The sequence below is a fragment of the Chenopodium quinoa genome, unplaced genomic scaffold (genome assembly GCF_001683475.1).
Source record: "Chenopodium quinoa cultivar QQ74 unplaced genomic scaffold, ASM168347v1, whole genome shotgun sequence".
Lineage (NCBI taxonomy): Eukaryota > Viridiplantae > Streptophyta > Magnoliopsida > Caryophyllales > Amaranthaceae > Chenopodium > Chenopodium quinoa.
In genome coordinates this window covers 4,139,385-4,211,473 of record NW_018745410.1, presented here as the reverse complement: position 1 = coordinate 4,211,473, position 72,089 = coordinate 4,139,385, and the positions used below count along the sequence as shown (strand labels likewise).

The following is a 72,089-nucleotide window of genomic DNA, read 5'->3' as shown; positions in this document are numbered from 1 at the left end:
AAAAATTAGAACTACGCAATGACCTGATTTCATAATACGAATACGTAGGCAATCTTTATGATTTGGTCTTATCAAAATATCAAAACATAAAGCTCATTTTATTTCATTCAAATTCAAAAAAAAAAAAGACATTGTTGAACTAGATTATAAACGAAAAAAAGCATAGTAGTGATTACACTTTATCCAATAGAAAAAAAACTAATAAAATTGTGTAACACTCTAAGGCTTTAAATTACTATATCCTCAATTGTCACGGACGATGGAGGAGTATTTTTCATCGGAGTATTCTCATAAACCTTAGAGCTTTCTCCTACACTCTTCTTCTTAACCCATACATTGTTCTTCAATTTAAGAATAGAAGTCTTTTCAACCCTTTTTCTCTTTTCCGAAGCTTTCATTAGAGTCCTTTTTCGAGGTTGTTGCAAAGGTTCCTTGATTATTACACCTTGTTGTGCGGGTTTAGAGGGAGCTTTCCTTTTTTTCCTTCGAACGCGCCTTAGGAGATGAGAAATCTAATTTTCTTCTCACTGCTTTGTTTTGGCCACTAGGAGGAGTAGTGTTGACCGAATGCATCAAAGGCTTAGGTGGATTGCGAGCCGTGGCAGTTTGATATTGAGATCGGGCCATGTTTAATTCGCCGCATTCATCCAAGCTTTGTAAAAGGAAGACAGTGCAATACTCAGAGTAGGATTTTTTACTACCCACCTAGGAAGACTTGACCAATACTCTATCCAACGAAATACTCGCTCAGGTCTAAAAGTCACATCTTTGGGGGCATCACAATCTTGCGGGGGAATAATTTGTTTCATCCCATATTATTGTCTCATTACCCTGCAAGGAAAAATATAAGTAGCACTAGATAGGCCTAGAAGCCTAATGTATAGGGAAATTAAGACCATTCCCAACCATACTATTTATGTTCCACCAAGGAATCACAAAACGTATGTTAGGAACCCCGTGACAGAAAAATGACGTCCATTCCTCTTCATTCTTGTGCTTATAAAGGATTCGACGTCTAGGGAATGTCCTTACTCCATTAGCCTCAAGGTTTTGTGGATGATCAACTATTCGGAAAGGCTCCATGAGCCAAATCTGAAAAAAAATTTAAAAATCAGTTTGCGATTTTTACATAAGCAGGTGGCGCGCGCATCAAAACTAGCCGCGTGCAACGCAGAAGATTGCGCTGGTCATACCAGCGTAACTTCATTACTTGTGCTGATAAACGAAAAAAAAACTTAGGTGTAATAGGAGTGGACTTCCCGTAAAACTGTTTTCGTTAGGGTCTCCTCTAACGCGATTCAAGCATAAAACGGTTTCCGCCAAAGCCAAAGGAGCGGGTGAATGACATCCCTCTATTTGCTCTACTATTGTAATACCCCGTATTTTTATACGTATTTTATTTAAAATATGTATTTAAATAATTTTAGCATTTTAATTATGATGTTTTAATTATTTATCCCATGTAAGTTGGGAATATTTTGACTAAAGTAAAGTTTGTTTAATTAATTATTTAATAGAAGTTGGGGTTTTATTTGAAGAAGTTATGATTTTTAACAAGTTTTACTAGGGAAGGGATCAGGAAAAACTAAAGGAGGAAAGTTTAGGGTAAAAGGGGTGATAGAGAAGGGGTATAAATATCCCTCTTATGAGGCAATTCAACTTTGCCAAGAGTGGAGAAAACCCAAGGTAAACTTCTCTCTCTTTTCTCTTTATTTTCTTCTTTCTTTTTCTTTTTCTCTCTCCTTCCCTTCCCCTTCTTGTTGCGCACCACACCACCACCACCGGCAACCACCACCACCGGTGGGTCGTCGGCCACCAGCCGGCAGCAGCGGCGACCACCGGCGCTGGCAGCAGCCGGCAGTGGCGCCGGCCTGCTGTCAGCAGCCACATAATTCGAAAAAAAAAGGTTTTAAAAATCAAATCTTTATTAAAAAAAAAGGATTGAGGTAAGAATTATGTGTTAAAAGCTTTTATTAATATGTTGGTGAGCTTGGGTAGGAAAAGAAAGGGCATATAGGCTAGAATTTAATTTCTTTCATGTGTGCATAATTTTATTTTGGGTGTTCAAGCATGTTGTTTGACTAGATGTTTGTTGATGAAAGCATGAAATATGTGTATTGTTCTATGTGATCCTTCGAGATTGTATGATTGAACACCGAACTTAATCTCCTACAAGACTGTATTATTTATTTTAGTTTATTTTATTTCTTTTTGGGAAGGGAAATCTTTTCTAAGCCTTTTCTCTACAGGATGCCAATCTTTCCTAGCAAATTTACTCAAATGGGATCTCTTATAAAGAAACATAATGAACACCCCTGACTTTGTAGAAAAGATCAGATACTTTTGTTCCTACATGAGCAATGTCTTACGAGACAGAGTTTATGACACCCCTGATCGTATTTCGGTGATGATTGTCCACTATCTTCCAGAAGAGCCCCCTTACATTGCTGTCAAACAGAGATTTTCTGATTTTTACCTTCCAGGAGACGTTCCGAATTACCATAAATACAAAGACTATTATGGCCAGTGGTATCCAGATTATATTTTCTTAACTAAATATCTCGTAAGAGTGGAGAAAGCTCATTGTCAGCACTTAAATCTTCCCTACCCTGACTACTACTACGATAACCCAGTAGGGAACAATCCTCCTCCTAATCAACAATCATGATATTCTTCTTCTTCTTCGTCAGGGGGTGGTCAGGCAGAGAGTGGAGAACAACAAGAGGGAGATAGTTCACTTATGGAGATTTCTGATCCTAATCCACCTCCAACTCCAATAATAATAGACATTTCATCGGATGAGGAGGAAGAAGGGGAGTTTGTACAAGTAGAACCTGAACCTGAGTCACCCGAACCAATGGAGGAGTCAAATGATTCTAATTTCTATCTTTCAAGCTAAAACAATCCACTGACAAAAGGGACAACGTTCGAAAGGAATAGATCTTATAACTTTCCTCGTCACGAATTCATAATCTTTATTTTAGTTATTGTTATTTTAGTTTTAAAGCAATAAGTGGCATGACCACACAAGTTTCTAGAAAACAATTTTTATTTTAGTAATTTCAGTCTATTTTAATTAATAATACCTTATTTATTTCCTTGTTAATTTTTTTTTAAATAAATTTATTTGTTTTCCAAATCTCCCATTTCACATCACTATTCTAATAACCAACTTTCCAAGCAACTTAATTCCAACGAATATTTCTAAGCTATGGGCATCTATGGGAATTATTTTTTTTTATCTATGTGATGCTTTATTAAATGTATGGTTGGTTAGCAATCAATAATTGATTGATAAAGCTACAAATTAAGGGAATTCTTAGCTTTCGCTATCCCAAATTGTTAGCTTCAAATTTTACTGTGAATGTTCAAAGAGCGTTAAGTAATAGATGAGTGTATGTCTTGAGAGCTAAACGTAGCCATTTCTAATATAAATCCTTATTCTCAATTCAGGAGAAGCAAAATGGCAGGGGGAAGAGGTTCTGGTAATGGTGGAAACGATTTGAATGAAGTAGTAAGGCAATTGGCAGCAGTTGCCCAATAATTGGCAAGAAACTCAACTGGTAATGGGGATGCTCAAGGAGAGCTCTTTAAGAAGGTGGCACAAAGTAAGCCACCAACATATCAAGGCGAGCCTGACCCTATTATATTAGAAAACTAGTTAAGGGAATTTGAGAAACTATTTGGAGTTGTGGGATGCCTTGAAAACTCAAAAGTGAGTTGTGCTACTTACTATCTGAGGGGTGAAGCTGACCTTTGGTGGCAGCAAAACGAGACTACCATTAGAGCACTACCTGGGTTCAACTGGACCAAATTCCAAGAAAGTGAGAGACAAGTTTTATCCTAGCTTTTTGCAGAAGCAAAAAGCTGAGGAATTCTCAAACCTTAAGATGGACAGGATGTCAGTTACGGACTACTACACCAAGTTTATTGAGTTATCCAATTTTGCTGAAGGGTCTGTTTCTACCGAGAAAGCAAAAGCTAGGAAGTTTGAGAGTGGCTTAACTACTGATTTGCAGTTAAATCTGTGCAAGCAAGTATTTGAGACCCTGGATGAAGTATATGGAAGGGTCGCACACCTTTATGCTTTGGAAGAAAAGAAGAAGAAGGAGTTAGCTGAAATAGAAGGGAGAGAGAAGAGGAAGGAAGTGGGGCAAGTTTCTGGAAACCAATAGGGAACCAAGAATGGTTTCAAGAAGCAGAAGTACCACCATAACAATAACTTTCACAACAATAATAACTTCTAGGGTAATAATCGTCAAGGAAACCGTAACAACAATGGAGGGACTAGAAACAATAACCAGGGGAATAACAAGAATGGGAAAATTTATTATTGCAAGAGGTGTAGGAATAACCACCCTGGAAAGGATTGCGAGGGCAATTTGGTCTCTTGTCGTGTTTGTAATAAACTTGGGCATAGGGAAAATGAGTGTTTCTCCAGGAATAGCAATGGGAACAGGCAAAACAACAATAATTCGGGAGGAAACCAGAGGAATTTCCAAGGGAACAACAACAGCTTTACTGGGAACAAGGGAGTGCAACAGAATGGGGCAAAGAACAGTAACACCACCAGTGGGAATAGCCAACAGAAGGGTGGAACTGTAGGGAAACTGAATGTTCTGAGTAAGCATGAGGCGGATGCCATGAAAGATGTTATCACTGGTACTTTTTCTATTAACTCTATTCCTGTTAAAGTATTGTTTGATTCTGGTGAAACTTTTTCTTTTGTTTCTAAGGGTGTTGTTTCAAAACTTAAAGACTTTTTAAAGACAGTAGAGGTAGTAGATTTACCCATAACCATTCCGATAGGTGGGGTAGTGAAATGTACTAAAACTTTTAGAAATGTGCCTTTAGAAATAAAAGGAAAGATATTCCCGTCTGAACTTATTGAGTTTGGGCTGAGCGACTTTGATCTTATTCTGGGAATGGACTGGCTGGGTAAGTATAATGCTGAGATTAGTTGTAGATCACAGAAAGTGAAGATGGTCACAAGCAAAAATGAATCAGTGACTTACTGGATGAATGGTAAAACCAAGTGCCCAAGGGTAATATCAGTACTAAAATTAGCAAAATACATGAAGAAGGGACATCCAGTATATTTCTGTAATGTTAGGAATATGAACCATGAACAAGTGACAAATCCAGAAGATATAGAAGTAGTCAACGAATTCCTGAATGTATTTCCGGAGGAGATCCCTGGAATGCCACCTAAGAGGGCAATCGACTTTACCATATATTTATGCCTTTTGGATTGACTAATTCTCCAACAATCTTTATGGATTTGGTGAATAGGGTATTTCATCAATTTATGGATAAGTTTGTAGTTGTGTTCATAGATGACATACAGGTGTACTCAAAGAGTAAGGAAGAGCACGCAGAACACCTAAGGGCAATTCTGCAAACACTAAGAGAAAACCACCTTTACGCAAAATTCTCTAAGTGTGAGTTTTGGTTCAAAAAGGTAGCCTTCTTGGGACATTTCGTGTCCAAAGATGGAGTAGAGGTAGATCCAACCAAAATAGAAGCTGTTAAGAGTTGGCCTACACCCAAGACAGTATCTGATGTGTGAAGTTTCTTAGGTTTAGCAGGGTATTATAAACGTTTTGTCAAGGATTTTTCCAAGATTGCTAAACCTATGACCACCTTGATGAAGGACAAGAAGTTTGAGTGGTATGATAAATGTGAAGAAGCGTTCCAACTCTTGAAACAAAAACTAATTACAGCACCAGTACTTACACTCCCAGATGATAGTGGACTATATGATGTGTACAACGATGCATCAAAGAATGGTTTAGGGTGTGTGCTTATGCAAAACGGGAAGGTGATTGCATATGCATTGAGGCAGTTAAAGACCCACGAAGTAAACTATCCAACCCATGATTTGGAATTAGCTACAATCATTTTTGCACTAAAAATTTTGCGCCATTATTTGTATGGAGTGAAATGTAGAATTTACACAGATCATAAAAGCTTAAAGTACGTTTTCACCCAAAAGGACTTGAACTCTCGTCAACGGAGATGGTTAGAGTATACGACAGATTATGATTTAGACATACAATACCACGAAGGGAAAGCGAATGTGGTTGCAGACGCTCTAAGTCGTAAAACTAGTCATGGAATCAACTCGTTAGTAGTGGCTAATGAATTATGTAGAGAAATGATGAAATTGAATCTAGAGGTTGTAGAATGGGGAGTACCAGCGGGTATTCTTGTGAGTCTAAGCATACAACCAACAATATTTGACGAGATTCGAGCCAACCAAGAGGGAGATGTAAAGTTGCATAGGATCCGCGAGAAAATTAAGCTGGGAAAGACTACAGACTTCAAGATTCTCGAAAATGGGAGTTTGAGGTACAAAGATCGATGGTGCGTACCACAGAAATGTGAGGAAGTGAAGACAAAGTTGATGGAAGAAGGCCACAATACACCTTACTCTGTACACCCGGGAGGAGACAAGCTATATAAGGATTTGAAGAAGATGTTTTGGTGGCCTAGAATGAAAAATGAGGTTGCTGAGTTTTTGGCAAAGTGTTTAACATGTCAAAAGGTGAAGATAGAGCATAGGAGGCCTCAAGGGACGGTGCAATCATTAGAAATTCTAGGATGGAAGTGGGATTGCATTTCAATGGATTTTGTGACTTGCCTACCTAAGTCAAAGGGTGGAAATGATACCATGTGGGTAGTGGTGGATAAACTTACGAAATCATTAGTGTTTATACCTATGAAAGAAACTTGGAAGATGGAGCAACTTGCGAAAGCTTACATCAAACATGTTGTGAGGTTACATGGGGTTCCAAAAGATATTTTTATTTTACAGAGATTCCAGTTTTCTTTCAAAATTCTGGAAAAGTGTACAAGAAAATTTTGGTACAATACTTAAGATGAGTACGACATTTCACCCTGGCACAAATGGGAAAACTGAGAGAACCATTCAAACCTTGGAAGACATGTTGAGAGCTTGTGTAATAGACTTCCAGGGAGGTTGGGAAGATAATTTAGATTTAATTGAATTTTCCTACAATAATAATTACCATGCAAGCATAGGAATGGCACCATTTGAGGCTTTGTATGGGAGGAAATGTCGTAGTCCAATTTGTTGTAACGACATTAGTGAAACTATGATCCTAGGGACTCAAATGATTGAAGATACAGTTAAAAAAGTAAGGGAAATTCAAGCTAAAATTCAAGCAGCTCAAGATCGCCAAAAGAGTTATGCAGACTCGAAGCGAAGGGAAGAAGAGTTCGAAATTGGTGATAAAGTGTTGTTGAAGGTGTCACCAATGAAAGGAGTGATGAGATTTGGAAAGAAAGGAAAGCTCAGTCAAAAATACATTAGTCCATATGAAATACTACAAAGAATAGGCAAAGTAGCTTATAGGTTAGCCTTACCTATGGAGCTTAGTAAAGTACATGATGTATTTCATGTGTCCCAACTGCGAAGGTACATTCCTGATAAATCCCATGTGCTACAACCCCAAACAATTGAGTTAGATCAAAGCTTAACTTATGAAGAGAGACATGTCAAGATTCTTGACAGTAAAGTGCGTAGTACACGCAATAAGACGTTAACATTGTGAAAGTAATTTGGTCTAACCAAGAATATGAGGAAGCCACTTGGGAGGAAGAAGATGAAATGAAAAAGAAATACCCGAAGTTGTTTCAGGTATGTTGAGTTACGGGGGCGTAACTCATTTTCTGTAAGGGGGGTAGAATGCGATAGAATTTTGCGCCTTTTCCCTATATTTTACACATTTTGGTGCTTTTTGCACAAATTCTATTAAGTATTTTAAGTATTAGTGCTCTCAAAGAGATACAAAGGAGTAAAATAATGACAAAAAGTACAGAAATACTATACATATAAAGGAAAAATTTTGAATTTTGTTTCCCAAGTTTCGGGACGAAACTTGTTTTAAGGGGGGTAGACTGTAATACCCCGTATTTTTATACGTATTTTATTTAAAATATGTATTTTATAAGGGTATTTAAATAATTTTAGCATTTTAATTATGATGTTTTAATTATTTATCCCATGTAAGTTGGGAATATTTTACTAAAGGAAAGTTTGTTTAATTAATTATTTAATAGAAGTTGGGGTTTTATTTTAAGAAGTTAGGATTTTTAACAAGTTTTAGTTGGGAAGGGATTAGGAAAAACTAAAGGAGGAAAGTTTAGGGTAAAAGGGGTGATAGAGAAGGGGTATAAATATCCCTCTTATGAGGCAATTCAACTTTGCCCAGAGTGGAGAAAACCCAATGTAAACTTCTCTCCCTTTTCTCTTTATTTTCTTCTTTCTTTTTCTTTTTCTCTCTCCTTCCCTTCCCCCCTTCTTGTTGCGCACCACACCACCACCACCGGCAACCACAACCACCAGTGGGCCGCCGGCCACTAGCACCAGCCGGCAGCAGCGGCGACCACTGGCGCTGGCAGCAGCCGGTAGTGGCGCCGGCCTGATGTCGGCAGCCACATAATTCGGAAAAAAAAAGTTTTAAAAATCAAATCTTTATTACCCAAATCTAATCTAGGATTTAATCTAATTATAAATTATGAGTTTGGAGATTTAATTTTGATGTTTGGTTATTGAAATTATGTTAATTAATTTTCAGATTTGGTTTTTAATTAAAAGCCCCAATTTTTGAAACTCTAGGTTCTTGATTCATGAGTTATTGAAGGATTATGATTTATAATAGGGTAGACCTTTGTTTTAAGTGTTTTAAAGCTTAATTACAGCAAGTTTTAATTATAATAGTGCTGGAATTTTATGTAGAACACTTAATATTATGTTTCTTGATGAAATTTTAATTACCCATTAATTAATACTTAATTATGGTGTTTTAAATATAATTTCAGCTTACTTTAATTAAATTATGAGGGGTTTTAAAATAGTATATATTGCTGGAAATTTGTTTAGAGTGGATATTAATACTCTATTATGAATTTAACTTGTAGGAGACTTTGAAGTAAGAAATTTCTAGTAGTCGTGGCAATTTTAAAATCGTACTCAAGGTACGTACGCATACTTAGCATATTTTGATGATGTAGAATCATGCTAGGCTTTATTTCAATCAATTACAAGTAGTATCATGCTAAGGTTTATGTATGGAATTGTGAATTAATGGTGTTGGGGATTGAATTGTGAAGCATGAATTATTTGTGATAGTTATGGATTGGAAAATTATATTTTGGGCATGTTGTGTTTGAACCACAGTTTTATTTATGGCATGTTAGAAGGCATGATTAATTAAACTACATGTTTAATTATGTTTGGAATATTGAAAAGGAATTTTATTATGGTTCAAATAATTTTTATTGATGCTTTAAGCATGAGGAATGAGCTATATAAGTGTCTATGTACACAAGGAATAAATTGTATGTTGGTGCTTTTGTGCACTTAAGGTGTTTTTAACACCGAGGGATAGGATTTTTGGCGCATTATGCGTTTAAGGTGTCTTTGACACTGAGGTAGAATTAAAAAGGGTTCAACATTAAATAATATGTGGTCACTAGTTATTCAAGAATTAATTTGGTATGTTTGGTTGATTGAATAATTATTGTTGATTGTTTTATGATGCTTTGAGAGTCATCACCAAGTCTAATAAAAGGTAAATAACGTAAAATGAAAGAGATTACGCACCAAAACTCTTGGAACGTATATACCCTGAGTATGAACAATGGGGGAGTTATGGGGTTTTATATTTAACTATAACTTCTAATGGAGTACATGACGCTGTATATTCCTTTTTATTTATTATTATGCGCAGGAATTCTACCACCTTTGAGTGGTTTTGTCGCTGGAACGGTTAGCTCCCGTGTCAGTTAACCTCAATTTATTTGGGGGAGGATAGTAGGAAACCCGTTCGATGCGTAATCAACGCTAAATAAATTATTTAGTGTCTAGTCATTGTGTTTTGTTGATTGATGTGCGTGCTTGTAAACAGGTGCAATGAGGTAAGTGTGTTAATAGGTGAAAGCATGTTAGTGTGTTTAATTTATGCTTATGTACTCAGCTTTGCTGATTGTGTGTGTTTGTGTGTTTGGCCATGTCTTTACCTTGGCCCTATGATGACCCATTTTTAATGGAGAGTAGTGGAAACAAGTAGAGATAAACTTTTCAGGTATTGAAGCATAATCATGATGGGGCATGAGAGAAGAGTAAATCTTGCTAGCTTTCATTAGGTTACGATGTGTTTTATGCTTTATTTATTTATGACATATTTTATGTGGACTAACACAAAGGTTTGGTTTTGGAACAGTTTTGAATAAGGGCCTTTAATGGTTCCAAGTTGTAGCTTGATTTTATTTGACTTTGTTTGTTTGGGTTTAAACTTTACTTTCGTTTGAGTTGACTTGATTAAACGATTTTTAATTTTGAGTCTTCCACTGTGTACCTTTGATAATTGCCTTAGCCGTTTTCACGGTGGCGGTAATGTCTTAGATATTCCTAAATCGTATTTTAAAGAGTAGAATGGATATTTAAAGGAAAGGAATTCCAAGGGTGTTACAACTATGGACACCATGGAATATTCTCCATACTCTTTGCATGTCCTAAGTAAACAATTAACAACAAGACAATATCATAAAGCACGAATTTTAAAGCGTTGTTTAGTCATGTTGTCACGAGGGGCGACGAAATGTTCAGTAAATTGAATTAAATTTACGCTCAGTTCCAATATTGGTCATATCATTGTCGAACAAGCCGAAAAATCTTTGGAATATAGGTTTTGGATCCGGCAAGGTGGGCGAATAAGTCACAGGGAGAGTATTTGTAGGGAAGCCTAGCAAAGCCTCGAACTCACCAGGTTGTCCCCTTTAAATAAGAAGAGATGGTGGTTGGAGTCCCAATGGTTAATTGCGGAATGAAGAAAATCAAAATTAATCACTAGTTACATATAATTCAATAGAGGGTCTAGGTGGTAAATTTTGAAAGCTTGTTTGTCCTCATTTGAAAGGGAGGTGACCCATTGCTTCAAACGTTGCTCAAAGGTCTTCACCATTGTTCAATATAAAAAAAGAATAGAGAGTAAGAATTTAGAGAGTTTAATTCTTTTTAAGTTTCTTATGATATTACTAAGTGAATGAATGTGAGATGATCAAAAGCCTACACGAAATCACGTTTAAATAGACCCAAGAGGGGCAAATTTTTGGCAAATTTGGCTCAAAGGAAAGTTCACCGCGCGACATCCGCGTGCAACCAATTCACATGTGCGAGACAGCCGCGCGTAACCCGCGTCTCCCCTGTCGTAGCATATAAATTTGATTTATTTTCGTATTTTGGCTTACATAATGACGGAATCTTCACGAAATCTTAAGACAAATCATACGCTTGCCTTTTAACTCTTTGTGTCCCTATTCTTTCCTACTTTCTTATTGTCATTTTTTTTTATTATTTTCTTACTTCCTTATTTCCTTTCTTTTATTTTATTTTTTTATTATTTTTTTTTCTTCTTTCTCTTTTTCCTTTTGCTCTCTTTTCTCCTTCTTTTTTTCGAGTTTTGGTTATTTTTCGAGGGGGGTAAATCGGGAACCCTTTTTCTCCCTCGAAATTTTTTTCTTTTTTTATATAACAATAAATACGTACACATGGAAACAAAAAAATATAATGACATATATACAAATTTGTCATATATACAATAATACATATATATATATATATAATATGTGTACAAATAGAATCACGGTGCTCGGCGACTACTAGACGGTTGCTGCACACCCTGCAAAATCCAAAACGAAGATTAATACATGAAATGTAGTAATTTCGTTGAAAAAAAAATTCGTTGAAAAAAAAAGAACAAATAAAACTTACCGCGATCATCCGATGATCACGACATGACAAAGTCACAAGGGCTCTCCGATAAGCAGCTCGGAAAGCATGTATAGTCCTCACCATGCTGTTCATGGTCTCCCGCGGAATCTGTTCCAAGAATACAAGGACAGTTTGTAAACAGATGTATATGAAATAATAATAATAATAATAATAATAATAATAGTAATAATAATAATAATAATAATAGGCAAAGTACATATACAAAAAGGACATACCGACTTAACCGTCTCAGGAACAAACGGTATCCCCTCATCATCCTCCACTGATGGAAGGATCTCACGAATTACCGACCTGACAACATTGGTATACGTGATCTCCGTTGTAGGAGGCACCCAACCACCCAGCTCGACCCGCTAAAAAATAGTATAACAATAAAAAGGGTCAGAGTTCCGAAAAAATAAATAACAAATAGAAACAAGGAAAAAAGAGAGTTAAAATACTAACCGGAACAAAAGCTGGGAAAGGAGTCAGCCTGGATGCAATGAAAGTCGGATAAGAAGCATCCGGCAGCACCAGCTGATTCGATGGATAACCAAGGATCGCCTGAGCTCGATCCTCGGTAGACAGCAAATCCGGACGTAGCATCCGGATCGGAGGATCTGCAGGAACCACAGGCTCCTCGGACGAGCTGCCAGAGAACACGCTCGCCTAAAAACCAAGCGTATGTCCTCTGGAGCACTGAATGTCCCGGATAGAGGGCCCGAAACTAGCAACAAACCGTGCCAGACCGGATAACCTCAAGGACTCCGACGATCAAACTCAAAGTACGGAGATCGATCTATAAAATACAATCACACGAAAATCATCAAAACAAAATAATTATATATAAGAAGATATACATGTGTTGTCGAAATACTTACCCACGCACGAGTCGCCGAAAGAATCCTCTGGCGAAATTCGCCGGCTGAAGTGGCTAGCCTTTTCCTAATCGTGGCCAGTCAATGGCCGATAGGAAAGCAAGCAGCCCCGAACACCCTGGGGGCTAAAAACAACATATACGATTATCCCAAACCTAAACGAAAAAAACGAAAAATATTGAACTTAAAAAGAGAAAAAGAAAAAACTATATAATTTAAAGAAAGTTTATAATACGTACCTCAAGGATACGACCATGCCATGTGAGGGAGATCCGAGGCACCTCAGTAGCTGCCGCAGAATCCATCACCCGGGTCGCCTTGCCCATAGATGTAAGCATATGGGCATACGACACCTCCGCCTAGTTCAGGTTACCTACCTGCCCCAAATCACTGAGGCAAACAAGTAACCCGATAGCAAAACGCTTTCCCCGATCACTCAGGAGAGTGACGGAGAGAACATGGGCAATGTATATCCGAGCCAGCTGCTCGGGTGTACACTGCTAGTCAACCTCGTCGGCAAGAACCGAGTACGGACAAGACTGAGCATACGCGTGAAGGATCGCCGCCAGACGGTCCCCCACGAGATCACTCAATCTCGCGTCTAACCCTGTTACAACCTCCACAACTACGGGCTCGCATACGAAAGGAAACCCGTAATCATAGATAAGTCGTAAGGTGTAACCGTCATCTCTCCCCGCGAAAAGTGAAAAGTGTTGGTGGAATCCCACCAAAACTCCAGCAATCCGCAAAGGAAAGCTCATGAAGCAGACTCACTCGATAAATCCCGAAGAGCCGCCAGCGCGGGGCTGATCCCGAAAAGCTCAACGATCCCTTTTACCACATCGAGTAAGCTCTCGAAACGAGTTCGGAGGTCGCTAGAGCCGTATAGGCGCATGCTAGACTCACTTTAAGAAAAAGCCAAAAACGGTTATGGTTTTTTTAAAAAAAACGACAAGATAAAAAAAGAGGGGGGCGGGGGCGTAAGAAACTCACGATGTCGCGCCACCCTCAGACCGAGACATGATGGTCTGGGTCCTACTTAAGGACCATAGGATCCTAGTTGGGAGGAGCCTCCCAAACCACATCCTCTTGGCGACGTCGATCGGCTGCGACGCGTCACTCTCGAACTTCCTCACCAGGACGGGTCACCCTCTTCCGAGGGCGAGCTACCTCGTCAGGACCTACTAGAATCTCCTCAGCATCGACGAATGGAGGCGAGTCCATGCTATGATAGATGAGGTTTCTCTATTAGTTTATCTTCATAAGCTAATAAACGTGTTCTAGATCCATTTCGGCAGCATAACGGCTGCCGATAGGACAAAACACAAAAATCGAATTTATTTTTACAATGTGGGAATATAAGATGAGTAATTTGTTCTTTGATTTTTTTATTGAAAAAAAAAATAAGAATTTGTGATTCAAAGTTGAAATTTCCAATGCGAGAATAAAAAGAAAAAAAGAGCAAAAGGGAAAAAAATTATTTCAATATTAAAATGTTCTATGTGAAGGTTGCTCAAAAAGAAAAAGAAAAAAAAAAAGAAAAAGAAAACAAGTATCAAGTTGAAAAAAAAGAGTTTAAAGCTTGTCTATTCATTTAAGTTCTATAATATCATATTTGTTATGAGTGAAATTGTAAGTGTTGGGATTGTTTATTATATTTGGAGTTATATTTGGTGAACTTTTGTTGGAGTTGAGTACGTTAATATATGTTTGGTCATTATTTATTTTTGACCATGGTTTTATTAGGATTTGGCTCCCTTTTAAGCATAGCTTTTTTTCACATTTTCCCAAATATTTCCTACCCGTTACCCTTGCCTTACATTACAAGCTTTAAAGACCTTCCAACCTTTGTGCATAGAGTTGTGTAGATGTGAAAGTGTTGCCTATCAATGCAAGGAATGACTTGACATATTCCGAGTCGACTATTAGGTTGAGTGTATGTCTTTTTAAACACACGAGAGTGTGAGTTGGGAGGGCATTGTTCACATAAAGGGGTTGGGTTGGAGAGCGATTGAGTACATCTTTTACTCGCCACATAAATGAGAGTTGAGTGTGTAAGCACTAGTCTTGAATTCTATATGCTCTTGTGGTTTTCTCTACTTGACAATTGTTAGGGAGGATGAGTGATTGGATGGATGAGACAGGTTGATGTTGAAACATGTTTAAAAGATTTGCCTTGAATTGTTTGTTTTTTATTTTGATTATTTGGGGTGAGGCATGTTTTATTTATTAATTAATGAGCTCTTTGCTTGGGGACAAGCAAAGGTTTGGCTTGGGGGAGTTTGATATGTTTATTTTATATAGTATTTTACCCTCATCCCTTGGTCATAATTGGTTGTGTTTTTGGCTCTTTAGAGCCACTTTTATTACTAATTGGTGTTTTCTAGTGTTTTCGTAGTTTTGGTTAAGTTTTGTAGGGAATTGCACTTTAGAGCATTTTTCCGAGATTTTATGGAGCGACTACGAGCATTGGAGGCGCACAACCACTTTTTATAGCCCAAGGCCGGTTAGAGTCATCGAACCGGTGATTAAGGGTTCGACATACGAAATTTCGGGGCATTTGGACTGAGTAATCAAGACCCGAAGAGGAAATCCGAATTGGGCCAAAGTATCGAAGTCCAAGGAATAGCCCAAGTGGCCTTGCCCGACCAAAGAGTACCTCGCCCGAAGGCGCGCCCGGCCGGGCGGGGCTGATGGAGAATGAAGTCTCGCGCCCGAGCTCGCGCCCGGCCGGGCGCGAGAGAAGACCCTTGATGAAAAAAAGGCGAGTCCGATCGGGCGCGTGTTTTGAACAGCTGTTAATCGGCGATAATTACTTAGTTTCTATTAGGATTTTAGGAGCTTAGTATAAATACGTTTTAAGTCGTTTTGATACAATTACTTCTTCTCTTAGACTTTTTCTCTCTACAACTTAGTTCTTAATTCAACTCTTTATTTACGATTACTTTGGTAACGATTTCTTCTCCTTTAATCTCAATTATTTATTTTCTTTCTTTCATCATGACTTTTATTGCTTTGTTTACTCTAGATTTAATTATGTGTGAGTAGTTTATTTCTAGGGTTCTTGGGGGATCCATAATTAATATGAAGGGATAATTTGTTATTATTGATTATTGATTTTGCATGATAATTTCTTATTGAATTGTTTTAACGCTTTACAACCGTATTATGAATCGAGAAGATGTGATTTGCTTGTAAAAGTATAGCAATATTAAATTGATAAATCGAGCAGATGTTAATTTGATATTAAAGGCTATTTTCAACAGGATCTTAGATCTATAAAATTGCGAGAGCCAGTTAGATCTATGTTGATTAATAAATTGCGAGAGCCTATTAATCATGTTATATATGCAATGTTAATTTTTGGTTGTTATGTTTTATCCCGAAGTATTAATTATTGGTGAACCTGTGACCCTAAGCCTTTTATTATTGATTTCTCCCTACTCTTTTAATAAGAACAATTTAATTACTTAATAATCTAGACTATATTAATTAATTAGGAATAGAAAGACTTGTTTCCCTGTGTATTTGACCCTACTTCCCTATTTATTATTAGTTAGTGGTTTTAGGAATTACTTTTGATTAGGTGATACGACTTTAGCCTGTCAAGCTACTTTCCCTATCCTTTGTAGTATTTCATATGGGCCAATGAAATTTGGGCTAAGCTTTCCTTTCTTCCAAAATCTCATTACTCATTTCATTGGTGACACCTTTAACAGAACTTTATCACCAATTTCGAACTCCTCTTCTCTACGCTTCAAATTTGCGTAGCTCTTTTGTCGATCTTAAGCTGCTTAAATCTTAGCTTGAATTTCCCTTACTTGCTTCACTGTATCCTCAATCATTTGAGGCCCTAAAATCATTGTTTCACTTACGTCGTTCTGACAAATTAGACTACGACACTTCCTCCCATACAAAGCCTCAAATGGAGCCATTCCTATGCTCGCATGGTAACTATTATTATAGGAAAATTCAATCAAATCCAAGCTATCTTCACATCCTCTGTGGAAATCTATAACACAGGCTCTTAACATGTCTTCCAAGGTTTAAATGGTTCTCTCAGTTTATCCATCTGTGGCAGGGTGAAACGTTGTACTCATCTTAAGTGTTGTACCAAAGTTTTCTTGTACACATTTCCAGAATTTTGAAAGAAACCCGAAATCTCTATCAGACAAAATATCCTTTGGAACCCCATGTAACCTCACAACATTTTTTATGTAAGCATTTGCAAGTTGCTCAATCTTCCAAGTCTCCTTCATTGGTATGAACACAGCAGATTTTGTAAGTCTATCCACCACTACCCAAATGGTGTCATTCCCACTCTTTGATTTGGGAAAGCAAGTCACAAAATCCAATGAAATGCAATCCCACTTCCATCCAATAATTTCCAATGATTACATAGTTCCTTGAGGTCTTTTATGCTCTATTTTCACCTTTTGGCAAGTTAAACACTTTTCCACAAACTCCGCAACCTCATTTTTCATTCTAGGCCACCAAAGCATTTTTTTCAAATCCTTATATAGTTTGTCCCCACCTGGGTGCACTGAGTAGGGTGTATTGTGAATTTCCTCCATTAACTTCCTTTTTACTTCTTCACATTTTTGTGGCACGCACCATCGACCTTTGTACCTTAAACTCCCATCTTCATGAATTTTGAAATCTGTAACTTTTCCTAGCTTAATTTTTACGCGAATCCTATCCAACTTCACATCTCCTTCTTGATTTTCTCGTATCTCATCAAATATTGTTGGTTGAATGCTTAGGTTCGCAAGAATACCTGCTGGTACACCCATTCTACGACTACTAAATTCAACTTCATCATTTCTCTACACAACTCATCAACTACTATTAATGTGTTCAGTCCATGACTAACCATCTCCTTTAACAAGAGTTCAGGTCTTTTTGGGTAAAAATGTACTTCAAGCTCTTATGGTCTGTATAAATCCTACATTTCACTCCATACAAGTAATGGCGCTAAATCTTTAGTGCAAAAATGATTGCAGCTAATTTTAAATCATGGGTTGGATAATTCACTTCATGGGTCTTTAGCTGCCTTGATGCATATGCAATCACCTTTCTGTTTTGCATAAGTACACACCCTAAACCATTCTTTGATGTGTCACTATACACATCATACACCCCATTATCATCTGGCAGTGCAAGCACTGATGTTGTGACTAGCTTTTGCTTCAAAAGTTGGAATGCTTCCTCACACTTATCATTCCACTCGAACTTCTTATCCTTCGTCATTAGAGTAGTCATAGGTTTAATGATCTTTGAGAAATCCTTAACAATAAGCTTATAATACCCTGCTAAACCTAAGAAACTTTGCACATTAGACACTGCTTTGGGTGTAGGCCAACTCTTTACAGCTTCAATCTTGGCTGGATCTACTTCCACTCCATCCTTAGACACAAAATGACCTAAAAATGCTACCTTTTCCAACCAAAATTCACACTTAGAGAATTTTGCATAAAGGTTGTTTTCTCTTAGGGTTTGTAGAGTTGCCCTTAGGTGTTCCACATGCTCTTCCTTGCTCTTTGAATACACCAATATGTCATCTATGAACACTACCATGAACTTATCCATAAATTGATGAAACACCCTATTCATAAAATCCATAAAGATTGCTGGTGCATTTGTTAATCCAAATGGCATCACTGTAAACGCGTAGTGTCCATATCTTGTCCTAAATGTTGTTTTAGGAATGTCCTCATCTACAATCCTCAATTGGTGATACCCGGACCTCAAATCAATCTTTGAAAACACTGTTGCACCCTTTAACTGATCAAACAAATCATCAATTCTTGGTAGGGGATACTTATTCTTTATGTTCACCCTATTTAGTTCCATGTAGTCAATGCACAGCCTCATACTTCCATCCTTCTTCTTCACAAATAGGACTAGCGCTCCCCAAGGAAATGCGCTTGGCCTAATGTATCCCTTTTCCAACAAATCCTGTAATTTCTCCTTTAATTCACTCATTTCTGCAGGTGCCATTCGATATGGTAATTTGAATATTAGGTTTGTCCTTGGAACTAAATCTATGGTGAAGTCAATTTCCCTCTTAGGTGGAATTCTAGGGATTTCTTCTAGAAATACATCCAGGAATTCATTCACTACTTCAATATCTTCTGGTTTTGTCACTTCCTCATGATCTATGTTTCTAACACTACAGAAGTATACTGGATGTCCCTTTTTAATGTACTTTTCCAATTTCAGCACAGAAATTAACCTTGGGCATTTGGTTCCACCATGCATCCAATAAGTCAATGACTCATTCTCACTTGTGTTCATATTCACTTTCTACGATCGACAACTGATCTCTGCATTGTACTTGCTCAACCAATCCATTCTCAGAATGAGATCAAAGTCGCTTAACCCAAACTCGATGAAGTCAGACAAAAACACTTTCCCGTAAGGTTTTGGTACATTTCACGACCCCAACCGTAGGAATGGTTATAGGTAGGTCTACTACTTGTACTGCTTTTAAATAGTTTTTAAGCTTTTAAACAATACCCTTTAAAATAAAAGAAAAAGTTTCACCATAATCAAATAAAACTTTAACAGAAATAGAGTTAATAGAAAAAGTAACAGTGATGACATCCTTCGTGGAATCAGCCTTATGCAAACTCAATACATTCAGTTTTCCTGCATCTCCACCTTTCTGTCGATTATTCCCATTGCTATTGTTATTGTTCTTTGTTCCATTCTGTCGCGCTCCCCTATTCCCAGTAAAGTTGTTGTTGTTTCCTTGAAAGTTCCTCTAGGTCCCTCATAAATGATTATTCTGCTTGTTTCCATTGGTATTTTTGGAGAAACACTTGTACGCCCTATGCCCCAGTTTATTACAAGCAACCAAATTGCCTTCACAATCCTTCCTAGGGTGATTATTCTTGCACCTCTTGCAAAAATAATGCCTCTCATTCTTATTATTCCCTTAGTTATAGTTTCTAGCCCCTCCATTGAAATTACGTCCTCCTTGACGATTGTTACCTTAGGAATTATTATTGTTGTGGAAGTTATTGTGGTTATGGTGGTACTTCTGCTTCTTAAAGTTGTTGTGGTTTCCCTTTTGGTTTCTAGAACCTTGCCCCATTTCCTTTCTATTCTCTTTTCCTTCCATTTCAAGTAACTCTTTCTTTTTCTTCACCTCCAATGCATAAAGGTGTGCGTCCCTCCCATACACTTCATTCAAGGTTTCAAATACTTGTCTGCACAGCTTTAGCTGCAAATCAGTAGTCAATCCACTCTCAAACTTCCTAGCCTTTTCTTTTTTCCGTGGGGACAGACTCTTCAGCAAAACGAGACAGTTCAATAAACTTGGTATAGTACTTAGTGACTGACATTTCCCCCATTTGGAGGTTTGAGAACTCCTCAGCCTTCTGCTTTTGCAAGAAACTAGGGTAAAAATTATCTCTCACTTTCTCTTGGAACTTAGTCCAGTTGAATCCAGGCAATGCCCTAATGGTAGGTTCATTTTGTTGCCACCAAAGGTCAGCTTCACCCCTTAGATAATAAGGAGCACAGCCTACCTTAGAATTTTCTGGGCATCCAACTGCCCCAAACAGTTTCTCAAACTCCCTTAACCAATATTCTAGTATGGTAGTGTAAAACCCCTACAATTCTCCCTTTTCCAAACCACTTAATTTAATAAAATAGTGGAGAACCATTGGCATGTTACCGCCACGTGTTCAAACGTTAAGGCTTTATCAAAGTATCGCAGCGGAAAATCAAAATTAAGTATTTAAAATAACATAGTTTAGAAAAACAAAAAAGACAAAGCTTCCAAATTGGAACCATAAAGGCCCTTATTTAAAACCAAACTAATAATCAAAATCCAAAACATAAACGTATAGCAAAACATAAATAAGTTCAACACAAGAACCGAATACTCTCAATCACACTAATTCCTTGACAAAGCATTTGTCTAATCCCTGAACTTCACATCATCAAGCTAACCTGTGCAATACGGCTCCCCAATAATACAAGTGTAATTATTGGATCATCAAAGGGTCATTGAAAGGCGAAAGCCATGACTAAAAGAACACACACAAAAGCACGCAATAAGAAAAGATGAGTACATACAAGCTACAACGTATAAAACCTCTAGCATGCTCAACTAATTAAAGTAAATAAACACACAACACGAATTCATTAATCAAGACTCTACACTTAAACAATTCAATTGACTCAACATACTTAGTAATAAATTCCAAACAATTGACTCTTTATATTTAATTAATTAATTTAATTTGGAGTAAGAAATAGATGAGGTTGTCCAATCCACCAAATCATTTTGGTCCCAAATGACCATTTAAAATAAAAGATTAGCGCGATACAAAAATGGACGCGACTCCATTCTCACAAAGTTAGTCTAGGATCCCATCTAACTTTCATTATAAAATAAAATGTAAACACCAAAAGAAAAGAGGACATATTGATCAAACAAGTCTCAGAAAGCCACGGGCTACCACCGTGTACCCCAACCCATGATTGTCAATACTCTAGAAGTGCACGCTTTCCAGAGTTTTATTGCTCATCCATGTTTCACTTTACGTAATTACAATTTTAATTAATAGCCGACTCATTCAAGTAGACCATACATAGAAATCATACATCAATTCACTTTTAATCTTATTTAGGACAATGGTGATTACATAACAAATTGACATTTAATTCCATTAAACTTCCAAATTATCCAAAACTGTTGAACATAGTCAACTCACCTAGCCATTTCGGCTTAATCCACCTTTACTCAACATACTAACTAGTCATGATTGAGTAATAAATAAATAATAACCTTGTGGAATAATTAATAAATTCATTCCACTTAAACCATTCAATTCTAATCTTCAATAATCCAAATGTGGTTAACAAACCAATCCAATAAAAATATGCTTGTATCAACACTCCATACAAACAATTAATCCAATAATTCAACATGCTTGCATCCATAATTCCATACAAACATAATCAATTCACCAAAACATGTCTTATAAACATAACCACATGAATTAATTAAATGTATAACCAAACAATTTCCATCCAAGTGTTCTCTAATCATGAAACTAAGTTCTTTTCTTTTGGTACCTAAACATGATACTACTTACAACGAAGTAGACATGTATGTACCTCGTATAAACAGTCCTTTGTTCCACTTTTGATCACTTAGAAGTCTCCTAAGGAATAATCACTTCCTAGAAAACAACCAACAACAATAAATCAATACTTAACCAAATTTCCAGCAATATAATTTTAATTAAAACTCCTTAAAACTTCATTAAAAACATGTTTTTATGCTTAATTAATCATTAGAAATTCAATAGGAACAAAAGCCCTAATTTAATTGCTCATTAGAACCATAAAATCCCAATTTAAATAAATGGAAACCCTAGGTTTATAGTTTATAAAATCTGAAAATTAAAACAGCATTATATAAATATGAAAAATATGAATTAAGCAACTAAAACATAATTTTTCATACTAATAAAACTAATTTCAAACAACAAAAGAAAAATCCAAAACAATACATTAAAATTGTACAAAGTAGATTAAACAAGGGAGAAAGAAGGGGGAAAAGTGGTTGTCGTATGGGTGGAGCGTCGCCGGAGGTCAGGTGGCCGGCGGGCGGCAGTCAGGCGGCATGGTGGTTGGCGGCAGAACAGGGCAGCCGTGAGGAAAAGTGAGCAGTAGTCTCACGTAAGGAAGGAGGGAAAAAAAGAAAAGAAAAAAGAAAGGAAAATAAAGGAAAAAGAAAAGAAATAAAATAAAGTGAAATAAATTTACTAACCTTTTTGTATGGGGAAAATTTTGGGGATGTATGGGTTATTTATAAGAGAGAGAGTTGTAGGGTAAGTAGGAATATTGGGCCTCATGAAAATTATGGGTCAATTAATTAAATGAAATGGATTATTTAATTTGTATTGACATAAATTGTAGAATATAGGTTTCATAAAATAGTTTGTGCTAAAATAATATTCGGCTCAAATTAATAATTTGAAACTTTCGAAATAAATTCCGAAAAAATACCAATACACATTATAAATGAAATAAAATTTCATTTATAAAATATTTAAAAAATACGGGGGATTACAAGTAGGGTCAGGTTCTCCTTGATAGGCTGGTGGTTTTCTTTGGGCCACCTTCTTGAAAAGCTCTCCCTAAGCATCCACATTACTAGTTGAGTTCCTTGCCAATTGTTGGGCAACTGCTGCCAATTACCTCACTCACTTCACTTCCATCATTATTGATATTACTTCCCCCTTCCATCTTTCTTCTCATGAATTAAAAAGACTAAGGGTCTATATTAATTATGGTTTAGGTTAGCTCTCAAGGTAGGCACCCATCTATTAATTAATTACCCTTAAGACATACGCAGTAAGTTTGAAACTAACAAATTGGGATAAAAGTACTAAAATTCCCAAATTTGTAGCTTTGTCACTTAATTATTGATTGCTAACCAATCATACATTTACTAAAGCATCACATAAGTAAATAAAAATGATTCCCATAAACCCTTAAGGCTTGAAACTATGATTTGAATTTAATTTGAGGTAAGATTTTGGCATTTTGGTATAGCAACACGAAATGGATAATTTGGAGATGGAATGATTTGTTTGTGATTGAAATGAATTTAATTGTCAGAAAAAAAATAAAGTGGAATTTTATTGATATTCGAGAAAAGAATAAAATACTGAAATAAAACGATTTTTAATCACTTATGAATCTACATAAGTTCATTGAGTCCTTGTGGACATGCCACTTATTACTTAAACTGAAAAGAATGCTAATACTGAAAATAGACTAAGAATTCTTAATGAAAAGAGATCAAAGAAGTCTAATCCTTTCGAACGTTGTCTTTCTTGTCAGTGGACTGTTTGTAGCTTCCAGGATCGAACTCATAATCATTTGTCTCCTCCATGGGTTCAAGTTTCTCAAGTTCGGGTTCTACTTGTACAAACTCCCCCTCTTCTTCCTTATTAAATGAAATATCTATTATAATTGAAGTTGGATATGGGTTTGGATTAGAAATTTCCATAAGCAAACTATATCCCTCTTGTTATTCTCCATTTTCTTCTTGATTACCCCCTGACGAAGAAGAAGAAGAACTCCCTGATTGATGACTAGGAGGAGGATTATTCGCTACTGGATTGTTATAGTAATAGTCAGGGTATGGAAGATGCAAACGTTGATAATGAGCTTTTTCATCCCTAACGAGATAATTAGTTAAAGTCCATAATGTGGACACCATTCACCATAGTAATCTTTGTATTTGTGGAAGTTTGGGTTGTCCCCTGGAAGATAAAAGTCAAAAAATCTTTCTTTGATGGAAAGATAAGGAGGTTCTTCTTGAAGACAATGAAAAATCATTGCTGAAATGCGATCAGGAGTGTCATAAACCCTGTCTCGTAAGACACTGCTCATGTAGGAACAAAAGTATCGAATCCTTTCTACATAATCATAGGGGTGTTCCTTATTTTTCTTAACAAGAGTGCCCAACTGGGTGAATTTTCTAGGGAGAATCGGCATCATGTAAGGAAAAGACTTAGAAAAGAATTTGATTCCCAATAAAAAAAAAGATACAGTTCTTGCATGAATTAGGTTCAATGTTCAATCAAACAATTTAATTATTTCTAATCACATAATCATATGTTCACGAGAAATCCATAAACATGATTAAACATCACAACCCAAATATTAAGGCACACAAGAACATGATTATTTCTAGCTTATATGCCCAAATTTTTTTCCTACCCAATCTCACCAACATGCTTTTAAAAGCTATTAACACATAATACTTACCTTAATCCTTGATTTTTTGCAACATGAGCAAACTAAAATATTTTGACCTTTCTAAATAAATAAAAAAAATAAAAAAAAATCGAAAATAAAGAGGGAAAAAGGGGGCCAAAATTTTCGGCCTTTCCCTAAAAAAAAAATTCGGACTCCCGAAATAAAAAAAATTAAAAAAAATTCGGGTGTCCTTAAAAAAAATTCGGACCCCTCTGCATAAATATATATATTCGGTCCTCTTAAAATAAAAACAAGAACAAAAATTAAAACAACTTGCTTTAACGTTTTCAGGTTTAATGGTAATAAAAATCTCAACCAAAGCTTTGATACCACTTTGTAACACCATAGAAATTCCTTTCTTTTAAAGTACCTGCTTTACTCTTTTTAAAATACGAAATAGGAAATTCTAAGACATTTCCGCCATCGTGAATACGGCTAAGGCAATTATCAAAGACACACAGCGGATGACTAATTTCAAAATCATTCAAAATAAGTCAACCAAACGAAACGAGAGTAAAGTCAACGAAAGTCAAATAAAATCAATCTACAACTTGGAACCATTGTAGGCCCTTATTAAAACCAATTAAATACGTACTCCCTCTGTTGTTTTTTATATGCATCAGTTTGACCCGCACATTTGACGAGACGTTACTTTGACCATTAATATCTTTAATTGTGAATTAGTAATAATTGTAACAAAATTATATTATGAAACTAGACATTATGACAAATCTAATGATATATTATATAATAACATTTATTTATTTTTTAGAGGTGAAAAAATTAAGTCAACCATGGTATGTGAATAGTGCAATTGTCAAAATGATGCATATAAAAAATGGAGGGAGTAAAACCCTTGCGTTAGTCTCATGAGTAACCATAATATAAAATAATCAAAACATTAAACACATCATAAACTAATAGATACTAGCATGATTCGCTCTTCACTCATGCCTCGTCATGAATATGCTTCAATACCTGAAAAGCTTATCTCTAATTGTTTCCACTACTCTCCATTAAAAATGGGTCATCATAGGGTCAAGATAAAGACAAGGCCAACAACACACAATCACACACAATCAACAAAGCTAAGTACATAAACGTATTTAAACACACTAACATGCTTTTACCTATCAACACACACTTACCTCGATGCCCCTGTTTACCAGCACACACAACATTCAACAAAACTTCTCAACTAGACCACTAAATAATTTATTTAGCATTGATTACGCATCAAATGGGTTTCCCACTCAACCTCCCTCGGTAAATGAGGTTACTGATACAGGAGCTAACCGTGCCAGCATCAAAACCACTCATAGGTGGCGGTACAATGTCTTGTACTCCAGTAAAAGTTATGGGTAAATATAAAACCCCATAACCTCCCGCATATGTTCATACTCAAGGTATATACGTTCCAAGAGTTTTGGTGCTTAATCGCTTTCACTTTACGTTATTTACAGATTATTAGACTTGGTGATGACTCTAAAACCATAACACAAACCAATCATTAATTATCCAAACAAATTATTCAAACAATCAAACATACAAATTTAATTCTTGAATAATTAGTGACCACATAATATTTAATGTTGAACCCTTTTCAAATCTAATGCGATGTCAAAGACACCTTAAACGCATAAAGCGCCACAAATTCTATCCCTCGGTGTTGGAAACACCTTAAGTGCCCTAAGGCACCAAAAAAAATATAATTTAACCCTCGTGTACAAAGACACTTAAATAGCTCTTTCCTCATGCTTAAAGCATCAATAAAAATTATATGAACCATGAATAAGTTCCTTTTCAATATCCCAAACATAATTAAACCAGTAGTTTAATTAATCATGCATTCTATTATGCCATAAATAAAATTATGGTTCATACACAACATGCCAAACAATAATTTTCCAACCATTAATCTATCACAAATAAATCATGCTTTCCAATTTAATCACTAATATCTTTTTTTTTTGACAAATAATCACTAATATCAATAATCCAAAATTTCCAATTATAATCTTAGCATGATACTACTTGGGATTAATTAAATCAAGCACAGCATGATACTACATCACCAAAAATATGCTAAGTACACGAACGTACCTTGAATATGATCTTAAAATCGCCACGACTAAGCGAAATCACTTAATTGGAATTCTCCTACAAACCAAAATCATAAGGAGGCATTAATATCCACTCTATACAAATTTCCAGCAATATATACTCTTATTAAACCACTCAAATTTAATTAAAAACAAGCTGAAATTTTATTTAAAACCTCATATTTTTATCCCAATTTATGGGTAATTAAAATTCTTTAAAGAAATTTGATTTTTAGCATGCTACCAACAATTCCAGCATTATATATTAATTAAACTTGCTGTAATTATACTTTAAAACACTTAAATTAAAGGTTTGAATCACCCTACATCACATTCTTTCAATAATCAACAATTTATGAATCTAAGGTTTTAAAATTTGGGCTTTTTATATAGAATTAAAATCTAAAAATTAAATTACATATTAATTATAATCAAACATCATAATATAAATCTCAAACCCATATTAGAAATTAGATTCAAGATCAATCAAGAATTTAAAACAAAATTATTAATTTTTTCGGAAAACCAAGCAGCCCGATAGCAGACCGGCGCCACTGCCGGTTGCTGCCAGCTGCGGTGGCTGCTGCTGCTGGTGGCCGGTGGCCCATCGGTGGTGGTGGTAGCCGACGGTGGTGAGACCGAAAAGGGGAAGGGGAAAAAGAAAGAAAGAAAAAGAAAAGAAAATAAAGGACAAGGGAGAGAAACTTTACCTTGGGATTTCTCCACAGGCAAAGTTTGATTTGTCTCAAGTGTTGAATATTTATACCCTTTTTCTCTAGAAACCCTTCTTACCTAAACTTTCCTTATTTACTCTTTCCTAATCCCTTTCCTAATAAAACTTTATTAAAATAAAACTTTCCTAAAATAAGTCCCAATTTAATAAAAATAATTAATTTAATAAACTTTTCTTTAATAAAATATTTCCAACTTATTTAATATAAATAGTTAAAATACCATAATTAAAACATTTAAAATTATTTAAATACTTTACAAAATACTTATTTTTAAATAAAATACGTATAAAAATACGGGGTATTACATAAACTTAATGTGGATCAAAGCCCATTACTCCATTACTGACACATACCCAGCCATATATCAGTCGTTCTTCTATACTTCTTCGACTTCTTTCCTCTCGTTCTGCTCTCTATCAATTTTAGGGTAAAATTTTCTCTCTTCTCAAACAATTTTGGGGATTTTTTCTCTCTCCTCTCACTATTTTTTTTGCAAAAACATGTCAAATTCTGTATTACAATTTACAAGAGATTTAAATCAGTATATATATGAAGACAATGTACAATTACTATCATTATTCAACTTCAATTTGATGCAATCAGAAGCAATTACGAAGGTAAACATCAATATATTTGTTAAAATTCGTTCTAATTATACAAAATTTGTTAATTATTGTTACTATTTGTAATGTAGAAAACTTAAATAATCATCCAATTGAATCTGTAATTCAACAAGAAGATGAAATTGTAGAAGATGAAAAACAATGTAATAATGATGTACTTAATTGTAAATCAAGTTGAGAAGGAAAATCAACCTATAATACAAGCTCATGTAGAGATTTGTTATAATTAGTTTTGATTTGGTATAATCAGTTTTGTATCAATACAATCAGTTTTACAACAGAATCAATTGATATAATATAATCACTTTTTATTTCTTATAATCACATTTATTTTTATATAAGCACTTTTTATTTTTTTATAATCACATTTAGTTTAATATAATCACTTTTAATTTTTTCTATAATCACGTTTAGTTTAATATAATCACTTTTTATTTTCAATAATCACATTTAGCTTGATATAATCACGTTTTATTTCTTATAATCACATTTGGTTTGATATATTCAGTTTCATTTAGTTTACTCCAATTGATGATCGTAATCCTCTTTTTTTTTACTCCTATTTGATGAACTTTCACTTCTAGTTTTGATCGCCATTGTTGATTTTGATGAATTTCCTCCTCTTGTCTTCACCGTTGTTGAAGAGTAATACAGAGAACATCAAAGGAGGAGAGATTAAAAAAAAAGTAAGAAAAGAGAAAAAATTAATAATTTATCAAAGAGGAGAGAGAAAATGAAAAGGAAAAGACAGAAGAAAGAATGAGCGTGTGATTAAAGCTTCCAAAAAAGCGCGTGATAAATCATGTGATATTTACTCGGTGCACATTATTAATGTGGATCAGGTTTATTATAGTCTTTGTCCTTTTTATATTGCACCACATGCCTTTTAAGGAAGTATCACAAATATTGCACCATTTCTATTTTATGACAAAAATATCTCTGTTCACAGTGTAAATACCCAACATACCCTTACTTTTTCACACTTGTTATTTAGTCTATGTTACATCACATGGACACTTTTGTGTTTTTACATTTCTCTCTCTTCCTTTTTTCCACTACCAAAATTATTGTTACCAACTTGTATGGTGCAATAATAAAGAAACACATGAAGTATAAGATTTGTTTCTTTGATAGATTTTATTCAAAAAAAACACCTAAGAATACGCCGGGAGATGGCACGTGTCATTGCTGGTATGTCTTTTAGTAAATAGTTATTGATTGATTGATTGTGGTATTGGGCATGTATGGTGACAGGCTAAAGTCGTGTCACCCAATCAAAAGTATTACCTAAAACCACTCACTAAATATAGATAGGGAAGTAGGGTCGAATCCACAGGGAAACAAGTCTTTCTATTCCTAATTAATTATTATAATCTAAATTATTTAGTAACCAAAGTTGTTGTTGTAAAAGGAATTAAATTAAGGAGAATAAAATTAGGGAAGAATAAAAGTAAGGAGAAATCAATTAATAAAAGACCTAGGGCATAGGTTCACCAATAAACAATATTCCAGGGTAAAACATAATAATCAATCATCAATGCATCAATTAATAAGATCATAAAGGGCTTTCGCTACGCATTACAATCACAGAGTTAATTTACTGGTATTAAATCTCATCTCTCGAATCTTGACCTAACCATTTATAAATTAACCCGCCTATTGACACTAAGCCTAAAGATCAATTCTCATCTCTCGAATCTCGAACCAATGTTGTGTAACTCATACAATTAAACTAGCGCTAATCTAATTGCATAGCATTAAATCAATCAATAGGAAATTAATCTAAAACATTATAAATCAACAATAATAAATCAACCCTTCATATTATTTATGAATCTCCACAACCCTAGAAATAAACTACTCGTGCATAATTAAAACTAAACTAATCAAAGCAATTAAAATAAGCATAATAAAGAACAAAACGATTAAATAAAGCATATATAATTAAAAGCAATAATAATAAAGCTAATAAGAAAGCAATAATGACAAAACTAAAATAAAGAAGAAAAAATTAAATCAAGAACAATAATATAAAGTATACGTAAAACAAATAAATAGCATCCAAAGAATTTAATACTAAAATAAATATTTAATAAACTAAAAAGAACAATACTAAAACAAAAACTAAAACTAAAGAAAAAGCAGCAAAAAAGTTCCGTAAAGAAAACTAAGTCAACTAAAACTAAAACAAACAAAATAATAAGCTAACCTCTATCCTACGTAACTACTACCTCCTTAAATAAGAGTAGTAAAAACAGAGAAAGTAGAAATGGAGGGTTGTGAGACATTTGGGTATTGTCTCACAATGGCAATTTTGCAATTAAGTGGAAAATAAAGTAAAACGGGGCTGGTTTTGGAGGGAAACGAAACGATTCAGCTAAAAAATAAAACGGAGTGGTCCTAAAAGAATGATAGTGACATTTGAATAAAATACTAATATTCTGAGGCGATAGTGACTTATGAATAAAAAATTTGTACTTGTTGAATAATTTTCGGAAAAGGAAAAAAATTAGTCTTCTTCTACCTTATTTCTCCCTAACTCTAAAAGGCAAAACTTGTTGAAGAAATTTCAGAAAAGCATCTACGTTAGGCGAATGCAATGGATGGAGATGGTGTTACTCACGACGAAGCTGTCGTTAGTAACACCGGGGATGATGACGTACTGATGCTCGATCTGGTGAATGATGGCGAAGGAGGAGGTCAGGTCGAAGAGATGAATGACGGTGCTTCTTTAAGTGAGTTATTGAAAGGGGTAAGTATTTAACAAATGAACACTAAAATCGATTTATAGGGTTTGATGTTAGTTAAAAATGTGATTTATTGTGAAGTTTGTGTATTGAGTAATATTAGGCAGTAAATTAGGGTTCAATCGTAGTGGATTACTGAAATTGTAATTGACAAATGAAGTGGAAAATTGAATTGGAAAATTGAATGTGTATTAGCAGTTCTGTTGTCTGAAATTGAAGATCACTGGTATGTTTTGTGTCATTTGGTTAAGATGGAGTAGTTGTGTTATTGTTAGCATTTGATTTTGTCTATTTAATTATTATAGTTTCTCAGTCAAATGGAAGTATTAAATCCACAAGTAATTCTTGAACTGACTTCCTTAATTCTTAACTGAAAGATATTTAATTTTAAGTTAGTATTATGCAGTAAGACATGGAGTTGTTGAAGTAGTATAAACAAAGGTTCAGTGGTGAGTTCTCCCAGGAAGGTCAGTTTAAATATGAAATTTTGCAAAATCCTGAAGTAAAAGGTTGATATTGAATATTACACATATTATGCTTTGCGCCCTACTCTTGATGCTACTATCTTAATATTTTCTTTAAGTTATCCTTTGTTGTTGGGTAGTTGTTAAGATTAATTAGTTGTTGGATATGTCTATGGTTTTATTTTTTATAGTTTCCTCCTGGCATATGTGTGTGGATGTGGTGTTGTATTTATTTTTAAAATATGGATGTCTATTATATATGTTGTTATATTTATTTTTGAATGAAGGTTGTGGTTGGTGAAGAGTCTTATAAGACTCCAAAGAAAGGCTTTAGTAGTGTTGCAATATCAGTTGAGATAGAGGAGTTTGTTGAAGTGGATGTTGGTCTTCCTCCTCCTTCAGTTGGGATGGTTTTCCAGTCATGGCAGGAACTTGATGAATATTTTAGGGAATATGGGAAGCAAAATGGATTTGGTGTTGTTCGTACTAGTTCTTGTAAAGTAGGGAAAGGGCCTAATGCAAAAATGAGAAGGAATTGTTTGTGAACATGTGAGTGCTTTGGGTTGCCTGATAGGAAGCGGAAGAAGGTGGAGGCTAGTCTAGTGACCGATGCTCAGGTTGTTGAGGATGAAGCGGTTGGTGTGAAGAGGAGGAGTAAGAAAGTTGAATGTCCTGTGAATGTGTATGCTAATTGATTAGGGGATTTTGCTCCCACCAATCACCATCTGACAAGTGGACCAATCAGGTTCCGCCATGTGTCCGCCACATGGGCCAATAGGAGCCTGCCACGTGTCAAGCAATGATCCGTCCACCTTGGACCAATTACGACACGACACGTGTCCTTCCCATAACACCTGGGATAACCGGTCACCTAGGCCCAACTTCCGAGGGAAGCCCATTCAGCCCAAGGTTAACCTAAACCTAGATTGGCACGTTTCCCGAGGTTATAAATACCTCCCTTAATCCTCATTAAGGGAGATAACATGCTGATCACGCTAAAAAAAGCAGATTACATACATTAAATACTCTCACCTAGAGAGACCCAATCACTTTAATTTCCGCATTAATTACTCCTTAATCAAGTACTAACTTGACCGTTGGAGGCGGAGCTCCCACCACCAGGAGTCTCCGTTGTTTTGCAGGTACAGGCGTCCGGTTCCAGTCTCGGAATTGTAACTCTCCCGCAGGACATCAGAAAACCCCGAAACATTTGGCGCCGTCTGTGGGGAGAGTACTTCTGAGATGGCATCCACGTTTGTACCGACTCCTGAAGAGAGACGTCCCCTAGACGACCCTCAAGTTCAGTCGGACCACGATACTGAGAATGAATTTGAAATTGAAGCTCACACAGGACCCTAAGGGCCCGACGTACCCGTCATACCGAAAGGAGGGAACGGGAACATCTTCAAACTGGAAGTGAGCCAGCAGGCGCACCGCCTGTTCGGCAGCAGCCGACTGATGGAACTGCTCCCATCACAAGGAACGAACTCATGACCTTCATGAGGGACTTCAAGGGAGAAATTCAAGAGTTGATCAACAAGAAGCCGCCTGCTCTGGACAAGGAGCAGTCGGCTAAGAAACCCTCCACTTCACAGAAGAGGAAGCCAGTTCAAGGGCGAGAGGCGACTCCTCATCTTAAATCTAGGAAGCGGGAGCCGACTGCCCTTGATTTAACAAAATACCGTTTTCCTACTCCATGAACTAGGAAACCTGTTCGTCATATTCAGGCGGACGGGTCGAGGAAAACATACACAGACGCTCGGCTACTGCTAGAGCAGAAGAAGAGTGACCGATTGTCAAAGTCGGCCTCTACTTCAAACTTCCAAGACAGTCTGCGAAATACCTCGATGAGGCATACTCAGTCGTATCATGAGAGTCAGTCAGGCGGCACCTCCCGTCAGTCCGGCTATCATAGCGACCAGGCGGTACCAAACTTACCGTTTGTACCGCAACAACATTATTTCTTACAGCCACCTCCGTTTGGTGGACATGCAGCAAAAAATGTCCAACCTATGGACTGGCAGCTACGGTTGCTTAGACTTGGTGAACAGCCGTCGGCCTTCTCCAAGGAAATGACTGAAGCCGCTCAGCCGGCCAAAGTGAAAAATATATTAGTAGGCGCCTATGACGGCACTACTAACCCAGAAGACCATCTGATAGCATTCACCAACCTGATGTACCTTCAAGGGTTGGATGATCCCACTTGGTGCAAGTGTTTCCCAGCGACTCTCAAAGGAATCGCACAACAATGGTTCGGCAACCTGCCGACTGGTTGTGTAAATAGCTTCAGGACGCTTGCTTACTTATTCACCTCCAACTTCGCCATGAACATCCCTGCGAAGAAGACGACCCTTGATTTAGGAACAATTCAGCAGGGCGAGAAGGAGGGGCTTCGTTCTTACATCAGGCGGTTTAACCTGATGAGAATACAGATTCAAGGGTTACCGGATGAAGTAGCCTATACTGAATTTTTCAGAGGTCTCAAAGACGGGTCGACCTTCAAATTTGATTTGGTCCGAAAGAGGGTGGCGACTCTTCAAGAGGCCTTGATTGAAGCGGAAGCCTATATACAGGCGACTGATCTTTGTAGTACGATAAAACAGTTATACGGGAGAAGGTCCAACAAAAGAGAAGGACGACATAAACAGTCGTCAAACAAAGACGAGAAGAGAAAAGAGGTCTGGGCGGCTGATTCCTCTAAACAGCCGGCCCAGAAAAAGAAGAAAGAATTCAAACCATACTCCCCAAAGTATGCGTTTAACAAGGATAGCAAATTTATCCTAAAGGAAATCAAGGGACGGATCTCAATTGAGAAGCCGGTCCCCATGAAGGGTTCTGCAAACTATCGGAACCAAGAAAAATTCTGTGATTATCATGAAGATGTTGGTCATCACACCAATGAATGCATCAGTCTCATGCGGTATCTGGACCGCCTGGCTGAGCAAGGTGATCTTGACACTTATGTCAAGAAATCTACGGGGAACACTTCCTCAAAAAAGCAGTCGGCCAAAAAGAATCAAAAGGCCGACAGCTCCGATACAGATGATGCAGTCGTCTACACCATTGCAGGTGGCTTCTCAGGAGGCGGCCCCACTATTAGGGGCAACAAAGACAATATCAGACGGTTAGATGTAAATTCCGTTCACCAAGAACGGCCCTCCAAATATTCATTTCCTGAGATTGTCATCACTGAAGAAGATCTAGGAGGGGTAAGAGGGCCGCATGACGACCCTATCGTCATTGAATGTAAAGTGGCCAACCAGAGAGTTGGCCGAATCCTCATAGATACCGGAAGCTCCTCAGATCTCATCAGTAGCAAATGTCTGTCGAAACTAAAATATCAGACTGATTGCATACATCCGGCATCCCACCCTTTAGTAGGGTTTGGAGGAGGAGTCGTCCATCCAGTGGGACGAGTGGATTTACCCATCCGCCTGGGCGAAAAAGGGGAAGGACGACACATGGTAGTCCGATTCCTGGTAGTAGAAGAACTCTCGGCCTACAACATGATTCTGGGACGACCAACCTTGAATAATTCCAAGGCTGTTATAATCCCATCTCTTATGTTGCTCAAGTTTGAGAGGGATAATGGAACAGTCGGGTCCCTAAGGGGAGATCAGAGAATGGCCCGAGAGTGCTATCTCTCGGATGTCAAGCCCACTGTTATGGCCGCTGGGTCGAGTGGTGGAAAAATAGACCTTGACAATGTCCAGGAGAGTGCGCCTGTTCAAGAAGCAGGCGGCAAGAAGAGAAAGGCATCCCAGACGGGGGCCGCAAGAAAAGACAGAAAATAGCAATCATTGGCAGAGCGGTCGGATGAATTCCGCCCTCAGCCGGCTGGTGAGCATACGGACCTGATCTTAGACGACTCGCGTCCTGACCGAACAGTCAAAGTTGGGACGACTGCTCTGAGAGTCCTGGGTGACGACTTTTACAAACTATTGAAAGAATACAAGGACATCTTTGCATTCGAAGTCCACGAAATGCCAGGCATTAGTCCTGACCTGGCGGTACATAAACTGGCTGTGGATCCGACAAAGAAGCCGGTAAGGCAGAAGAAGCGGAACCATGGCGAAGAAAGAAGTCAGGCGGCAGCCGCCGAAGTTAAAAAATTACTTGATGCAGGGTTCATTCGGCAATGTTACTTCCCAGATTGGGTTGCAAATGTGGTGCTTGTTAAAAAGCCGAATGGCACCTGGCGAATGTGTGTGGACTACACAGACTTAAACAAGGCGTGCCCCAAAGACAGTTACCCTCTGCCTAAAATTGATAACCTGGTCGACTCAACAGCCGGCCATGCTTTGATGAGCTTTATGGACGCCTACTCTGGTTTCCATCAAATTCCTTTATGGAAGAAAGATCAGGAGAAGACGGCCTTCGTCACTGATCAGGGGTTATACTGTTACACGGTCATGCCGTTTGGTCTTAAGAATGCCCCGGCCACTTTCCAGCGAATGATAAACACTGTGTTCTTTGATCAAATTGGGAGAAATGTCGAGGCATATATTGATGATATGATTGTCAAGTCAAAACTTCAGAAAGATCATCAGTCGGACCTCCGAGAAACTTTCGCCACACTCAGGCGGCACCATGTCATGCTCAATCCCAAGAAATGTGTCTTTGGAGTTGAGTCTGGGAAATTTCTCGGATTCCTTATCAATCAGAGAGGAATAGAGGCGAACCCTGAGAAGGTGCAGGCGGTCATTGACATGCAGTCGCCTCGTACCATCCGAGAGGTTCAGAAGTTAACAGGTTGTCTGGCGGCCTTGGGAAGATTTCTAAGCCGATCAGGCGACAAATGCCTATACTTTTTCCAGGCAATTAAGAAAAAGGCAAGGTTTGAATGGGGGCCGGATGCTGAGGCCGCCTTCCAGAAATTAAAAGTTCACTTGCATTCCTTGCCGAGGCTGGTCAGCCCTTTGCCCAAAGAGGATCTCTACATGTACCTGGCCGTCTCTGATCATGCGTTAAGCGCTGTGCTCCTTGCTGAAAGGGACGACTGTCAGCTCCCGGTCTACTTTGTCAGTCACGTACTGAAAAATGCCGAGTTGAGGTATCCCTTAGTGGAGAAATTTGGTCTTGCACTCTTCATGGCTGTTAAAAAATTGAAGCCCTACTTTTTGGCACATGCAGTCGTCGTGTATACAGACCAACCTATCAAGCGGCCACTGACCATCATGGAGTCGTCAGGCCGAATGATCAAATGGGCCATAGAATTACAGAGCCTCGAAGTTACTTTCGAGCCTAGAAAAGCAGTGAAGGGGCAAGCCTTTGCTGACTTTATTGTTGAGATGACTCGTCCTCCTGACTCTCAAGTTCCAGACCAAGTCTGGAAGGTATATGTGGACGGAAGCTCTACTTCAAATGGTTGTGGAGCAGGCGTCATATGTCAGTCGCCAGAGGGCGACAGGTACGAGTATGCTCTACGCTTCATTTTTCAGGCCTCAAACAATGAGGCAGAATATGAAGCTTTACTAGCCGGAATCCGCATGTGCAAGGCGGCAGGGGCAAGAAAAATAGACGCCTGTTCCGATTCACAATTGATAGTGAGTCAGTACAATGGCGAATACGAAGCAACCCATCCGGCCATGATCAAGTATTTACAGGCGGTCCGACAAGCAGTCGGCTCCCTTGAGGATTTCCATCTGACCCAAGTGCTGAGATCAGAAAACAACCAGGCGGATGCACTTTCAAAATTAGCATCATCCGCCTCCTGTGATACTCCTCGAACTGTTTTTTGGGAAGTAATGGAGAGGAGAAGCATTGAGGAAGAACCTATTGGAATCTTAGACAGAAGCTCAACCTGGATGGATCCAATCAGGGCATATCTGACAAATGGTACCCTGCCGGATGATCATCAACAGGCGGCAGCACTGAAAAAACGAGCAACCAGTTTTGAAATAATAAAGGGAGAACTTCACAAAAGGGGGTACCTTCAACCCTTCTTAAAGTGTGTTACTCCAGAAAAGGGACGAGAGATACTAGACGATCTTCACTCTGGTTACTGTGCTTCCCATATAGGCGGTAGGACGCTTGCTCAACGGGCAAGGCGGCAGGGCTACTTTTGGCCTACTTTAGAAGCAGATGCGATGGTGATGGTGAAAAAATGTGACAAGTGCCAAAGGTTTGGCAAGCTAATTCACCGTCCGGCTACTGACCTCACTACCATTCATAGCCCACTACCGTTTGCTAAGTGGGGCATGGATATTCTGGGTCCATATACGCCTGCTACAGGCGGAAGGAGGTACATACTTGTTGCCGTCGACTATTTCACTAAATGGGTAGAGGCGGAGGCTGTAAAGGGAATCAAGACGAAGGATGTAATTTCATTCATTTGGAAAAATGTCATCACTCGGTTCGGGGTTCCCATGTCTATGGTTTTTGATAATGGTCCCCAATTTGAGACGCCTGTTCTCAAAAGCTGGTTGGGTGACCAAGGAATTGCACACTACTTTGCATCTGTCGGCCTTCCACAAGCAAACGGCCAGGTAGAAGCCTTTAATAAAATCATCTCAGACGGTCTCAAGAAAAAGATTGAACGAGCAGGCGGCCTATGGGCGGATGAATTACCACATGTTCTCTGGGCCATTAGGACGACTGAAAAAGGAGCGACTAGAGAAACTCCATTCCTCCTAACTTATGGTGCGGAAGCTGTTCTTCCAATAGAACACTACGAGCCGACTCTTCGAGTAATGCTATATGACGAAGAGGCAAACTGGGAAGCCATGCGCCTGGCATTAGACTCACTTCCTGAAAGGAGGGGCAATGCTGTCTTGCGCCATGAAATTTACCGCCTGAGAATGACTAGATCATACAACAAAAAAGTACACAGGCGTCCACTCAAAGTGGGGGACTTTGTACTTAGAAAAATGGAAGCAGTTGGTAGGGCTAATGAGTCTGGCAAACTAACTCCCAACTGGGAAGGACCCTACCGAATCTATGAAGAGGTCAGGGACGGTACCTACCGTCTGGGAACACCAGACGGACAACCGTTGCCTCGAACTTGGAATGTAGATAATCTTAAGAAATATTTCTTTTGAATGATGTAAATAGTCAAGGGCTACTTAATAAAAGTTTGCATACTTAATATTCAATTTTGTACTAAGAGGGGCACGCCTACTAAACAGTCGGCTACTCTCCATTGAATGTTTTACTCTTCAGAGGGGCATGCCGTCTATACCTTTACAGTCGGCTACTCTCCATTGAGTATTTTACTCTATCTTCAGAGGGGCATGCCGTCTATACCTTTACAGTCGGCTACTCTCCATTGAGTATTTTACTCTATCACCATAGGGGCATGTCGTCTGGACATATAGTCGGCTACTCTCCATAAAAGAGGGCCGACTGGTTCCAAACACACAGCCACCCCCCTTATACTTAGCTAAAAAAGATTAGGGCCTGGTCGACCCTGTGCCTAAACAGGCGGCTACCCTCCTCTTACTTAGCACCTAGGTTCACCAAGAACTAACCAAGGCCACAAGCCGAATGATCAGACCAGGCGCCAAGCCAACTGATCCAATCTTCAAAACTAATACGACCTGTCCCAACATTATAGCAGGCGTCCGGCGGCGTCCCTCCGGATGAAATTCGTCGCAGAGAGCAGCTCCCTTTTGGGTGGAACATTGCTCTATAAACTAATTACACGACACCTATACGACTGTCCCCAAGGGCAACCACGTAGCCGTTTTTGAGACAAGGATAACTCTATCACTAACCAAACCAGTGGTAGCAGTTGACATCTGAGTCAGATGACCGCCTGTATTACTTGGGATAAATGCAGGGGGTACCTCTTGAGTTAATAGCCAACAAACATTGGCGAATCAAAAGGTTCAGCCGGCCTCCGCCGCCTGGTGCCTTTACTACTCAAGCAGGAGTGACGGCGACTGAGTAACACCAAAGTTAACTCATAGTCACTCTCTCAAACTTAGTATGGAGCCTAAAAGGTATGAGTCGTCCGCCTGTTTTTAGCAAACAGGGGCTCTCAACCACTACTCCTGCTAGGTTAACAACCTGAGTTAAAAGCCAACAAACATTGGCGAATAAAGGGGAACAACCGGTACCAACCGCTTGATACCTCTACTACTCAGTTACTTGGCGACTAGGTAACAATCATGTTTACTTGGTCAAACCACTTTCCTACTTGGTTAATTTTACAAATGACAGGACCGCCTGCCTAAAGGGGATCCAGTCTTTAAAATGGTTCGAATACCGATTGGATAAATGGCCGACTGATCGTCTAGCCTGGAAACAGACAACCAGTCGTCCAGGGGCATAGGCGGCGTGACTAACTATCCGTACCTGTCTGCAACTATCGGCCATGTAAAACAGTCGGTATAGTGTACAATTGGATATCAGAATATTCAATACTTAAACAAATTTGAAGCAAAATAAAAAAAAAAAAATCATTAAAAAGAAGCCGGTCATTAAAGACCGGCAAAATATTCAGAGCCCCGGCCCCCTGGCCGGGTAAATACAAACAAACGGCACGCAGGCCGTGGAAAGAAGACATAAAGCTTAAGAAGGGGGCAAATCTTCAATATTAGCAGCTGCCGCTTGGTCAGCACTCTTCTTGCTGGACTCGGCTTCAGCTGCATCCTTTTTTGATGCATTACCCCTAAGCGGCACAAGCGCCACTACCGGCTGCTCTTCCTCCTCCAACGCCTCTTCCTCATCAGCCGCCAGGATCTCTTGATTATATCTATCAGAACACTGGCGGTACGTTTTTTCCCATGAGGCAAAGTCGGCATTGGGGAAGAGGCGGCCCCAAGTCATGCGCTGGATTTGAGCAGAGTCTTCCATCATCTCCCGGACCAGCTCTTTCTTTTCTTGCTCGGCCTTTTCCGAGAGCTCCTGAGTAAGACTCTTCTCCTGGGTCACCAGGCGTTCCTTTACACTCGTCAAGGATTTCTCCAAGGTTTCGTATGAGGACATCTTTTGGCGAAGAGGTCTCAGCTCGACCTTGAGGTTGTTGATGGTCGCCTCCAGCTCGCTATTCCTCTTCTAGGCCGCCTCTAACTGAGCCCGGATAGCGGCGGTAGCCTGCGCCTGATAATAAAGAATATCAATGGTCAGAACTTCATTTTGGGCAATTTGAAACATTGCCTTATCACAGTCAGAGGCGGCCATAGCTTTTGCAGCCTTTACCTCTTTGTTCTTCCGGTCAAGCGGCTTGCAAAGGCCGTTCACTCGGAGCAGGGCCTAAGTAAAAAGGGGAACAGGCGTCAGTTTCCAAACAAAAAAGAAAACAGGCATCCTGGAATTCAAATACTCAAAAATATGCTAAGTATACCTCAGCAAGGACCCCTGCAATCCCGTCTAGGTCAAGGGTGCCGACACCCCTGACCGCCTCCCTTTCAGCTGGAGGAACGGCCTTGATCATAGACTTGGCCACCTCGACCAAGTCAGGCTCCTGAGGGCCGGCTGCATCAAGCATAAACAAACGGATTAGACCTAGTAAAGAAGGGAGCAAGTCTAAAATTTACAAGGACAACTTCATACTTCTAGGTGGCCCAGCTGAAGTTTTAGAAGAAGTGGCCGGCTGTTTCTCAGCCGCCGCATGTTTCCTGGCAGAACCAGGAGAGCTCGCAACAGTCGTCCTCCGGGCCTTGGGGTCCGGCTATTGGGAAGAAGAAGCTCTTGGAGCGCCCGTCTAAAAAAGAAGAAAAGAGTCAGTATATGCATAAACACAACTCCAAAAAGAGGGTAAAAGGTTCGAAGCCCACCAAGGGTGCCCCCTTGTTGGGGGAGTCGGTTGAAGACTGTTGCATGATGGAGGCCCGCAACATGGCCGCCGCAGTCTTGGAGGCGGTAATTTTGCTCATGGCGTCCGCTGCAAAAACAAATAGCAAAGTTAATAAGTCATAACAAGAAATGCATGGAACAACAGAGTATTCGACAGGCCGGCTACCTCTTGAGCACCGACTGCTGAGGCCACAGGCGGCCAAAAAGTACTCGTCGTAGAGCCATTTGAAGCTCGGGACGCAGTGCAGGGGTACTTGCTCTCGTACCCCTGAAGTAGAGTTCACCTTCGACTCTACTTTGAAGAGTCCTTTATCTAGGATCTCTTTGTTAGCCTTGGGGGGAACAGGCGGCATGCTGCGGCCGCCTGCAAGAAGGGGCGGATTCCTGTTCCACCTGTTGAAGCGCTTGTTCAGCTCTGTGTTTGAACTCTCAATGATGAGGAAGGTGCTCTGCCAGTCCTTCCATTTGTTTGCTTTACCTCTCGTCATGAGGTAGCCCCTGTGGCTCGTCAATTGATACCAGCCGGTACCGCCTGCCTTAGGGGTCCGGCTGAGGTAGTTCATGTGGGCGAAAGCCTCGAAGCTCGGCTCCACCCCGTGCAGTTCGCACCCGGCCACATAGCCGAGTACGTTGACCCAGGAGTTCGGGGATAACTGCCATAACCCCAACTCATACCCATCCAAGATCCGCTGAACAGCCGGATGTAGTGGGAAGCGCAGCCCAGCCTTGATGGCCGCCTCGTAGCAGCCAAAGCAGGCGCCATCATAACTGGTACCAGCCGGCCATACGACTGTGTCTTCTGGATTCGGCACGAACACTAAAAAGTCGGGGCCCATTGTGTGGTTTGCGATAAAGCTCTCCACTTTCTCTTGCATGGCCGTGATCCGGCCCCGAGGTACCGTGCAGTAGTAGGGGGTATTTTGCTCTCGGTGAGAGGCGGATGGCTCCGCCCAATCGTCCCCCTTCTCAACTGCGTGAGAAAGCCTCGCCTCTTGTAGGCGACTGTTTTTCTCTTCTGTGTCCAGAGAAGCATGGCCAGAAGAGCTAGACTCGGAATCGTCCTCTGACGAGTCCGAAGAGGACGACTCCTCCCCTCTCCCGGAGGGGCCCGCCTCCTCTCCTTTAAAAGGAGCAGGAGAGAATGTAGAATTGTCAACGGTAAAATGGGAAGGGGTCACTTTGACTCCTCCCCCAGAACTGCCGGCTTTCAGGCCGCTTTGTTTCACTTCCACATCTGGCGCCTGGTCAGATGTTTCACTAATCGGCACCCTGTGGGAGGAGCCGTCTGAGTTTGAGATCCTGGCAGTCTTTTTTGTCCTGGCCATCATGCTCTGCATATACACAAATACAGTCGGACTTTGTATAAAGGGCAAAGATGGGTCCAGAAAAGGGCAGGCGGCACTCCTAGTCCTAGATTCAGCCGTCCCCGGTGACCGGATGATCACTAACCTAGGTCGTTTCGTGTGCTTCCGTGGTGCCATTTCAAAAAAGAATAAAGTAAAGAGAAAATTAAGAGTAAGAGAACCGACGGTTACCTGAACGACTGACGATTGATGAAGTTCTGAAAATCCTTTGCAGTCGGCTTGTCAGAGCAGGCGGTAGGCAGAGAGGGTCCAAAATGTCAGAGCAAGTTCAGGGGTCCGAATGTTCTCTCACAAAGTTCTCAAGTGTGAAAATGACCGAAGTCAACACTCCTTTATATAGGCAAAGTGAGAAGGCGAAGGGTCACTTCCAGAATTCATAATTTGGGCGGGAGAATCTCTCAGCCTTTCGCCGAGTGACACCTGTAGCAGGTCGTCGCCTGTTACAGTGCGACACCTGTCACAGGTAACACGTGACCAGTCACGTGCCACTTGTGAGGGGCAAATGATTAGGGGATTTTGCTCCCACCAATCACCATCTGACAAGTGGACCAATCAGGTTCCGCCATGTGTCCGCCACATGGGCCAATAGGAGCCTGCCACGTGTCAAGCAATGATCCGTCCACCTTGGACCAATTACGACACGACACGTGTCCTTCCCATAACACCTGGGATAACCGGTCACCTAGGCCCAACTTCCGAGGGAAGCCCATTCAGCCCAAGGTTAACCTAAACCTAGATTGGCACGTTTCCCGAGGTTATAAATACCTCCCTTAATCCTCATTAAGGGAGATAACATGCTGATCACGCTAAAAAAAGCAGATTACATACATTAAATACTCTCACCTAGAGAGACCCAATCACTTTAATTTCCGCATTAATTACTCCTTAATCAAGTACTAACTTGACCGTTGGAGGCGGAGCTCCCACCACCAGGAGTCTCCGTTGTTTTGCAGGTACAGGCGTCCGGTTCCAGTCTCGGAATTGTAACTCTCCCGCAGGACATCAGAAAACACCGAAACACTAATGTTAATGAACGTGGGGAGTGGGTTGTTCAGAGGGCAGAACTTAAGCATTGTCGACACAGACCCACTCCGGGGAAGGCTAAGAATATAAGTAGGTTGTGGAAGAAGTTTCTGGTGGAAAATCCACATGTTGTGAGGCAGCTTTTCAACGAGCGGCGAAGTGGGGTTCCCGTGGCAAAAATCTATAAAAAAATGGCCAGGGAGCGTAACGGGGTGGAGAACATGCCCTTTGCCTAGAAAGACCTTCATGAGGAAGTGGCTAAGCTCAGGAAAAGAATTTTTTATGAAGGTGACGCTAAAGCAATGTTTAGCTATTTCCAAACTATGGTTGATGATAACTCTGATTTTTTCTACACTTATCGAGTTGATGAAGAGGGTAGGTTGAAGGATGTTCTTTGGGTAGATGCTAGGTGTCGCATGGCATATGAGGAGTTTGGCGATGTAGTTTGTTTGGACTCCACATACTTGACTAATGAGTACAAGTTACCGTTTTGCAACTTTGTGGGAGTTAACCACCATGGTCAAACAATTATTTTTGGGTGCGCGCTTGTTAGGAGAGAGACTGTTGAGACCTTTGAGTGGGTTTATAGCAATTGGTTGGGGTGTATGAACAACAAAACCTCGGTTGCAATACTAACAGATCAGGACCCTGCGATGAGGAAAGCTTTGAAGACTACAATGAAAGGGACTACACACAGGTGGTGTATTTGGCATATATTGCAAAAATTCTCTACCAAGCTAGGAAAGCATCCAAATTATCCCGAGTTGAAGGTAGACTTAGAGAGTGTTGTGTATGATAGTTTGGACATTGAAGAGTTTGAACGACGGTGGGCAGAGGTGATCAAGAAACACGAATGTGAAACGGACGAGTGGTTGGAAGGTGTGTAGTTCTAAAATATGACTTTATTGTTATTAATTATTCCAACGGATGACATAAAAAGAAATGTTGTTGTCGGGTTTTATGCTTCTGTTTTTATGGTTTAAATACTGTATGCTTCTACTATGTATGCTTTTTTTGTAATGTTCTAAAATATTACTTATGTTTCTGCTAGAAGTACTATTATTTATGCTTTGTTGGTATTAATACTGAAGTAATTATGCTTCTGGTTTAATGTTGTAAAATATTAGTTATGCTTCTGCTATAATTACTATTGTGTTACACGCAGAGGCCTTTTCCTGGTTTGGGTGTGTGTTAGACAGGCCTTTTGGATCAGATCAGTTACATGAGATGTGTGTTGTTATACTTGTATTTTGTACCATTTAGTGTTTTGTTATTTGCCACTTATTTGATGTTTTTTGAAGGCTTGTATGGTGAACGTGATATGTGGATTCCTGCGTTCGTGAAGCATCTTTTTTGGGCCGGCATGAAAACAACCCAGAGAATTGAGAGTATACATAGTTTTTTCGATGGTTATTTGAGCCGGCATACATTGCTTTGTGAATTTGTGGAGAGATATTGTGAAGCTCTTGAGGTTAGAGCTGCGCAGTACTACAAAAATAAGCGAAGAGACCCGTTGAAATATCCTTTACAAACCGCCTATCAACGGGTCTTTATCTAAGGGGTCTGTTAGATAAACAGACCGCCTCTATGGATGTGGTCTATTTTTAAAAGATAACAGACCCGTTATGCAAAATACCAGGTTTGTTAGATTACTTTTTTTAGAGTAAAATATTAAAGATAAGAGAACTGTTGTAAAAGAAATAGGGTATGTTTGCTATATTAAAGAGACCCGTTAAAAGAGAAATAAGGTCCTTTTGAAAATTAACTTCAGACCCTATATCGAAGATATGGGGTCTCTTTGATATATTTTTTTTTATTTAATTCATCAATCTGTAAGATCCCTTCTTCACCTAACAGGTCTGTTAGCATACACTTTTTTTTTAATCAATAAAATTTTTAAATGGTTTTTTTTTCCAGCAATTTCTTCAATAATTACCTATTAATTTTCTTTTAAAACTAACCTGCATAATATGTAATTCAATAAAATTTGTTGACAAATAAATTTTTAGAACTACTTCATATATAATTCAATCAATCCACTTACAAAAAACTCACCCATATAATGTTGTGCCACCCACAATTACACCATTACAAAAAAAGACTAACTCTTAATTTTCTCCCATTCTACCATTACAAAAAAAAAAAAAAAAAACCATGGCACTATACATCAACCATTGTTTCCAAAAACATCAGCATTCTACCATGTACACCATTACTAAAAAAAAAAAAAAAAAAAAAAAAAAAAAACCATGGCACTAAACATCAACCATGGCACTAAAAAAAAAAAAAAACCATGGCACTAAACATCAACCATACTATCTTTGACTTCTTTATCAGCTTAATTAGTTTAGTTGCTTAAGCAAATATTCAACCCAAATATCTCGTATCTCATCAATTTCTTCCAATGAATAAGCTTCTTGAGTAAAGACCTGCAATGTAAATAGCAGAAAAAAGAATTAAATAAGGATCATGGAAGTAGTGAACTAAAGCTCAAAACTGAATTTCAGAACCAAAGCATGAAACTGAATTTCAGAACTAAATTGAATATGTGAACCAAAGCTTAAAACTGAATTTTAAAACCAAACTAAAATTGAATTTCCGAACTTATTTTCAGAACTTAATTTCAGAACTAAATTCAGGACTGAATTTCAGAACTAAATTCAGAACTGAATTTAGATCTGAATTACAGGACTGATTTCAGGCAAGGGCAATCCAGGCGGTGTTTGCAGGACAAGGGGTGTGCAGGGTAGGGGAGTGTGTGTAGGGGGTGTTGGCGCAGCTGCTACGCTGCTGGGCAAGGCATCAGGTGCCCTGCCTGCGAAGGCAAGGCTGCAGCTGCTGCCCTGCCAAGGCATGGATGTAGTGAGCTGCTGCCCTGCCAAGGCAAGGCAAGGCAAGGCTGCCGCCCTGTCAAGGCAAGGCTGCAGCTGCCCTCCCTGCCAAGGCATGGATGCCGCGAGCTGCTACCTTGCCAAGGCTAGGCGGCTGCGGCTGCTGCTGCCCTGCCAAGTGCATAAGTATATTCAAGCAAATCCTCTCACAATAACCAATTAGGCAGAAATATGTGTTAAAGTGAGCAAATTTTAGTCAGAAATATTCAGTTGAAACAACAAAGTATATGAGTTCTAACCTTGTCAGTAATCCATAACACCCTTTTTTCTAAAATCTCGAGCATGTACCGGCACAAAAAGTATCCATAGTCCTTCCTGTGTTTAGGATGGCTAGGACACTACAACAGATCATCCATGAGTTACTTTATTATGTGAAAGACCTAAAACCGATTATCGTAGGTTAAGTTTAAAAATATAAAGTGAATACCTTTGGTTGCTTCCACCCAATATATGCATCCTTTTTTATTTTCTTGATATCCTTGCGATGGAAAGCGCTAAATTGTTTGATTCCCCTACATAATTATGACAACATAATTAATGATAATAATGACAAAAATACCAATATTACTTGAACATCAATACAAATATAATGAAGTCGATAAATGATTACTCTACTGCTTACTCATTGATGACTGTTTTAGCAAACTCAGGTATGGTGTCTGCTCCACCTGGGTCCAACCAATAGACTATCCCATTCCAAGGGCTAATCACAGCTAACATCCAATTCCGACTACATACAAATTACACGAAAAGTAAATAAAATAACATATAAATAATTATCAGCTATTGTAGAGAAAACACATATTGCACGAACTTTTCATTATAAGGTGCAAAGAATAATTGATTACGATTCTTTCCCTCATTGCACCCAAACACACAAGCTAAGTATGTAGACGGGTTTTCCTTTTCTATTGTTGGATTCATTGGGGATAGAACATTGGAATCGCAAAATCCAAACATACCCGAAATTCCTTCTTCTTGACATTGCTCTTTCAAGTACCTTTCCCTGCCATCCATAAAAGGTCAAACATGCAAGAAGATATTGAAAATAGAAATTCTCAAATCTTAAAAATGTAAATGAACTTACTTCATGAAAATATTCAAGTGAGCAGCTCCGATCTCTTTCTATAAACACCAATTAAGCAAATATTCATAGTCAAGAGTAACATTAACCACATGTTGAGTCAGAAATACGGTTTTTTGGAAACTTAAGGAGATGGATTTATTACTCTTTTTCATTCCCAAAGCATGAGTTTTTAACGACTGTAACCAATTAGTAGTCACTTTTTCACAATCTTCAGCTTCGAAAAGATGCATGTCAGTGGTTGATGTTTGGGATGATGCCGATCTTGGGGATGGAGTAGTCACGTCTTTATCCAGGTGCACATCAGCCTTTCATACAAACAAACAATGAGGGAACAAGTAAATGCAACTCTTAACTTAAAATCAATTCTGAACTAAAATCAGTTAGTAAAAAAACTGATGTAACAATACCTTAACGGGAAGAATCAAGTGAATTGGCCAAGAAGTGTAACTCTTCTTAGCTTGGCAAACAAAGATTAATTATTCATTTGGACATGGCAAGGGAGCATTCAGCACAATATCTTCTACAATAGAGACTCGGCGGTGACTAGGGGGTAGCGATCGAACATGATTTCTGATAACTTCTCCTGCCTTATCTTGATAGACTTTCCCTTTAGCAACAATTACATGTCCTTTATCGCCGTCCTCAATGGCCAGTTGAAAATCACTCTAGCCCTATACAAGTCATGACAGAATCAAATTTCATATAAATAATTTACATTCGAAGATCTATGACTTTTAATACAATACCTCAGGAAAAGTGATATTGATATGTTTGAGGCCAAGATTAGTTGAGTTACCATCATGATTGTTCAGAAGTACATGTTCAGGTTGATTAATTTGCTCTGTTTGAGGCCAAGAAACATGGTACATCTCAGCCTCAGAGCTTTGAAGATGATCCTGTTGCACGGGAGGACTTATGTTAGCCTCATGACCACGTGAAACATTAGCAGCATCCTGAAATTGAGACTCCAACAATTGATGACCTTCACTTTGTTGTTTCTCAACCCCTCTAGTTAGCAGCTGTGTAAGTGGAATGTTAAGCATTCCATGGTTAACAAAATTATTTAATTGGGTAAAACCTAACCTATTACCATCAAGACCACCAAACCACCGAATTCAGCTTGACCACCAAAACCAAAACCACTCTGACCACCAAAACTAGTCTGACCAGAAGAACCAACCTGTTGACCATGACCAGACTGACCACCAGAACTAGACTGACCACCAGGCTGACTACCACCATTGCCAAATTGGCCAACCAGCCCACCCAAACTGCCAAATTGACCAGCATTTGATTGACCAAAGATGGCCATGAACGATTTCAATTGCTCTTGATTTAAGCATGAAATGATGAAAGACAATAATAAATTCTGATTATTTTTCATAGTTCCCATCTCTAATTGCATCATTCCGATTTTTGCATACAATTGGCTTGGTGCAGTTGGTTTGTTAAACCCAAAATATTCCTTATTTGTGATACCTGATCCAACTCCCGTCACTGAACCACCATGCTCACTCTTATTCAATGCTCTTGCTAATAAGTCATCCCGACCATTGCACACGAATTCTCCTCTTTGAGCTTGAGCCTCCACTGCAATCTGCAATTTAAAATTTCAAGGGACGTAATAGATGAAACCAAGTGAAATAAATTCAAATCAAGGCAATCATTCACAAGAATTTAATGAAATAAAATTTGTGCAGAAGAGTCTTCATTAGATATCTTACTATAGCTTAATGGATTTCCCTATCGACTGGATTATCAAAAAAATGATTCCATCTTTGACCTCAGATTGAGCTTTGATCCAAGTCAATTGTCGAGGCACTTGTGACACCCTGTTTTTCAAGTTCTTTTTCTTGCCATTGTACAAAATTAATTTAGACTTATGTTTGAATTATATGAAATAAAATTTTCAACACCAATATTGTATATATGGTAGTTACATATAGAATATTTGTCAAACTTACTATTTGTTCTTCAAAATATTGATACCCAAGTCGGCCTCCTCGATACTTTGAGGTCTTCTTCTTTGCCCTCACACGAATTTTTTCACTCAATTCCTACAAAAAAAAAATTAAGATTAAACTCATAAACTTATAAAGCATCAAAACTAATAAACTTATAAAGCATCAAAACTAATAAACTTATAAAGCATCAAAACTAATAAACTTATCAAGCATCAAAACAGAACTGAACTCAGAACGAAGCTTCAGAACTGAACTCTAGGATTGATCTCAGAACTGAGGTTCAGAACTGAATTCAGAACTGAGCTTCAGAACTGAACTCAGAACTGAGCTTCAGAACTGAACTCAAGAACTGAATTCAGAACTAAGCCTCAGCACTGAATTCAGAACTAAGCTTCAGAACTAAACTCAGAACTGAGCTTCAGAACTGAACTCAAGAACTGAATTCAGAACTAAGCCTCAGCACTGAATTCAGAACTGAGCTTCAGAACTGAACTCAGAACTGAGCTTCAAAACTGAACTCAAGAACTGAATTAAGAACTGAGGTTCAGAACTGAATTCAGAACTAAGCTTCAGAACTGAATTCAGAACCGAGTTTCAGAACTGATCTCAGGACTGAACTCAGAACTGAGTTCAGAACTAAGCTTCAGAACTGAGCTTCAGAACTGAACTTAGAACTAAACTCAGAACTGAATTCAAAACTAAGCTTAGGAATTGAGCTTCAGAACTGAACTCAGAATTGAACTTAGAACTGAGCTTCAGACCTGAACTCAAGAACTGAATTTAGAACTGAGGTTCAGAACTGAATTTAGAACTAAGCCTCACAACTAAATTCAGAACTGAGTTTCAGAACTGAACTTAGGACTGAACTCAGAACTGAATTCAGAACTAAGCTTCAGAACTGAACTTATAACTAAACTCAGAACTGAGCTTCAAAACTGAACTCAAGAACTCAGTTCAGAACTGAGGTTTAGAACTGAACTCGGAAATGAACTCAGAACTAAATTCAAAACTAAGCTTCAGAACTGAACTCAGAATTGAACTCATAACTGAGCTTCAGAATTGAACTCAAGAACTGAATTCAGAACTGGATTCAGGACTTAACTCCAGAACTGAACTCCAGAACTGAATTTAGAACTGAACTCCAGAACTGATTTCAGAACTGATTTCAGAACTGAATCGCTAAATTCAAGACTGACTTTAGGAAATGGTAGGGAAAAGAGGTGTTTGCAAGGCAGGGGATTGAGTCCAACACATTCAAATTATTTTATAAATATAAAAGCTACCTGAAACTCCTTTGAAGTACAATATTTGAAGAAGATCTCCCAATCTGTATCTTTTATGAATGGATATTTCCATGGGGGTTGTTGTCTGACAGCTCCATCTTCTAGATACATCCATCAAGTCTTAGCCTAGTCTTGAAAGCTTTCCATCGCTTAGAAGCTTGTGTCAGTATCCAATTTCTGCGATTCTCGATGACATAAAATCCCTTCTGCATTATTGGTACAGAAACATTAAACCTTCCTACATAAAAGCTTATTGTATGACTTATTCAAATGTCTTAGAACTGAATATGTTTTCTTACTGTGATAGCATTGTAGACTTCGTCTAAGACTCCATTTGGAAGGTCAGACCACTCCTTATAAGTAATCGTTACTCTTTCACGGGCAACAACACCAATGTAGGTGGAGAAATGAGATTTGTGCTCTCCTACTGGAATTCTTTAATAGGATGCCATTGTAAACGAATCTTGGTGCCTGCTTGGATCACCTTCCCCACCATAGCAAGTACAGTACGACCCCTCTCATCCTCACGCCTTATTTTCTCAGAATCCTCAGGATGTAGTGTGTCACCTTCATTGGATGGGCGTTTACGTTTTCTCTTTCTAGCCATCAACCTATAAAAAAATTAGAAAAATAAATTTAATAGGTTAGTTAAATGCAAAAATCATTGTAATAATGAAACAAAAATTTTAAGTAGGACATCCTAAGGAAAAACCAATAATAAAAAAAAAAGTTAGTACTTTATAAAAAAAAAATAAAAAATTACATTTGTTACGAGATCGCTTTCGCTTGACATTTTTTCGCTTCTTTGTATCTTCAACCCATGTAACCTCATTATGATCATCTCTCACATATATTGAAGAGCTGAGTCATCAACATTATCGTCCACTACTTTTCTTGTCCAAGAAGGAGTCTCCAACACACAATCGAAAGTAAAATCATCGATGGAGTGTCGAGGCCTTGGTGTTATGACAGCTAACCTTCGCTTATCTAAGGGGTCAGTCATATAAAAAATTTGTTTTGCTTGGGTAGATAAAATAAAAGGATCCTCTTTGTGACCAACCTTGTTAAGATTGGCCAAAATAAGTCCCAAGTTACTTTCTTCAACACCGTTGTTGCTGTCAACCCATTGGCATTTGAAAAGAGGAATCGAAAACATGGTGTAATGCAACTCACAAATCTCTTCAATGACTCCATAGTATCTCATAGTACCACCCACGGGATTCTTATCTTTTGCACTAGCAAAGTGAATAGCTTGATCCTCTAAAGTGACCCCACTGTTTTGCATAGTGTTGTGCTCATCTTGGAACTTTGTGTAAAAAGTGCAACCATTTATAACATATCCTGAATAGTATGTTACACTAAAGTCAGGTCCATATGCTAAACTCTTGACTCGATCTGAGATTACTATTGAAGAGTCATCGAGCTCCCTCATTACTTCATCTTTGAACCAAGAAATGAATGATTTTCTATGTTTGTCATCTAATGCCTTTTCGCTTGCTCTTGGATTGTACTTTCTCAAGTGTCTCATATGTCTTTCAACATAGGGTGCAACTTCATCCTCATTATGCAGAATGTATGAGTGTGCCTTGTTCCAATTGTCATAAGATATATCACGTTGCTTACGACCTAAGGTTCCCACACCATCCATTCGTCCACTATGACGGGATGTAGGAATCCCTATTCTCATTGAATTTATCATAAAATCACCAGCATATTGTAGTACTTCTTCATAGAAAAGTTGCTCAGCAATACAACCTTCAGGTCGATAAGCATTCTTCACATACCCTTGGTATGTTCTCATTTGCCTTTCAAAAGCCCATTGAACTCTCAAATATATTGGACCACAAAATCTTATCTCTCTTACCAAGTGAACCGTCAAATGAACCATGATATCAAAAAAAGATGCAGGAAAGTACATCTCTAATTGAGATAAAATTATAACAATTCTTCCTCCAAAGCATTCAAATGTTCGGGATCAATGACTTTACTATAGATTGCATTAAAAAACAAACAAAGTCTATTAATGGCATATCGAGCATTTTTAGGCAATATTGAACGAATATCTACGGGCAACAAATTTTGCATCAAAACATGACAATCATGAGACTTAAGGCCCATAAGTTTCAAACTTTCCATGTTTACCAGGTTGCGAATGTTAGAAGAATAACCTTCCAGCACTTTCACTCCGGCAAAGCTCTGACATAACTCGATTTTCTCTTTTCTAGAGAGGGTATAAGCAGCCGGTGGCAAGTACTTTTGACCATTCTCATTCTCAACCACATGGAGTTCATCTCTAATCCCCATTTCCTTTAAGTCATCTCTATCTTTCTCCCCATCTTTGGTCTTTCCACTAATGTTCAATAGTGTACCAATAACACTATCACACACATTTTTCTCAATATGCATCACATCAAGCGTATGTCTCACAAAAAGGAATTTCCAATATGGTAAGATCCACAATATTGAACACTTTTTGAATCCTTGCTGAGCAAGAAGTTTTTTATGCTTCTTACCATATGTGATCTTGAGATCTTTGATCTTTTCAAACACCTCTACTCCAGATAGTATCTTAGGGCGCACCCTAAACTCTTGATGTCCATTGAAGGCCTTTTTCAAGTTGCGATAGTGATGAGTACATGGAAAAAATATACAATTTCCATCAAAAACATTCTTCTTAGATACACTCAACCACCTTCCTGGAAAACCTTCCATGCATACGGGACAAGCAGTTTTCCCGTAAACTGTGTATCCTGATAGATTACCATATGCTGGAAAATCTTGAATAGTACAAACCAACAATGCTTTCAAATTGAAATTCTCGTTACGATGTGCATCGAACACCTCTACACCTGTTTCCCACAATATCTTCAAATCATCAATTAGTGGAGCCAGATACACATCAATATCATTACCAGGCTGCCTTGGACCAGAAATTAGTAGTGATAACATCATATACCTTCTTTTCATGCAAAGTGTAGGAGGTAATTTGTAGGTAATCAAAACAACTGGCCATGTACTATAAGTGCTACTCAATGATCTAAATGGATTGAAGCCATCTGTAGACAAAGCAAGGCGTAAATTACGCTTTTCTTTGGCAAATTCTGGAAATTCTCCATCAATAAACCTCCATTGTGGGGAATCAGCAGGATGTCTAAGCATTCCATCATCCTCTCGACCATAGACATGCCATGTTAACTTTTCAGCATCTCCGGCATTAGAAAATAGCCTTTTAAACCTATGTATTGGAAAGTACCATAATACCTTCGCAGGCACTCGTCCTTCATTCTTTTTGTATCGCGAGGCATTAAAAATTGCGCATCTCTCTAATGATTTATTCTCGTTTCGATACAACATGCAATCGTTAGGGCAAGCATGAATTCTCTAATAAGGTAAACCCATGACACTTAGTGTCTTTTTTGCCTCATATGTACAACTTGGAAGGACATTATCATCTGGAAGCATGTCTTTTACCAATTCTAGGATCATATTAAAGCTTTGATCACTTAAACCATGACCCGCCTTCAAGTTGTACAACTTAAGTATGGCAGACAACCTTGTGTATTTAGTGCAACTTTCATACAAAGGCTTTTCAGAGTCACTTAATAAGCTCTCAAATTTAGTGGGATCTTCATCAAAATTCTCCTGTACTACATGGAGCACTTCCTCTAATCTATCTCCCTCATTTGTATGTTGACCTTCATAAGCATTATCTGAAAAGTTACTCACCGAAGCTCCATCTCTACATTCTCCATGCCAAATCCAACACGTATATGTTTTGTCAAATTCCCATTTCTCCAAGTGATTAAGTATCTCTTCGGGTCTCTTATACAAGAAATTATGGCACATGTGACAAGGGCATGGTAGCTTATGGCGGCCTGCACTATTCTTAACTGCAAACTTAACAAATTCTCTTACACCTGCTTGATATTTTTGGGTCACCTGGCTTAGTTGTTGTTATCCAACTTCGATCCATTTAATATTTTCTACACAACAACAACTAAAATTATTAATCCCATCCTGCCCCTGCCCCTCTCCCTACACCTTTCCCCTCATCTTCTAATTATTAAATTGACAAAAAACATAACTCAGGAACCAATTAGCAACAAAATTGACAATTTGTGTACATGCATGATTCCATAGTGCATTTTTAATAAAAAAAAAAAAAAAAAAAAAACACACAATTTGAAATCCCAACCAACATTAAAGATGTCATACAATCTAAAATAATGAAGAATTTGAAGGGAAATTCAAACAACAAATTATCTCTCTCTTCATCACAATAAAACCTCAAAACAAAAACCCAGAACATTAAACATCATAAAGCACATAAACTAAAACCATCATAAAGCAAAGAAACTTAAACCATGAACCAACACTTGATATGAAATTTCAAGCAGCAGAAATCTGAATACACTTACAAATTTTAATAGGCAACCCAACATTACTAAAATAATGGCATATTCGATTGCCAACATTAACTGACTTACTGGTTAATGTTAAATGTCGAACAAGAACAAATTTTTATTAACTAAACTAATTTTAATACACTTACTGCCTCATTTCTATAATAGCAGATTCACCAACAAATGTTGAACAAGAACCAATTATTATTTCAATATTTCATTTCCGCAAACAAAACAATAATTCTAAAGTGAATTAAATGAAAAAATTCAGAAACAAAAAAATTATCAATAAATAAAACCCTAACAAAGCATACATGCATCAATTGAGCCAAAATTCTAACCTTTAAGTTTGATTGCGGTGGAGCCGTGGAGGAGCTGCTGTTTCGTTCCTTTTTTTTTTGTGATTTCGAAGAAAACCCAAAGATGAGCACGCTGCTACTCAACTAGCAATATCAGTGGCCGCATGCAGTAACCCAGAAATCCAATGTGCATTTGGGATTTTGATGAAAAATGAAAGAGATGAATGGACTTTCGGCAATCTGTAGAAAATTAGTGGTGAAATTGAAAATTTGAAGAGGGTTTTCTTTGATGAATTGGAAGGGTTTAAGAAATTTATTTTGAGAGGGAATGAAAATTTGAGGCGGCAATAATAATGGAATGAAGTATGGAACTCTGTAAAAAAAGGAATATTAGCATTTTTTTTACCATATGTAAGAGACCCGTTGTACCTAACAATAGGTCTCTATTTAAGAGATCCGTTGTAAATAACAACTGGTCTTTAATATGACCTTGTAATTTAAAACCGTAAAACATTATATTTTGGCGCCTACTATTACAGACCAGTTATGTGTAATGTAGGGTCTTTTATATAAAAGAGACCCGTTAAATTGCACAACGGGTCTCTTCCAGGGGGTATGTTTGCCACTTTTTGTAGTACTAAGAAAAGAGCTGATGATAACAACTCTTGATATGTTAGGCAGCCCATGACAGCATTCCCAGCTGAGTCTATGTTTCGAAAAATATATGTCGATGCCAAATTTAAAGAAGTCCAAAGGGAGTGCACTAGGCTGCTATATGTGACGGGTAGGGAGGCACAACTAAGTCTACATTACAATGTTGTACACATTTCAAGAATTTTATAGCAGATTGAATTTTGTTTATATTGTACATGTTACAGGTTTGGAGAAGCGGCAGATCTCTGATACATTGATAGAACATGTGCTTGAGGATATTGTTTGGTGGAAACCTAAGAATTCAAGGAAGGATGTACCCTCTCAGAGGAAACGGGTCTACAAGGTGACATACAATAGCAGCACAAAAGAAGCAGATTGTGAATGCATGTACTTTGATTGTCATGGTATCATCTGTCTCCATATGATTATGGTCTTTCAGATGAACAACTATAGAGAAATTCCTGATAGGTACATCCTACGTCGTTGGAGGAAAGATGTAATTAGGAAGCACACTAGAGTGAAAGTGAAGTACCATGATCCTAGCAAGACGGAGGCGGTATGTAGATTTGATAAGATGATGGTGAATTTCTCTCCCATTTGTTTAAAGGCTTCTATTTGCAAGAGTGCTTCCGATGTAGTGTTGAATGGTTTGCAGTTGCTTGATATACAAGTAGAGGAGAAATTTTCCATGTTAACCCGAAATAAATCTGACCTGTTAGAATGGGACACCTTCTTCTGTTTGTTTGGAAAAAGAGGCTTCACCACCTGATACTGAAAAGCAAGGCGGTTGTGCGAAGGACCTGTCTACACAACTTGCTACCATAAAGGACCGCAATTCCAAAGAAACCTCCTCACCATACCACTGCTTCGAGGTACAAGTCTTGTGTTGAAAATTCGAAAAAACCGGGTAAGAAGAGGAGTAGTGGAAAACAAGACAGTGTTGTTGATGGGGTTCTCAAAACAACCTTCAATCCTCTTTTTCACAGGTAAGTCACTGATACGTTTACAATGATTGAAGTGGAAAATAATTGTTATTTTATTTTTGGTTATCTCTTTGTTTTGCTTATTGGGTTTATTTGGTTCAAATAGGAACAACAACATCCATTTCCTATGATGGGTTACAACCCTCATTGTGTAGGAGGCATTCAAATGACATATGGAGATGGGTCTTTGGGGTACTTCACTTTGTTGCATGGGGTGGAGCGTCCTCCTTCTGTTGGGGTTGCTAATTCTCCAAGTTAGAGGCCTTTTTACCCCCCCCCCCCCACATCCACATTTTATGGCGTACCAACAGTACTATCAAATGCATGGATTGGCGATGCAAATGGGGGGTGGTTATATGTCGCCTAATACGGCTGGTTCTCAGTTCCTGTACATGGTGAGGCCTGGAAGTATGAGCGAAACTCCCACCCGTGCTGGGTCCAACAGTACCAAGTAGCCTAACATTTAACAATGCAATGCTGCCCACCCTTTTTGTGTAGTAATTCTGGGATATGGTAGTTTTAGTAGTTGTAAAAAGTGGTCTTGATGGTCAATTTTTTGTAAAGTACTTCTGGGATATGAGTAGTTTTACTACTACCCCCAGTACCAAGTAGCGTAAGAGGTCAATTTTTTGTAAAGAAATGCTAACTTATAACTTTGAAAACCATATGATGGTATATGATGGTGTCATTGCTTTGTAAAGGAAACTTTAATCTTTTGGGGAAAATGTGATGATCATGAATTTGGGCCAGGTTGTTGTTTAATTAAGTATTTTTTTTTTAATAATTGATATTATTTGGGCCAGGTTGTTTAATTTGGGCCAGGTTGTTATTGTTTAAGCACTGTTACTATGTATTTTAATAAAGGTCCACTGAAACAGTAAAGGTCCAATTGAACTAGTTAAAGGTATCGCTGACATTGGTTCTGACATTGGTCAAAGGTACGACTGACATTGGTTACTACCTAAACCATGGGATGTCCAATTGAATTAGTTAATGATACCACTGAGACCTTAAAGGTCCAATTGGGAAGAGGCCGTGTATATTTGAATTGTTAAGGTCCAACTTAAAAGCTTAAAGATCTATCTGAATTTGTTAAAAGGTCAATGGGAGGGTGAAAGTTATTAGGATCCACTGTAACTTGTTAAGGTTTCACTGTAACTTATTAAGGTACTACTCAGTACTTGGTATTACTGAAGTAAGGGTTACCTTTAAGTCCAACAATGGTACCTTTAAGACAAATTATAGTACCTCTTACTTCACCTAGGGTACAATCAAATTAAGAAGAAATGGAAGATGCAATTTTATATTATAATAAGTCAAATAAGTAAAATAAGAAGTGGGTATCATGATTTTATTTTGGTGACAATCATGTATTGAAGCTCCTTTAACACTAATGTTTGTAGTTAGGAACTCGAAAGTGATATTTTGGGTAGAAAGATCACATGAAAGTTGTTACTTATTTAGTTATAACAATTGGATAAACCTTTATTGTCTCATCACATATACCTTTATTTGTTTAGTATATTTTCACTAAAAAGCATAAATATTAATACCATTTTACTATATAGTGATACCATGTAATTAGTAAATGGAATTGTTACTTTTGATATATTATTGTAATACTTTTGATATATTTATATAATACTTGAATAATGTTCAAGTTGTGTGTTCATCATTTTCAAACGTCCAATTATGTGTCGGTTTCGTACCATTGACAACAACTTATTACCATTTGAGACTTGATGTTGTACCACTACTTAGGGTACCTCTGTAAAACCTCTGTAATTGTTTAGGGTACCATTGTAACTATTTAGGGTACTATTTACTATGTACTTTTACTGCCATAGGTAATAGTAGAACTGGGACTATCATTTGATGCACTAGTGTTACCAACTGTTAACGAAGGGTTACCTCTAGGTGAAATTTTTTTAGCTCTAAGTCTTGTTAGGGTACCTCTAAGTCTTCCTAGGGTATCATCATTACAGTAAGAGGAAACCAATACATTATTCATGCATTTTGTTATAAATAAATAGTGTTTGATGATGGTGGGTGGGATGTATTACTACAATCAAATATGAGAAATGCATGTATTATGTTATTATCCATTCGTAAGTAAGATGATACGAATTGGTAATGTTATCAGGAAGATAATGAGGATAAACCTTTTTTTCCCTTTTATGTTTCTATGCTTATCATAGATAAACCTTTACTTCGAACTTTGTCATATTGACGTTTAATGGTTTAATATATGTAGGTGGTAACAATTTGGAGGTGGGATTAACAAAGTAATAATGCATTTTTTGGCAATATGTATGTAATTAAATAATGTACTTTAAAATGTCCATTCCGTTGCAATATTCTTTTGTACCACTGAAATTAAAGGAAGACCACTGAAAATAACAAATTACCAGTTGCAATATTCTTTTGTACCACTGAAGCCTAATTTAGACCCCCAGTGGTAGTGATAGTGAACAGGGTGTAACAAAAGACAACGTGTGTTATCTGAAAGGCCCAAAAAGCCCAATAGCGCCAAAGTTTTCGTTGTTTTACCGCACAAAATTTCGGCTACAGTGAAAAGATCTTTCATTTGCCTTTGGTTTTTAATACCCAAATACCCATTTGCAATTCAGTCAAAGAAAGTAAATTGAAAACCGATATTGGAATTAGATTAACCATGTCTTTAAACACAACATCTTCAATTGGCCGTGGAAACAATTTTGGAGCCGGTGGCGACATTTTATGGGTGGCTGCGAAGCGTTGCAACTACGGGGGGCAAGCAATATCCGAATTTCGTATTTCGCTGTCGGAGGCTAATCCTAGACGACCATACTACAAGTGCAAGGGTTGTTCATTTTGGCAATGGGCAAGGGAGGAGGATATGGTTAGAAGCACCAATATTGGTGTAGCTGAGATTGGGCAGAGGCTTGATGTACTTGAGAAGAGAATTGCTACTTGACAAGGGTTAAATCGGTCGCTACAATCTAACTCTCAATCAAACAATACTTATACGAACACCCTATAACCAAGTACAATGGAAAATAAAGGTTCGGTCCACGAGGAACGAGAGTAATTGCAAATCAATCTTAAACCTAAGCTAGTTCGAAATCAATGGAAAACGGTGTTCTAAAATACTACTAATAAGATGGAATAAATCAATAAACTAAGACACTAGGGAGAACGGGAATTCACCAAACCATCGGTAACTACGCAACAAGGAATCACAGAGACAAACGGGATATGCAAAGACTATATGTCTGATCAATATCATGTGATAGGAAGACAACGGGCAATACTAAGCTTGGATTTCTCATGCACTTAACATTACTCGATACATAATCAAACCACATTCAATAATGAAATACTCAATTCACAATCTCTTGTTCAAATCAAGGATATCATGCAATCAAATTCAAGATTCTAGGTTAGCTACTCCTATTATAATGAATTAACATGCAATCGCATATAATCAATTTAATCACAATCCGTTTATCAAAATCAATCCTCAATTACATAGATTACCTAGGCCGGGTTTCATCCCGAAACCCTAGCTAGGAGACTACTCACACATATTCATAATCAAAGCAATAATGAATTCCAAAAGCATAATAGATACAAACATGAATTCTGATTAAGGAATAATAAAGCTTGATTAATAAACAAGAATGAATAATACCGATTGTATTGATGCGAATCAATGGAAAATTTCAGAACTTTGATATCCGTCGTCAATGAATAATACAAAGAATCTTCGCAAATCTTGCTTCAAATCAATCCAAGAAAACTAAAATCTCTAGGAAATTCTCTAAGAAAACTAATGAATCTCTAATACTAAGAACGTTCTCCAATAACTCTCTACAAAGGCTCTCCAAACTATCTCTAAAACTGTCTCTAAATCCCCTTAAAGTTGGGCCTTATATACGTCTTCTAATTCGGAGAAGTCAAGCGCGCAGTTAACCCTGGATCAGCACGGCCGTGCTGTATTTGGCACGGCCGTGCTAGCTTGTCAGTAAGTAAACCGGGTTTCTTCTTCAAATTGGCACGGCCGTGCTATATATGGCACGGCCGTGCAGCTTCCTGGCACGGCCGTGCTGAATTTGGCACGGCCGTGCTAATGCCTGGCACGGCCGTGCTGAATCTGGCACAACCGTGCTAATGCCTGGCACGGCCGTGCTGAATCTGGCACGGCCGTGCTGAATCTGGCACTGGCACGGGCATGGAAATTGGCTTGGCACGACCGTGTTAATGCCTGGCACGGCCGTGCTGAATCTGGCACGGCCGTGCTAATGCCTGGCACGGCCGTGCTGAATCTGGCACGGCCGTGCAGCATAGGCAGGAAGGTTGCAGGCACTTTTGTCTTCTTAAAACAGTCACAACTTCTTATCCAGAGCTCCGTTTGAGGCGTGCAATATATCGTTGGAAAGCTCTTCAAGTCTACTTTCCAATGCAATTAAAATCACTCCATTATCATTTGTATACCGAAAGTTGTGAGCAAAATAGTGAACAGGTGTCATATTTGTGAACTGTTCTGCCTTGCCTGCTACTTAACTTGCCTTTCAAGGCCTTGAGAACCGCAGCAAAGCCTTAGCTTGGTGGACTAGGATCGATAATAGCCTGATTACGCACCAATGGTTCGGGACTCGACATAACTTGGTCAACTATACCTGTTATCACACCAAAAACAGACCGAAACCCGTGAAGCACGTAATATGAAGGAAACGAGTGTAACAAGGCAATAAACGACCAAAACGGGCCTAAATACATCCAAAATCACCCATTTATATGCCTTAAAGCGCGCCCTAATGTGCGCTTGTCAAAATCCCCCAAGCTACACTTTTGCTAGTCCTCGAGCAAAACTAAGGGATACACACACACACATGATCAAATAAACTATTGCCATTACATATAAATCCAATTTAGCACGGAATGAAGTCAATGGATCCTACTTAGAACAACCATGCACGGAATGAAAACTCACTCAAACAAGCAACGAGACACACAATCCAAGGTATCGTTGATCAAAATGCAAACAAAACCTAAACCAAGCATAGAGAACAAAGAAGTCATGCTTCCCTCTAAACCCAACCAAACCGGCCACGTCCTCCCCTTTTTCTTCAAATCACCACCCTAATTGGCCCCTCGTGATTCCTCGAAGGAACCGGAAAAAGTGATATTTTGAGGAAATAACAAAGGTATCCCGACATCTCGATTACACATAATCTTTCCATAGGGTTGAAAGGTATCTCCCTCCACCGTTTGAGAACCGAACACCTCTAAAGTCTAAGGGTCTTAAAGGGTTGTAATGTATTGGCAATGGGTAAGGTAGGTGAAAACAATTTAAAAAATGGGGTTAATTCCTAAATGAAGCGCAAGAATCACAATTCTCAAAAACAATAGTTCAAAAGATGCAATTCACATTCCACAATAAACATTGATCACACTTTTACACATCCCAAACTCTCTATGTTATACACACTCAAATCACCTTTTTCAAACTTCAAAGCTTTTATTCATATGTCCTCGCCTTTTTCACAATTCGGACGACTTTTCTCCGTTTTTTTTTTTTGATTTTCTTTTCTTTTTTTTTTTCAAAAACAGATTTTCATATTACATCTTTACAATTAAGCTCACTTTCAAACTTGCTCAAACCAACTATCGATCATTATTCTTGATTTATACACAATAAGCTCAAACAAACCTTGCGAGGTAAACGCTTCACAACTAAGGGTTGGTAAAACATCGGCCATCGGGTTTGTACCATGGGTAACCAAGAATGGAATTAAAGGCTCAACATGGTTAGCAAGTAAGATGATGTAAAAAGAAAATTAATTTGTAACAAAACAAAAGGAACAAGAATAAGAAAAATGAAAAAGGTGCCCTCTTCCTCCCTTAAAAGTGTCAAGTCGGTCTTGGGAGCTACAAGTCAACACAAAGATCGAAACATGCGTAATCAAGGATCCAAATATGCCACTCAAGAAGAATGATGAAGGCTAGAACAATAAAACCTCACGGGATTCAAAAACAAAGAAACTACCAATTAAGAGGATCAAATCCACAAATGGGAAGCGACTCCATCTTACCACAGCCCAAAGGCATAGAGTTTCACATGACAAAAGTGTTCTAACCAACTACCTTCGCCTAGACTCGTCTACATTGATCAACAATAGACTCAAACTGTGTATTCATCACTGGCTTAAGTAGAAATAGATATTCCACACACATTCATTCACGTTTCGAATCCAAATATGAGCATTATTCCAAAAGTTTATGCAATTAGACAAGTTTATCATGATCCAAAAATATAGGAAAAGACTATGAGGCAAATCATATAAACTAGACTACACATTCTCATAACAGAAGCTTTTCCTATATTGCACACAAAAACAAAAAAAACTAAAGGAAAAAGGGAAAGATTTCACCAGATGCTTCTTAAAAACACACTAAGACAACATGAGATGCGGCGAAGCTCCTAATGCTACCTCCATGAGTCTTCATATCTGCACAGGTTAGATAGAAACAAACCAAAAGAAACCAAAAGAAACTCGTTTTTTTTTTTTTTTTTTTTTTTATAGGAATATGAAGAAAAACAAGGGAAAATCAACAAGGAAACCATTCACCCCCCCCCCAAGCTAGTATAGACATTGTCCTCAATGTCAGGCATCGAGAGACTACCTAGAAGGCAAAAAGGGAAAGAGAAAAGTACCTCATTGACTGGGTCTCGGGTTGCCTCCCGGAAGCGCTTCTTTAACGTCATTAGCTTGACGCAACACATGGATTACAGGTTACCCATAATCAATACTTGCCATTGCAGTGGAGATAAGCTCACCATTCTTATTCTTGACAATAGTCACCGCCCCTTTCTTAGGTACTACAAACACAGGGGAAACCCTTCCTTGATGTGTTGGAAGGGGTTTAAGCTTTACCTTTGGTGCTTCATTAGCCTCCTTTGTAGTGGCCACATCTAATGCATCTAGAAATTGCTCCTCCATGTCCCTGTTTTCCTTGTTCTCATTCAACTCAAAATCATGATTAGTATAGAATAATTCGTTACGCATATCAGAGACAATGGAATCAACAGTGTCAACCATCATGCAATTATCAGAATTAGAACAAGGATATTTCATAGTTTTATTTAAATCAAAATCTAAAACCTCCTTTCCTACTTTCAATGAAATCTTGGCACCCTTTACATCAATAAGGGCCCCCGAAGTAGCTAGGAAAGGACGTCCTAGAATTATAGGTATATGAACATCCTCATCCATATCTAGGACCACAAATTCAACAGGTATGACAAACTTCCCCACCCTTAGGGGAACATCTTCCACTTTACCCTTTGGAAATTTGATCGATCGATCGGCTAATTGAAGGGATATGTTAGTGGGAAGAAGTTCTCCTATATTTAATCGTTGATAAACAGAATATGGCATGAGAATAACACTAGCTCCAAGATCACACAAAGCATTATCAATATTCATTTTGTTTATAGCACAAGGGATTGAAAAGCTACCCGAATCTCCTAACTTAGGAGGCATTTTGTTCATTATTATAGCACTACAGTGTTCAGTGAGGTTAACAGTTTCTACCCCTTCACAGTTTCTTCTACCACTCAATATATCTTTTAAAAACCTAGCATAGTTAGGCATTTGCTTGATAGCATCAGTGAATGGTATAGAAAGGTGGACTTCTCTCAAGGTCTCTAAAAACTTCCCGAATTGGGCATCTAGCTTATGTCTCACATATTTTTGGGGGTAGGGGAGTCTATGTAATAGGTCGGGTTCATTGGTTTGTGCTCCCACCTGTTCCTTTGGGACCTCATTAATTTTATCTTTTTCTCTGGTCCTCTCATCCTCACCTCCTACAACATTATCAGTGATAGGTGGAGTCAGAGGTTGACTCCTAGGGGGTACTACTTCATCGCTCCCCCTCAATGTCTTTCCACTCCTAGTGGTGATAGCATTTACAGAGTTTTTAGGGTCAATACCTTGAGGCGGTAGTTTTGAAACTCCAACCCCATCTTTTATAGAACTAGCCAACTGAGAAATCTAGGTTTCAAGCATCTTATTATGTGTCATCACTTCACTAAACTTTTTATCAGTGGTGGACATAAAAGTGTTGAACATTTTGGCCTGGGACTCCATCGTTTCCTCCAAGCTAGATCTCTGTGGTGGTCCATGAGCATAATAATTATCATTTGTAGCTCGGGAACCACGCACATTAGATTGTTGGGGATTTTGATTAGAGTACCCCTTATTATTATTCCAGTTTCCCCTGTTATTAATGTCGTTTCCCCCTTGATTGAATTGCCCTTGGGAATTATGATTCATTTGATTACCCTGTTGGTATTGGTTTTGATTTCCAAAACCACCATGTTGATTATAGGGTCCTTGGGAATTTTGGTCCCTTTGGCCCCTATTTCCCCACTGGTTTTGATAATCAAAATCATTACCTCCCTGATTATAATTGTTCCCTCTTTGATTAGGTGGCAGATATCTATTATTGTCATTCCTAGGTCCGTTATCATAAGACATAGCATTGACCTGTTCATTATTATATCTATTACCATCATTATTATTAGGATCATATGAGGGATCAAAATTACAAGCATTAGTATAATGATCATAAGACCCACAGTTTTCACAGAAAATACATCCTACAGGCATATTAGAAACGGAAGGATTAGGATTCATACCTCTCCCCTTAGATTGGGAGGGAAGATCTTGCAATGGCACGGAATCGAGCTTGGCTTTAATCACTGACATCTCCTTCCCGAGGTTCGTAATTTGTGATGTCAGGTTGCTAATGGCATTGAGGTGGTCCACTGAATAGACCGCTCCTCCACTCTTGTTCACAGCATCTCGCTCGCCGTCTTGCCAATCCATGTGGTGTTGTACCACATCTTCGATAATATCTATGACTTGCTCTTCAGTTTTGTTCATTATTGGGCCACCTGCTCCCGCATCCAAACTGGTCTTCCCTTGAGGACTCAATCCTCCATAGAAAATCTGTAAAACTTGATATGTTGGGATTCCGTGGTGTGGGCACTCTCTTTGGTACTCCTTGTACCTTTCCCATGCTTCATAGATCGACTCCCCACTCCTTTGCCGAAACCCTTGAATCAAGGCTCTAGCATCGACCGTCTTCTTTTGAGAATAGAATCTTCCCAAAAATGCTGTCGTGACATCATCCCAAGTGTGTAGAGAGTTCGGCTTCACCTCCTTCTCTAACCATTCGAGAGCTCTCCCAATAAGTGAAAAGGGGAAAAGCTTCAATCTCACGAACTCTTGATTCACCCCATTAACCTTGATGGTATTGCAGTACTTCTCAAATTCGTTCAAATGAGCCAAAGGGCTCTCATGCTTGGCACCACTAAACTGCCTTCTCTCGATGAGGGTGATCAAAGCCGGCCGGATCTCGAAATCATTGGCCTCAGTAGTGGGTGGAGCAATCCCACTTGAAGCTCTATATGCCCCAGGAGTTCCCAACTCCTTAAGGGGTCGTGGTGCTGGCCGATTGGGTTGGCGCTGTATGTCTGCCATTGGAACCTGTTGTGTGTTGTGTTCCTTTCCTTGAGAGTTTGATGACGTCAATCGAGATTTACGATTGCTCTTCAAAGTTCTTTCGATTTCTGGATCGAAGGGTATTAATTCTCTCTGTTTAGACCTGCGCATACACACTAACCAAACCAATTAAATAGCAGGGCTACAAGTGTAGCCAAAAGGGAAAAATCTTTTTGTGCTTTTTTATGATGAACTAGACTCAAGAAATCAAAAAGCAATTAACAAACACCACTCCCCGGCAACGGCGCCATTTTGACAAGGGTTAAATCGGTCGCTACAATCTAACTCTCAATCAAACAATACTTATACGAACACCCTATAACCAAGTACAATGGCAAATAAAGGTTCGGTCCACGAGGAACGAGAGTAATTGCAAATCAATCTTAAACCTAAGCTAGTTCGAAATCAATGGAAAATGGTGTTCTAAAATACTACTAATAAGATGGAATAAATCAATAAACTAAGACACTAGGGAGAACGGGAATTCACCAAACCATCGGTAACTACGCAACAAGGAATCACAGAGACAAACGGGATATGCAAAGACTATATGTCTGATCAATATCATGTGATAGGAAGACAACGGGCAATACTAAGCTTGGATTTCTCATGCACTTAACATTACTCGATACATAATCAAACCACATTCAATAATGAAATACTCAATTCACAATCTCTTGTTCAAATCAAGGATATCATGCAATCAAATTCAAGATTCTAGGTTAGCTACTCCTATTATAATGAATTAACATGCAATCGCATATAATCAATTTAATCACAATCCGTTTATCAAAATCAATCCTCAATTACATAGATTACCTAGGCCGGGTTTCATCCCGAAACCCTAGCTAGGAGACTACTCACACATATTCATAATCAAAGCAATAATGAATTCCAAAAGCATAATAGATATAAACATGAATTCTGATTAAGGAATAATAAAGCTTGATTAATAAACAAGAATGAATAATACCAATTATATTGATGCGAATCAATGGAAAAGTTCAGAACTTTGATATCCGTCGTCAATGAATAATACAAAGAATCTTCGCAAATCTTGCTTCAAATCAATCCAAGAAAACTAAAATCTCTAGGAAATTCTCTAAGAAAACTAATGAATCTCTAATACTAAGAACGTTCTCCAATAACTCTCTACAAAGGCTCTCCAAACTATCTCTAAAACTGTCTCTAAATCCCCTTAAAGTTGGGCCTTATATACGTCTTCTAATTCGGAGAAGTCAAGCGCGCAGTTAACCCTGGATCAGCACGGCCGTGCTGTATTTGGCACGGCCGTGCTAGTTTGTCAGTAAGTAAACCGGGTTTCTTCTTCAAATTGGCACGGCCGTGCTATATATGGCACGGCCGTGCAGCTTCCTGGCACGGCCGTGCTGAATTTGGCACGGCCGTGCTAATGCCTGGCACGGCCGTGCTGAATCTGGCACGGCCGTGCTAATGCCTGGCACGGTCGTGCTGAATCTGGCACGGCCGTGCTGAATCTGGCACTGACACGGGCATGGAAATTGGCTTGGCACGGCCGTGCTAATGCCTGGCACGGCCGTGCTGAATCTGGCACGGCCGTGCTAATGCCTGGCACGGCCGTGCTGAATCTGGCACGGCCGTGCAACATAGGCAGGAAGGTTGCAGGCACTTTTGTCTTCTTAAAACAGTCACAACTTCTTATCCAGAGCTTCGTTTGAGGCGTGCAATATATCGTTGGAAAGCTCTTCAAGTCTACTTTCCAATGCAATTAAAATCACTCCATTATCATTTGTATACCGAAAGTTGTGAGCAAAATAGTGAACAGGTGTCATATTTGTGAACTGTTCTGCCTTGCCTGCTACTTAACTTGCCTTTCAAGGCCTTGAGAACCGCAGCAAAGCCTTAGCTTGGTGGACTAGGATTGATAATAGCCTGATTACGCACCAATGGTTCGGGACTCGACATAACTTGGTCAACTATACCTGTTATCACACCAAAAACAGACCGAAACCCGTGAAGCACGTAATATGAAGGAAACGAGTGTAACAAGGCAATAAACGACCAAAACGGGCCTAAATACATCCAAAATCACCCATTTATATGCCTTAAAGCGCGCCCTAATGTGCGCTTGTCACTACTATGAAATATGTAATTCTTGTAATTGTACTTGCTCCTCAAGTAGTGCGTATCTTCACTTGATAGTTTAAGATTGGTATTAAAATGATATTAAAATTGCTAATAAAATTATGTCTTATCTATGTATCTTAACTTGGAATATATAGTTTAAGATTAATGCTGTTGGTTGAATGAAAACTTTTGATTTTATTAATGTTGTTGGTTGAATGAAAACTTAGGATTAATGGTTTTGATTTAATTATGCCAAACAAAGAACCTAAATGAAGACATATGAGAAAGTTAAATAAGATAGAACATAACATTATAATAAAAGTTTAAACATAACAACATACATAATAAAGCTTAAACATCCCACTACAAGATACATAACATAAAATTTAACCGTAGTCTCATCATAGCAAGTTAAATTAAGTCATAAGAGTCATAGCAAATTCCCGCTACACTTGTGGTGTCTACATAGATAAGTGGTCGTTGTCAGAATGCACAGCTCCATCTTCATTCCCTCCTCTGTCTTCGTACCAAGTCGATGCAGGGTGATGTCGATCGGGGCTTGGATAAAATTTTGCTCCTGGCTGGATTCATTTAGGAAAAAAGTAGAACACAAAATTAAATAGGCCCATAATATAAATTCAATAACAATATTATACATTCAATTATTTAGAAATTAGAGATTTTTCCCATTAGTAATTTAACCAATGAATGACATTCTAACCAATTATTAAAAACCAAAGACAAATAAACAAATGGTATGTAACAAAACATCAACCTGAACATCAACGACCATTTGGTGGCCGTTGCTTGCATGACCCCTGTGAGTGACCCAAGGATTAAAATCTGCCTTTTGCCAAATTATAAGCAGAATGTAGTACCCACTCACCAATTCGAAGCCATCAACCGAGTACACCCCTTGAAATACGTCTTTCACGTACCCGAGCAAAGAAGCGTCAGCTCTGGCCTCCGTCACCACCACCACTTCCGGGGAAAAGGCATTGTATAGCTTGTTGAACGTTTACTTGAAAGATGGACGGTTCACATTCCGTGCATTCCACACAATAAAAGTAGCCCCTTTTGGAAAACATGGAGCACCCGGAATGTCTTCCGTCGTGCCACAAACAGAGATTCGATGGTACCGAATACGTCTAAAGGTTGTTGTAGCTGTGAACACATTCAAAGTAACCAATCTAATGTTGAGGTTGACTTCCATGACATGAACAGTAGAAATTTTTGAGCCAATAAAAATGTGCTTTTCAGTCAAAGGAATAGTGTAGATTGGAAGATGGTCGATCATCACGAGTGGCTTACGATCGAAAATAGGGATCAAATCTAATGGTATGAAGGGAGCACCAACCACATCCATGGATTTCTGACACAACCACCTTGCGAATACTAGGAAACCCTTGTGGAGGTACCCTTCTAGATCGGACAGAGTAGGATAGTAAGCAGCCCTTATGTCGAAGTTAGTAACCTCCATGATGCTGTCGGGGAGAAGGTGGTTGTGTCATTGTCAAGCGAATTCTTGTTCGCGGACGACGTTCACGGGAATCGGGTCCATGTTAAGGAAGTAATCTTCCCCAGCATAATAAGTTATCTTGTTGAACTTGAGCTGGGCTCAATTGAGGTTAAGAAGGCACTGAAGTACATGACGGGTTCAGCTGGGTGTGGCTGCATTAGGCGACCCCATATGTTGCGCATACTACAGAGACGGGTAGACATGGCTACTCTTAAGGTTGTTTTTTGGGTGTTGGAGGGGTTTGAAGCGGAGTGACTGAAAGAGGTGAGTGACTGACCACAACAAAAAGACAACTGAATTAATAAATCATCCAACTACAACCAACACACTGTGTTCAATTCAACAAGCAATATGTTCAAACTAACAACAAAAGCAGTGTTTAACATGACTATTCATCACCCCAGCAGAGTAGGTTATAATTTGATCTATTACTAATATTTTACCCTAGGGTGTTACCATATGGTGTTACCCTATGCTTTTAATAAACACTGTCCAACTGAAAAAGCTTCAAGATTGACTGACATGACAAAACAATGCAGTTGGCTGAAGCAAGGCATTATTTGTACTTTATTAAATTTTAAATTCATAAAAGTTAAAATAGTACATCCCTTTAAATTCATAAAAGTTAAAATAGTACATCCTTTCCCAAGTGTTGAGTATTAGGTGGTTATTTTATCTTTTACAATTACAATTCCAAAATTATGGTACGTCTTATCTTTTACTTTATCATAAGTTGTTTATATATTGAAATAGTGAATATAACTTATACCCCCCTTGAACATTTTCTTTGAAAAATGAAACCAAAATTGAAAACAAAATGTGATATCGTAGATTTTATCTTAGATGGTGGCATACAAACGGGTGAATTAACTGAAATATATGGGGAAAGCGGAGTGGGCAAAACACAAATATGTTTGCAACTACTCTTAACTTGCATGCTGAAGCCTCCAGATGGTTTGTACGGGTTATCAATTTACATTCAAGAATGCCCGGTGTTTCCTTTAAGGAGATTAAGGTATCTTAGCAAGAGTATTTGTGCTTCACTAGTGGGCGAAGATCCTTTGTCCTCCGTCCTTGTTAAAAAAATTAACAATCCTGATCAAATATTTTTGGTGTTGAACCAAGTCAAACAAATTGTGTTGGCCTCACATGAAGAATTCCGACACACGAGAGTCGTTATACTTAACTCTATAGCATACTTGTTCAGGCATGCACATGACAACACCGCAAAAGGGTTCATGGAGAGGAGTGAAGTATTAGTGGCAATAGCTAAAAAGATGAAACACATAGCGAGTACCTACAACATTGCATTTGTGGTGGTGAATGAGGTTCTTGATGTTTTCGAACAGAATAACGCAATGTTGCAAACATTCACTTCTGGCCGGGAAGTCAAGGCATCACTAGGACAGAAATGGGAACAACAACTCTCGAACAAGATGTTCATTTCTAACCAGTACGACAACAATTCTAAGTCCTGGTATCGCGAATGGTTGGTGGTAAAAAATACAAACACCTCCATAGAAGGGCGGCGATGCCCTTTCCGCATCACACACAAAGATGTTGAACCCAATTAATGAAGGACACCATCTAATGCTTCGTAAGGTATCTTCCAGGATTTGTAGGGTACCATTTACGTTCATAATTGTGCCACTTTATTGTTAGTTTAAAATTGGTACTAGTAGCACCATTGAGGTCTAATAAAGTACCATTAAGATTAAGTATGATGCCATTATGGTACCTTTAAGGTTCTACTGATTTAATGTAAGTACCATTGTGGTCAAATATTGTACCATTAAGGTTAATTAGGCTGCCGTTAAGGTTAACTGAAGCATTACTGTAACGTTGTACTCAGTTAGTTTAAGCTTTGTATCCGTGTAATTACTTGGGTATTCATCTTTTACTCGAAAGGTCAACCAACTAGAATCAAATGAATAGTACAAGTAATGCACTAAAGGTCCTATCTTGTTGGGCTCAATGCAACACTTAAAAAAGCTACTAAAGAGTATCATTTAAGTTGAAGTACAAGGTTGGGTGGGTAAAGAAAATTATGTAATTGATTTTGATACAACTGTCA

General features: G+C 38.5%; 2 protein-coding genes across 9 annotated transcripts; one reads left to right on the top strand and one right to left on the bottom strand.

The window, feature by feature from the left end:
• The first annotated feature begins 30,357 nt into the window (after nt 1–30,357).
• On the top strand, nt 30,358–45,519 carry LOC110713118 (protein FAR1-RELATED SEQUENCE 5-like). Of its 3 annotated transcripts, XR_002509775.1 has the most exons (3): nt 30,358–30,685; nt 31,087–31,147; nt 44,574–45,519. XR_002509775.1 is itself a non-coding variant. In XM_021891581.1 (2 exons), the coding sequence occupies exons 1-2, from the start codon at nt 43,575–43,577 to the stop codon at nt 44,828–44,830; spliced, it is 834 nt and encodes a 277-aa protein (XP_021747273.1). In that variant the 5' UTR covers nt 43,188–43,574; the 3' UTR covers nt 44,831–45,519. The 3 variants fall into 3 exon arrangements, 1 of the variants encoding a protein (XP_021747273.1); XR_002509774.1 differs by lacking the exon at nt 31,087–31,147 and having other exon boundaries at nt 30,371–30,685; XM_021891581.1 differs by lacking the exons at nt 30,358–30,685; nt 31,087–31,147 and adding an exon at nt 43,188–44,151.
• A 3-nt stretch (nt 45,520–45,522) lies between these two features.
• Nucleotides 45,523–55,657, bottom strand: LOC110713117. 6 transcript variants are annotated; one of them, XM_021891580.1, is made up of 13 exons: nt 50,797–55,628; nt 50,498–50,703; nt 49,215–49,307; nt 48,975–49,102; nt 47,997–48,847; nt 47,658–47,921; nt 47,393–47,555; nt 47,251–47,288; nt 47,126–47,169; nt 46,786–46,893; nt 46,591–46,675; nt 46,403–46,501; nt 45,523–45,701 (listed from the first exon to the last, which is right to left on the bottom strand). In XM_021891580.1, the coding sequence occupies exons 7-13, from the start codon at nt 47,478–47,480 to the stop codon at nt 45,615–45,617; spliced, it is 549 nt and encodes a 182-aa protein (XP_021747272.1). In that variant the 5' UTR covers nt 47,481–47,555; nt 47,658–47,921; nt 47,997–48,847; nt 48,975–49,102; nt 49,215–49,307; nt 50,498–50,703; nt 50,797–55,628; the 3' UTR covers nt 45,523–45,614. The 6 variants fall into 6 exon arrangements, 4 of the variants coding, with proteins under 4 accessions (XP_021747272.1, XP_021747271.1, XP_021747269.1 ...); XM_021891579.1 differs by lacking the exons at nt 47,658–47,921; nt 47,997–48,847; nt 48,975–49,102; ... (1 more) ...; nt 50,498–50,703; nt 50,797–55,628 and having other exon boundaries at nt 46,978–47,169; nt 47,251–47,650; XM_021891577.1 differs by lacking the exons at nt 47,658–47,921; nt 47,997–48,847; nt 48,975–49,102; ... (1 more) ...; nt 50,498–50,703; nt 50,797–55,628 and having other exon boundaries at nt 47,126–47,288; nt 47,393–47,650.
• Between the last annotated feature and the right edge of the window lie 16,432 nt (nt 55,658–72,089).

Coding starts and splice junctions, on each gene's coding strand:
- LOC110713118 (XM_021891581.1), top strand. CDS start 43,575: ATGTTTAGCTATTTCCAAACTATGGTTGATGATAACTCTGATTTTTTC. Junction 44,152..44,573: donor AACGGACGAGTGGTTGGAAG/GTGTGTAGTTCT, acceptor TGTTTTTTGAAG/GCTTGTATGGTGAACGTGAT.
- LOC110713117 (XM_021891577.1), bottom strand. CDS start 47,480: ATGCATCTTTTCGAAGCTGAAGATTGTGAAAAAGTGACTACTAATTGG. Junction 47,289..47,392: donor TGCTTTGGGAATGAAAAAGA/GTAATAAATCCA, acceptor TGGTGTTTATAG/AAAGAGATCGGAGCTGCTCA. Junction 45,702..46,402: donor TGTTATGGATTACTGACAAG/GTTAGAACTCAT, acceptor TTTACATTGCAG/GTCTTTACTCAAGAAGCTTA.